At 58.1% G+C, this 69,461-nt stretch overlaps 1 protein-coding gene across 1 annotated transcript; it reads left to right on the forward strand.

The window, feature by feature from the left end:
• Positions 1-13,378: 13,378 nt before the first annotated feature.
• On the forward strand, positions 13,379-31,285 carry Mgat5b (alpha-1,6-mannosylglycoprotein 6-beta-N-acetylglucosaminyltransferase B). The gene is made up of 10 exons (XM_058572778.1): positions 13,379-13,394; positions 13,806-14,187; positions 15,579-15,712; positions 19,746-19,876; positions 23,765-23,920; positions 24,576-24,722; positions 24,805-24,921; positions 28,731-28,805; positions 29,120-29,376; positions 29,726-31,285. Exons 1-10 carry the CDS (start codon positions 13,379-13,381, stop codon positions 29,922-29,924), a joined length of 1,614 nt encoding a protein of 537 aa, XP_058428761.1. The 3' UTR covers positions 29,925-31,285.
• The last annotated feature ends 38,176 nt before the right edge of the window (positions 31,286-69,461 follow it).

Raw genomic sequence — 69,461 nt, forward strand, 5'->3', positions numbered from 1 at the left:
GATCTCTAGTTTTGCCCCAGGGCCTAAGGAAGGCAGGCCCCGGTGTCCTTTGAGTGTGAATCCAGTTTTCTCTGTGAACCCATTAACTTATTCTCAGGTGGTTTCCTAGCAGGAATGAGATTCCTCTCCGAGCCTGCCTTCCATCTTGGTGATGTGTGTTTCTAGATGTCACTTTCTTCTGAAAAGTCTCTAGTGCTAATGCTCCGTGGCACAGAGGAGACTTTGAATGGGGACAAAGCCATCAGCGATCTCAGGTCACTAGGGCCCTGGGAGCTCCTGTTGGGGGCAGCTGTTCAGCCTCGGCAGTTCGTACCCACCCTGGGCTCTGCCAGGAACCCAGGTGGACTTCCCATGGAGCAGTCGCGTTGAATTCGGAGAGGAGGCTGGGTCCGGGTGTGTTTTGAGGAGGCCACTCAATGAACTAGTGGTTGGGAGGTTCTTATCCCTGAGGCCTGAGGCGACACGCCAGAGTTATTTTTAGGTTATATGCTTGTCTCCAAGAGGCTCAGGAGAGAGGAACAAGTGAGTGGGGGTGGGGCAGGCCCGCGGGAATCACAGCGGGCCGCAGGCTGTGGAGGAGGAGGCGCCCACTGCAGCCTCTGCTGCTGAAGGCCACCAAGCCCCTAGGCAAGGAGCCAGCTGGGGAGCTGTCCCCGAGTGCTGGTGCTGAAACAGGCAAGCTTCTGCTCTGGGCAAGGTGAACAGCGCGCCCCTCACTGGGGTCTCGCCCCGGTGGCATCTTATTGATGGGTCCTGCGGTTCATGTGGCACAGGCCACTTCAGAGCAGAGGTGTGCCTGACTGCCTCCCGTCAGCGCCCACTGTCACAGGCGGCGCTCTGCCCACCCCTGCTCCCTCCAGGCAGAGAGCTCAGGGGGTGCACAGGCTGTCCGTGGAGCAGAGGCCGCCAAGGTCGTCCACGTTTCTCCCCAGCCTGGAGGCTCCTGCAGAAAGTCAGAGGGTGGGGAGGAGGAGGGAGAGGAAAGGGGCCCGGTCAGGGAGCCGTGGCCTTGGCTAAGGGAGCCAGACCTGCCTCAGGCAGAGCAGTGGGCAAAGCTCTCACGGGTCCTCAGAGACCCTGAGACGCAGCGGGACTCCCGAGGGCGTCTGGAGCGCCTTGTCCCAGGCTCAGCCACACCAAAGCCCTGGTGAGTGGGGAGCATCGGTCTGTCAGGCCCCCGCCCCGCGCTGTCCGCAGCTTGGAGGAAGTGCTGCCCAGCAAAGTCTGACTGGGCAGGGCCTGGGCCAGAGGCTGGAGTGTGCTTTGGTTACTGAGCCCTGGAGGACACGGGGAGCTTCTCCTGCCTGCTCCTGGCAGCCCGCACAACGTCCAGGGGACCGTCGTCCTCAGGAGTCCGCGAGGGCAGACGCTTACCCCAGTGGTTCCTCGCAGCCCGCGGGGGCTTCTCCCTCAACCTCCACCCCAAGCCCTCACCTGCCCAGAGCTCTGCCAGCCCTCTGGCTGCTCCCTGGGGCCTGGAGTGGCCACATTGCCCATCCCAGTGCCTGAGCAGTGACCATGGGGTGGCTTCACTTGGAGGCCCTGGTGAATAGGCCAGGATTGGGAGATGCCCCCTGCTGCCATCCCTGTCACGACTCATGTTGCACATGCGTGTACACATGTATGCACACACACACGCCCACGCACACGTCCCTCCACACAGGGCACATGCTCAGGCCGCCTCGGCAGCACACACACGTGCATGCCTGTGCAAATGCCTGCTCTTCATATGCACACAGTGGGCCTCTCCACACCCCCTGCACACACATGCACACACATGCACACGCATGCACATGCTCCCCCTTCCCCGCAGCCCACAGAGAGCCGGATCCTTTCTCTAAGCCTTCACTTCTTGACAGGCTCCTGCTGACCTCAAGTCCCAGAGGCAGGCTCTCCAGGGAGCGGGCCCCTCTCTGACTCACCCAAGGCTGTGCGATGCCCTGACCTGAGGTCCTCCGCGGGTGGGAGGGAGCATCTTGCTCAGACAGGACCGAGTGGTGTAAACGGCTCAGCCCCCACGGGGGATATCCTTAGGAAGGTGCTTCCTGAATCTATTACCAGATGCGGTTGACAAACAAACAAAAGCTGTTAAAAATAAAAACAAATCCGCCTTCCCCAGGAGAATTCCCCAGGTAGGTCTAGGAGATCATCAGATGGGCTCTGAGCCTGGCTGCAGCAGGATGCCCGAGAGCCTCGGGCACAGCCAGGTCGGGCCCCTCCAGTAAGAGATTTGGATGGGGGGTCAGTTTCTTAATGCCCCCCAGGGGATTACAGTGAGCACCAAGAGTTGGGGAGGGCCAAAGCTCAGTGGTCTCCCCCAGTACACCACCTGGTGGCTGTGGGCTTGGCACCTTGTGGAATACCAATGGGTCTGCACTGACTGGCGCAAAAGGACTGTCCTGAGTGTCCCTGGTGTGGGGCCTGCGGGGTGGCACTAGAGCCCGGGTGGGGCTCAGGTCTAGAAGATTTGGAGGGTATGAGGATTCCTCATTCAGCCTCTGCACCCCTGAGGCTCCCAGGACACCCTTGGTGGCAGGAGCCGGGAGCACTAGGGTGAGGTGAGTGCAGGGGGTGGGCCAGGGAGGCCCCTTGGAGGTGGCCAGATAGGTGGGGCCTCTTGTGACCTTCCTGGGGGTGGGGAGGGAACCTGGTGGCCTGCAGTGTGCTTGGTGCCACGCCCTCTTGAATGTAGGGTGCTCTTCTCCCTTCTTTATTTGTAAAGGGGGGCGTATTGGACCCTGCAGTTCAGGGAGGGAGGCAGAGGTGAGGCCAGCGTAGAGGCTAAGCTGTGAAGGCCTCAGTTCTCTGCCAGGGCCAGCCTGACCTCCCTGATGTGGGCCCCTCCTGGAATGGGAGATGTGAATTCAGCAGGAGCGGTGTGGACCTCCTGGGGCTGCTGTAACGAAGACAGCAAAGTGGGGGGTCCTCTCACCCTCTGGAGGCCAGGAGTGTGAGGTCCAGGGGTCTGCAGGGCTGCCTCCCTCTGAGGCTCTGGGGGAGGGTGTGCACCAGGCTCTCTCCTGGCTCCTGGTGGTCACCTGGCATTCTCTGCTGTGCCTTGCCCCACCCAGACCTCTGTCCTCATCTCTGCCAGGCCTCCCTGTGTGCAGGCCGGTATCCAGACTTCCCCTGCTGGGCAGACACTGGCCCCAGGCTCTGATTTCAGCAGGAATGGGGCTGTGAAGACTGACCCCCAAAGAGGGCCGCACTCGGAACTAGGGTGGGGACTTCAGCTGTGCCTGGGAGGCGGGATCCCCCGACAAGCTGGTAACACTGAGCCTGGACGCTTTCACCCCTGGGGCCTGCAGGGAGGGGGAGCAGGGCCGGCTCGCAGCCTGGGAGCGTCTGGAGCGACGCAGGCTGCTTGATAGTAGGTCAGCGGAGGCAAAGGTCCTCTGAGTTCCCCATCTCAGCCTCTGTGACCGCGGCGTCGCCCTTGGCTGGCCATGACCCGTGTGGGAGGGCGGCCGGACAAAGACCGGCTTGTACCCTTGTCGTAGTTTCACAGACGCACACGCCAGGCACACGCCAGATGTCGCGGCCACTGACTCAGCACCAAGGCTGGACCGGGGCGGTCCTCTGTCGCCGTGTCCTGGTGTTTTAATTAAGCGGCTCACTGCAGTGAGTCCGTGGCTTCGCTGTGGGGGGCCGCGGGGGACCCGGTGGCTTGCAGGCAGATGCCCTCTGCGGGGACAGGGACGCCAGACACGCACCCGAGGGAGGTGCCGGCCAGGGCCCAGCCCACCCGCTGCCTGCCCGTGGTGGTGGCGAATGTCCCCGTCCCTGGGCAGCCTTCCCTTCCCGCTGGCAGAGAATCAGCTGTGCTCATCAATTTTATCTGCATAATTTCAAGCGTCATTAATCGTACATGGCACGAGGAAAAACGACGGCTCTTCCTCCATCCATGAGTGAAATTGGGTTTAGTGGAAAATTAGTTGGCTAAACTGGCCCATGATGGGAGCCTGAGAGGAGAATGTTGAAACACAGAGGACCAGGAGGGGACCCTGGCCTGCCAAGTGTGGGGCCCGGCTGGGAGCAGGTCCCCAGCCAGGGATGTTTGTTCAAGGGAAGTACCCGGCAGGGTCCCCAGGGATGACCGCAGTGGGGACCACATCTTGTTCCCCTGGGCAGTACAGCTGGACTAGCCGGAGGCAGCAGCCTTGGGGTTTGCACCTGGTCAGACCTGGCTGTGACCGACTCCAGCCCGTCCGAGCCCTCCGAGCTGGGGCAGAGCGGCCCAGCTGGACCTGAGCAGGACCAGACTCAAGTGGGCAGCTCCAGCCAGCCGCGGGGGAGGAGCCTGTCTCTGGGGTGCTGTGGTGTCCAGGTGTCCCTGGACCTCATGTGCTGGGGACCTGGTCTCCAGAGTTCTGTGCTGACGGCGTTTGGAGCTGGACCTCTGGGCAGTGTCTTGGTGGGCTCTCGTCTCCGTGGCCAGATAACCGACGTGAACTCCTGGAAGGAGCAGAGGTTTACTCTGGCTCCTGGTTTCACCATGGCTAGCCGGTGCCATCACTCTGCGCCTGAGGCGAGGTGGGACCTCAAACTGGAAGGGCGTGGTGGAGGGGAGTGTCCCCGAAAGAGGGTCAGGGCGGGGAAGGGACCTGGACTGTCCCCAGTGCCGGCTTCCTCCAGCGAGGTCCCACCTCCCAGCACTGCACTCAGCTGTCAGTGGGGTGATCCACCACACCGAGGACTCCGCGTGGAGGTCAGGGCTCCTGTCGAATGGTGGCATCAGAGCCCCGCCTCCCGCCTCTGGACTTGCTGCTCTGGGAGCCTTGCCTTAGACACGGGAGCTTTTCAGGGACATTCCAGATAGGAACTGTAACAGGAAGTGACTAGGAGAGGTGAGAACCTGAGGGTAGGGCCCGGGGGGATGGTGTATCCGAGGAAGAGAGGCCCATTAGCACATTTGCCTTCTCCTGTCACATGAAGCCCTCCTCTGTGATGTCAGGCCCCTGATGGGTGCCAAGGAGATGCCATCCGCACGCTCTTAAACTTCCAGTTTCCAGAACTGTGAGCTAGATAAACCTCTCTTCTTTCTATGATCATCCAGTCTGTGGTATTTAGTTATAGCAGCAGAAAATGGACCAACAGGGATGGGGGCGGAAGAGAAGCACTGAGTTTGGGGGCCCGTAGGAAAGACCTTGAGTAGCTTCAGGCATACGATTGGCAGCGCCTGTGGCAGCAGCTGGGAGGTGTGGAGTGCAGAGGGAACCTTGGAAGCTGAACCCAAGTGTGGATGCACGGCCGAGTGGCAGGGAGGCTGGAGAGCAGAGACTGGAGAACCCCGCACTCCCAGGCCGAGAGGCAGAGGCCAAGGGGCAAAGCAGAGGGGTGGGACACCGCGGCCAGAGAGGGTGCTTCAGAAAGGGCAGGGTGGCCAGAGATGCCCCACACTCCTTCAAAGTCAAGCCAGGGCCTGGGGCTGGGGCCCAGTGATACAGCACTTGCCTGGCATGGGCTCGATTCGCAGCACTATGTATGAATAAATAAATTAAGTAAAGGGTCATCGACAACTAAATATATTAAAAAAATAAAGTCCAGCAAGGTGCTGGGCACAGTGGCCACACCTGTAATCCAGTGGCTTGGGAGGCTGAAGCAGGAAGATCTTGGGTTCAAGGCCAGCCTCAGCAAGTTAGTGAAGTACTGAGCAACTCAGTGAGACCCTGTCTCTAGAAAACATAGGTTTTAGAAGGGGCTGGGGATGTGGCTCAGTGGGTAGGTGAGCACCCCTGGGTTAAACCTCTGGTACCAAATAAAAAATAAAGTCAAGCAAGGAGACAGAAGTGTCCAAGAAATCTGGCCACAAGGAAATCATTGTGGACCCTAGAAAGAGCCATTGATTGAGTCGTGGGGGCAAAGGTCACAGACTCAGCGACTGTGGAGGGCCTGCTGGGAAACAGCTACTGAGAGCAGGTGCTTCCTGGGGTGGGGGGGAGTCCCAGGAGGGGCAAGAGTCTCCCCCGGGCTGTGGCTCACAGTGCCCCAGGTGGGGGCTTAAACTGCAGAAGCCGACCAGCTCACAGCTCTGGAGGCCAGAGTGCGAGTCCAGGCGTGGGCAGGCTGGGCTCCTGCTGAGGCTGGGAGGCAGAGTCCCCTGCAGGCCCCACTCTCCGTCTGTGGCCCTCTCAGGCTTGGAGATGGCCGTCTTTCTGCGTCTCCACTTCTCTTGCCCCTGCGCGTCCTGGGTCCGAGTTTCCTCTTTGTATGTCACACTAGATGAGGGGTCCCCGGGTGACCTCACCTGGACCTCACCTGTTACTGTGTGAGGCCAGGTTCGTGGGTACTGGGATAGGGCGTGTCAGCAGCGTTAGGGAGACACGTGGGCGTCACCGAGGCTGGCCTATTTTTCAAGGTGGGAGGGTTGTCAGCAGGTTTAAATGAGGGCGTGAAGGAGACAGAAGTGGGGAGAAGTTGGGTGCTGAGGAGGCAGCCTCCTCCCGGGGTGGCCAGGAGAGAGGGAGGAGACCAGGGGTGTGGGTGCTGGTGGGCACAGAGTGGGGGGCTGGCGACAGGGCGCTCCCTCTGATGGTTTCCATTTTATTTTGATGGGGAGGGGAGCATTTTCTGGAAATGGGGGGACGAGGAGGGGAGGAGACATGCCACACCCGCCTGCGCCCGGCTTGTCCTGGGTCACGCTAAAACAACAAAACAAACAACACGATCCAACCAAGTGGGATGGGATGCCAAGCGGGCGGGCGGAGGCTGGGGAGTGTGGTGCTTCAGCTCCTTATAGACTTTGTTTTATCTTCTGGATGCTTGGAATATTTTCGGATGTTTAAGTCCATGCGATAGGAAAAGGGAGAGAAGCGCCGGCTCCTTCCTGGGCCGAGCACCTGTGACTAGCGTCTCCATGGGAGGAGCCGGGCAGGCAGGGGAGCGACTGATTGACAGGGAATCTCTCCACTTTTGTCCTGCTGTGTGTGGGGGGAGGTGGGCATTTGGCCTGGTCCACTGTTTGGAGGCACCTGGGGCCAGGGAGCTTGGGCACTTGACGGCTCCCTGCCTGGGCACCTGGCGCAGGAAGGGGTGTTTGCCAGGGGCTGGATGACTTCAGTGTTTCCCAAGGAATCTGGGGTGGGGCTGCCCTGGTCCCAGCCCCTCATTCTCCCTTGGGGTCCAGGAGGGACACAGGATCCCCGGCCTCCCTGCCCTGCTGCCCTGGAGAGGGTCGGTTGTGTGTACGTCAGGACGCTGGAGAAGCCGCACCATCTGCCCTCAAACCTGTGTCCTGAGGCGGCCTCACCTCCCTCCCCAGCCCTGCTCTGGTCCCCTCAGTGAGCAGGTGGCTGCAAAGGAAAACACAGTTAATGAAACCCCGGCTGTGGGCAGGGTCTGCGCACTCAGGCGGGTGGGGTGGCCTGGGGGCCAGATGGGGTGCCATGGGGCATTGCTTCCAAGAGGCTGAGGTTGGGGTTCTTCCCTGGAGCAGGCTTCGGGGTTCTGAGGCAGGAGAACCCTGTGCACCTGGAGAGGGTCTTGTCAAATGGGGACAGAGGAGGCTGGTGAGGGGGACGCTGGGCAGAGTGGGCCTGGAGGGCCCCACCCTTCTGCTTGGGCCTCAGAACTGACCCTCAAACCACAAAGGGGCTTTGATAAAAGGGAGGCAGCCTCCTGGAGGCCAGACTGCTCTCTGCTGTGCTCGGCCTTTTTGGGAAGGACTCAGAGCCCTCGCCGTCCCCTCAGGGACACGAGGCTTCGCATCTCTCCTTTCAGCCCACATTTCATGCGAGGTTTGTTTCGCTGGGCCTGGGAGTGGAGTCCTGCCCGTCCTCTGCCCTCCAGGGCCTCTGCACAGAGGTGTGTGGGACTAGATGGACGCATCAGAGCCCCAGGAAATGAGCTCCACCAGGATCTGAAGGAAACTTGATATCAGGCCCCCCCTGGGAGCACGGAGATGGCCTGGGGCCAGCCTGGCACCAGGAGCTGTCCAGCCTTGGGTGACTGGGCTAGCCGCTGGGCTGTGGTGCGTGGCAGGCCTGGTGTGGACTGGGAGCCTGGCCCGTGCTGAGCCTCCACAGGCGTTCGTTATATAAACCGGCCAGTCTGCAAGACGTGCGGAAACAGCGGGGGCCACGCTCTCCCCCCCACCCCACCCCCCGCAGCAGCAGCAGCTCCCGGAGTCCAGGCATGAGTCTGCGGATTCGCTGGCTCTCCTGGGAGCTGGGCCTATTCTTAGCCCTGAGCTCGCTCACTAGGAGAAAACACCGGGGAGAACTCGCTGGCCTTGGGCAAGGTCCCCGTCGTGGCGCGGGGGTGGGGAGACACCTGCCCTGGTTGCCCCCTCTGTCCTGTGGTCACTGTGGCCAAGGGGTGGTTGGATGTGCTCCCATCTGCTCTGAGCCCCTTGCTCCAGGGGTCTGGCGGCTCTCCTTGGCAGGACCCTCTGAGGCACTGGGGCTTGTGGGGGTGTCCAAGGACACTGCCTTTGCAGGAGCAGAGGGAGCCAAGGGTGGGCCCATCTTGATGGCAGCAGGAATCTCCTGTCGGGCAGGGGAGGGTCAGCCCTTCCTGAGCAGGAGAAGAAAACCCGTGGGAGAATGTCATTCCTTCCTCATTAGCGGTCCTAACCTCTACGTCCCGAGGCAGCTCATTAGGTGCCCAGTTAAATCTCTGGCTCCTTCTGCCCCTGGTGCTCGCGGGGAGGGGAGTGGGGCCACGCGAGGGAGGCAGTGCCCACGATGCTCAGGAGGGAGGTGGGCACTGGATGGGCTCAGAGGGCCAGCAGGTGCCTGGGGAGACAGAAACGTCCCGGGCCGTCCCTGCCGTGCCTTCCCAGAAAGCAGATGCGTCCAGAGAAGCTGAGGATCCCTGTGTGCGCTTTAGCACTGGCACCAAAGATCTCGGAGCGCTTTGTAGGAATTCGTTTTAATTAGGTCCTTCCCACACAGAGAGAGGAAGAGAGAGAGAGAGAGGGAGAGAGAGAGAGAGGGAATGTTTTGTTCCCGACTTTGAGCGCTACCTGGAGAGATTATTTCTACCCTAGACCAAAGGCACAGAGAGAGAGAAAGCCAGAGAATTTTTAGCTTAGAAGAGACCGGGGAGGTTTGTCTGAGCAACATGTCATAGAAGTGGAGGCGGACACCCGAGGACTCGTGTCCAGGCAAGGCCACCAGCAGGTCCACGGGGGAGCTCCAGGGGGGCCCTTCCCGCTGCATCAGAACTCAGCCTGTGGATTCCTGGCCCCGCCCCCCCCCAGGCTCTCTGTTCCCCCCTCCTCCCATTTCCAACCAACTGTTTGATCCTTTAGCAGAAAGCTCCTGAGTCAATCCTGCTCTGGGTATTTGCTGAAGCCCTGTGTCATGCCTGGCCAGCTGGGCACCCCGGGCAGGTGGGGGGACCTCAGTACCTCTGGACATGGAGTGCTGGGCACAGGAGCCAGGGACGTGGGCGGGGCAGCCTTTCTCTCTTCATTATAGTGAAGCACTCGTCCTGTAAAATCCACCATCTTAGCCATTTTTGGTGCATGGCTCAGTGGCTATAAGCACATTCAGTGTCCTGTGGCCATCACGCCATCCAGATCTCTCCTGGCAAGACGAGACTCGGTACGCATTAAATGTCATGGCCCTGTCCCCCACCAAGACCCTGGGCTTTTGTAGGTAGGCTAGTCTGGGTTGGGCACAGGGGCCAGACAAGAGCCAGGTGGCTGTAAAAGTCTCCATTTCCTGGGGCTGCCCCTCCCCCAGTCCCCAGGACGTAGAGAGACGCCTTGTGCTGACCCCTGTACCCCACCCCCTCGCCCCTGTTGGCCCCTGTGAATGCGCCTCCTGGTGGCAGTGGGTGTGTTAAAGCCTCTTCCTAGGGATACCCTGCCCTGCTCCGCTGCCCAGGCGCTTGGGGGCTCAGAGGCCCTCCCCTGGACATGGCCCTGGAAGTGCAGAGGCGCCCGACAGGGTCCTGCAGGCAGCACTGGCCGGCTGGGCCTCCCCAGGCCCCGGGCTGGAGGTTGTCGGGGACGGTGCTTTTCAATTCCTGCTGTTGCTCCAGCCAAGCACTTAGTGTAAAATTGCCATAAAAGTGAGCGTGAATTACAGCGATAAGCCCACAGCCTGCTCTGACCCTCTCGGCTCTCCATGGGCGAAGCGCAGATTCCTTGTGACAAGAGCAATGAGGTTCTGCAGGCACTTCTTCAGCGAAGTCACCTTAGATTGAAAGCCCTCGTCCTCCAGGGCCAGGAGACCCGGGCTTCCATGGACACCTGGGAAGGGGACTCTGTTGTCTCTTCTTCCTGCTGCCACGGGCTCTGGGGTCACGGAGGCCCCAAGTCCAGTGTGGAGCATGCAGAGTGACAGGACGCCCGGGTCACGCCGGGTCACACCCAGGTCGACAGCCTCACCTGGGCTCCTCCCCCGGCCTCTGGGACAGTTCCTTCCCCGTGAACACAGAAGGTATTTACTGGGCCAGATCCCGTCCCCAGCCCTGGATTTGAGGATGACCTGGTCCTGCCCTCAGCAGGAAGGCGGCGGCTCAGGACAATCCCCGGGGGGTGACCAGGCCTAGGGTGCAGAAGTGGGGTGCCTATGGCTCAGGAAGGCTTCCTGGAAGAGGAGGCCATGTGTGAGTCAGGAACGGGAGAGAGAAGAAGCTTCTAGGCTGAGGGAAGTCTCTGTCAGGGAGGCGCTGGCCCACGGGAACTGCAGGAGCAGAGGGCCGCGGGGTGACAGTGACCGAGGTCCTGCTGCGCCTGTCTCCTGCGCGACAGGAGCAGGAAGTGAGAGCTCCCTGAGGGTGTCTTGCCCGGCGTCTCTCCCTGTCCCTGGCTTTGTCAGGACCCTCTCCACGCTGGGCAGCGGCACCCGGGAGGCCCTGGGCTCTGGCTCCAGTGCCCCTTGGGGCGGGGCCTCGCTGCTCCAGCGCCCTGCAGAGGAGGGCTCCCTGCCCACCCCACTGCACCCACAGGGCGTCCTGTGCCGCCAGCAGAGGCCACCACAGCCCCTGGGGACAGGGCTGGAGCTCTGGCAGGGTGGGGAGAAAGCTGGGGTGTGGCCCAGGGGCAGTGGGAGCCCGGGAAGGCCAGAGCCCTGGGGAGACGTGCCGGTTCCCACTGCAGAGAGCTCTAGAAAGGCCGCGATGGACGGGGACAGGCAGGGGACACCGTCACAGGTGCCTGGGGAGAGAGGGCCAGGCCTGAATGAGGCGTGGGGGCTGCTCTCAGAGAAGACTCACGGGACTCGGTGTTCTCGAAGGAGATGTCGCCTCCAAGTGCTCTCGGCGGCGGAGCTGTCACTCACTGTCTCACGACCCAGGGGCCCATCTCGGCTCATTTTGTCGGTCTTTTGCCAGTGAGAAAATGAGGCTCCTCGAGGCCTGTGACTCACCCAGGGCAGCAGCAAAACTGGGACTGGAGCCTCGTCTCTGCTGGTGGCCCAGGACTCCCTGGGGTCCGCTGATCCTCCATTGTGCAGTCTGCCATCTAGGGGCCTGGGGTTGGCGGAGCTCAGCGGGTGGCAGTGTGGACCCTGGAATCTGACTGCCTGGCTCCCACCCCCCCTCCACTCCTTCCAGCCTGTGCAATCTGGGGAAATTGCTAAACCTCTCTGTTTCCTGCTCTGCAAAGGGGAATAGAACGTGGAAGGGTCTGATCTCTAGGGTAGCTGCTGAGATGAAATGAGTCGACGGATGGCATTGAAAGCATGGGGAATGCAGCCAGGAAGGTGACAGGGACGACGGCAGGAGGCGTAGACAGCAGCACAGAGTCTCCCGGGGATTTGCTCCCACCTTTGTGGCCTTTCTCCCTGGACTCAGGTCCCGAGGCTCAGGAGCAGCGGTGCCCTTCCTCCCTTCTGTAAGGGACGGCGGGGAATCACCGTGGCCCTTCCTCCGCGGCTCTCAGTTGGGTGGGGGAGTGAGGAAGAAGGGACAGGGACACACCGGTGACCAGCTGGAGTTTGGGGGGACTTTTGGCGTAAGGAGCCAGAGCCCCGCTGGGGGAGAACTGAAGGGCCACCAGACATCTCACGAGGTCTCTGGGTGGCCTCTGGGTGGTGGGAGCCCCTTCCCGGGTGTTTGGGGCCTGGAAGCCCTGGCCAGGCTCCTGGTGGGTTAGAGAGGGCCCCGGGGGAGGGGGGAGGAGGGACCAGGCCTTTGAGGTTCACAGATAGGGACGGGGAGAGGCTGGAGGATGTCTCTGTCCTCTGTCCACGTTAGCAGCAAAGCTTCTGTCCGGGTGGGGGTGCCTCGGCCAGGTGGGGTGCTCTGGCTGGTGGGGGCACAGGGGGGCCTCCCACTGTCTTGCCCCGACCCCGTCTCTGCAGGGCGCAGGCCCCTATGCCTGGATCTCCATGGTGGCCAGCTCCCCCAGGTCTTTCTGTCACGGCCTCGTCGAGAGGTGACCATAACATCATCAAAATGGCACCACTTTGGACGGTGTGCTCAGGGGACCTGCCCGCCAGCCCCCGCCCCACCCAGCCTTTACCCTCCATGTGCTGAGCGCCTGCGGACAGCGCAGAGCCTTCTAGGCGGGGACTTTCCCACTGGCCAGTGTCGGGGAGCCAGAGATGTAGCCCCTGGACCTGATCCATGGTGCCCTGTCCAGGCGCGTCTCCTCCCTGGCCTGAGGTCACTGCAGGGTGGACCCCTGAAGCAGGGCCTCCAGGACCTCTCCCAGCAGCAGCGTCTGAACCAGATCCGAGGGAGGTGGGCAGCCCTGGGAGGCACAGTGGCCTGGTCAGAGGCAGAGGCTGGGCACGTCCAGCCCTAGGAGGCCTCTCTGCCCTCCGGGAGCTGCTGGGAGGAAGAGGAGGCTCTACCCGCAGTTCTCTCAGGGAGGCCCTTCCTCATTTCCCTGCCCTTCCCTGAGCGTCCAGCACCTGGCTGGCTGGCTCCTGCCCGCGCCAGGCCACACAGCCCAGGCCACACAGCCCAGGCCACACCCACAGGTCACACCCCAGGCCATACCCCAGGCCACACCCCATACCACACCCCAGGCCACACCCCCAGGCCACACCCCCAGGCCACACCCCTCCTGTGGCTCTGTGCTCCAGGACTTGTGCTGTGCGTCTCCGTGGGGCGCAGGGCCCGGCAGCCACATGCATTCAGGAAATGTTTGCTCAATGTGATGGACGGGAGGACCACAGGGAGGGACATCTCGGGAGCTGGCCCTGGTTCCAAGGCCCTGGGCTGCCTCCTCTGGCCTGGTGGTAGGAGAAGGTGGAGGGGCCCTGCAGCAGGTGACCTGCTCCCTGGCTCAGGGGCCAGTACACACCCACGGAATGTGTGTCGCAGACAGTGACCTCATGCCCGCAGGGGAGAGACAGGGAGGAGTCGGCTTGGGGCTCCCGAGGGAGGGCAGAGGGGCTTACGTGGGCTTGGTGCCCTGCTGCTGTGAGGTGGCTGAGAAGACAGTGACTCTAGAGGAAGCCACAGGGCTACAGCCATGTCCTCCAGGCCGGGTGAGATGGGGTGACCCCAAGGCTCTAGCAGAGGGACCCCCCCCCAGTCTGGCCAAGCGGCAGCTGCTCAGCCACCAGAGGCAGCGCTGTCCCAGATGAAGACTGCGTCTGAGTGGCCTGGTAGGCCACAGGCAGCTCCCAGCCTCAGAGGACTCTGGGCCCGTGGGCAGCAGGTCCCTAGAGGCCAGGAGAGCCAGGAACTGCCCTGGAGAGCCAGCAGCCCGGTCAGCAGAGCAGGACTGTACTGAAGCAGGAGGTCTGGGACCCTTGGCTCCAAACACACACTACAAACATGCGAGGGACCGTAGCCAGTGCTTCTGGCACTATGTGAATTAGTGTCCCTCTCTGGGCAGTCACAGCCCTGCAGGAGGAGCAGGTAGCCCTGGCCAGGTATATAGTTTGGCAAGGTAGCCTGGGCTAGATCTCAATGCCCCTTGCCCCTGGCTGGACTCCCTTGTGCAGTGATATACCTGCACAACTGTTCACAGTCATCCATCAATTCCTGTCCAAGAGTCTGCACTAACCTCACTGCCTTTTTACACCTCTCTCCTTTTTCACCCTGGGCTCTAGGAACTGGGTGGGCTGGAGGCCCCTCCAGGCACAGATCTGATAGAAAAGGTGAGTTTCTTGAAGCTCAGACTCTCAAGGGCTCTTCTCTCAGTAACTTAGGGGTACCGCCAGGCCGGGGGAACTGCCCGCTCACCATGCCCCTGCCTTTCGACCTCATCTACACCGACTACCACGGCCTTCAGCAGATGAAGCAGCACATGGGACTCTCCTTCAGGAAGTACCGGTAAGAGGGCCTGGTGATGGCGGTGGGGACGCCGGTGTCTGTAGACAAAGGAGAAAGCTGCTCCCCACACCCTGCCGGACAGCCAGCTGCCCAGGCACTGTTCTCCCAGCCTCTGCCCTTCCCATTCCTGCTGCTCCCATCTCACAGGAGCTCTGCCCCTTGAGGAGGAGGATGACCAAACCAAGGACAGTGGAGAGTCCTCCGTGGTCCCTGGGCTGCATGTGGCTGGGGTCTCCTGGATAGAGGGGGCAGGGAGTGGTGGAAAGGAACTGGATGCCCCAGTGGAGGCGTGGCCTCTGCTGTGCAGGACTGGAGGCGTGGCCTCTGCTGTGCAGGATGGGGGCGTGGCCTCTGCTGTGCAGGACTGGGGGCGTGGCCCCTGCTGTGGAGGACTGGGGGCGTGGCTTCTGCTGTGCAGGACTGGGGGAGTGGCCTCTGCTGTGCAGGGGGTTGGGGCGTGGCCTCTGTTGTGCCCCAGGTGGGCCACGTTCCCGCACTACTCTCCTCTCTCTGCACCCCCTGGGTCGGGAGCAAGGCCCGTGCCATCGCTCCCTGTCTTCCAGCAGCCAGCGGGATGCGGGTTTCATTTAGCACAGAGAGCCCTGCTATTTATTACGTTTGCTCCAGTCCCACTGCCTATCCCACATGATTTTATTAAGGAAAAAAAATGACAGGCAGTGTTATTGCTTTTATTATTAATGCGCGTTCTCTAGGCACGCAGCGCCCCCCTCCCGCCCTCCTCCGCCCCTGATCTGCCAGCCTCAGCACTGGGCGCCTGACTCCGGGTTACTGGAAGGTCGCTGGGGCGGGGCAGCGTCCTGGGAGGCGGAGGCCCTGCCTTACCTCAGGGCCCACTTGCAGGCGGGGGGCAGGGATGTTCTGCGGCCTCAGAGCCCGGGGCTGGCTGATCCCACAGAGGCAAAGCCCCCTGGGCTCGGAGCCTTCCCCCCAAGGGCAGCAAGGGAGGAGGGCAGGCAGTCCTACCACCCAGCCCCTGCCCAGGTAGTCAGGCTCTGGGGCACTGACCCCCAACACGGTCCCCACAGGACCCCCAGCCAGAAAAGTGCAAATGTTATAGGTGGGCCCCTGGGGAGAGCAGGGAGGGACCCCCCCTCTAAGTAGCTGCTCCTGGGCAGCAGTCGTAACAGTTTCTGGACACTAACTAGGGACCAGGGGGCCAGGACGATTGGGCTGTTGTGATCCCACTTGACTGGAAGGTGACACGGAGAGGTTAAGGCACTTGCTGTGGTCACACAGGGAGGCCAAGCTCTCCCACTCCTGGCACTTCCCTGACCCAGCCACTGGCCAGTTACAGGGCTCGTGGCTGGGGCAGCCCCAGCCCAGGGACACACAGAGAAGCATGACCCTTGTTCCTGATCCCTGGGGGCCAGGTGCCGAATCCGGGTCATCGACACCTTTGGAACAGAGCCCGCGTACAACCACGAGGAGTACGCCACGCTGCACGGCTACCGCACCAACTGGGGCTACTGGAACCTCAACCCCAAGCAGTTCATGACCATGTTCCGTGAGTGCCGGGGGCGGGGCCGGGGGCGGGGCGGAGCTCGAGGTGGGGGGGGCGCGGAGGAGGCAGGCTCTCTTTAGTCCTGGCGCAGGCACAGGCGCAGGGATGGGGTGACACGTGCTCCCAGCTCCCGGTGGTCAGTGTGTGAGGCAGAGGAGCCTCCCTGGGGGCAGGGATCAGGGAGGGAGCAGCCTGCGGGTGACCCACCCAAGGCCAGGAGGGCACTGCGCACACAGTGCAGGGCCAGGGGTTTGGTGGCCTTCCAGGGACACTTGGAGAGTGGACTGGACAATGATGATGGGTGGCGAGGGAGCAGGCCAGCTTTCCCAAGCACAGGGCCATACCCGAGTCCTGGGCCAAGTTAACCAAGACTCTGGGGTCCCAGCCAAGCCCCAAAGGTCCTGTTGCAAAGCAGGAGGAGCTTTAACCAGGGTGGCCGTACTGGGCGGGCAGCCTAGGCCCCACATCTCAGCCCTGTCTTGGGGACAAGGGCTCTGGGTTTCAGTGGAGGCAGGGAGGGGGCAGTCTTGGTTCCCCTGTGGCCTTGTTGATCTCTTTGCGGTCCTTCGAGGTGGCTCTGGAGGGTCCTCCGTGCTCCAGGGGGCAGCTGCATTATGGGTGATCTGCTGCAAGTCCCCACTCGCTGTTCCTGAGAGGTGCAGGGCAGTGGCTGGGGACTGCAGCAGCTGGCAGGCAGGGTCCCTGCAAATCTCAACAGCACCTTAGCTTCTCTTACCCAGGTGGGGCGGTCCTGAGAGGGGACGAGATGGGTGAGGCAGATCCCCTAGAGCTAGCTGTTAGAGGGGTCGCCTGCAGAGCCGGCCAGGCGAGGGGCAGGCGGGGGCTGAGCACCCTGTGTTTTTAATGAGACTCTGGAATACACACACCCACTGCCCTGTTGGATGCTACACCCTGAAACTGAACCTTTCCTCGGCAACTCGGGTGGGTTCTGTCCCCTGGTGCGCGGCCTGCCCTTGGGGGACGCCGAGGTGTGTGGAGCCCCTGGTTGAGGGTCTGTCTACTGTCACCGTTAACTGTGACTGTCCTCGGTCTGTCCTCCAGCAGCATCTTGCACGTCTAATTTGTGGCTCTTTGAAAGCTCTGGGCCAGAAAGCCAGATAAGCACCCTGTGAGGACTGAGCCTAGATTAACGGCAGAGTCCCGGGGGCTTGCTGGGAGTGAAGTGTACGGTCTCTCTTTAGCGGTCAAGTTCCTGGTGTCTCCTTGGTGCTTGGAAGCTTTTCTGCCATTTTCTAGGCCGGATCCCAGAAGATGTGACTTCTGAATAAACAAGGAATGGCTTGCCTGGTTCCCAGGAGGGGGGAGGGTGGGAAGTGCCTGAAACCCGTTGAGTCCCCCGTGAGGGAACTGAGGCCCAGAGAGGTCGAACGGCCTGCATGAGGTCACACAGCTCTCGGGGAGCCAGACTCCCTCCTCCCTGCCAGTATCCCTCCTCCCTGCCAGTCTCCGGGTTGCAGGAGGCTTCTCGCTGTGATTTATGTAGGATGGGTCCCAGGGAACAGACTTCTGGAAGGAGGGAGAATGTGGGGGAGGGAAGGGGTGACCCAGGCTGGGGATGTCGAGGAGCTACAGAGTCAGAGCCCACATGGAAGGAAGAAGCAGATAGGAGGCTGGAGAGATGACCCGGGGGATCAGGGAACAGAGGAGCAGTTTCTTTTAGCGAAAGGCCTTCAGCTTGCACTTGGGAACCACCCTAGGCTCCTGAGCTAGAGCCATGTCAGGGGAAAAGATTTTATATAAGCATGTTATCCTGGCATTTGGCCAAAGGGGCGATGGGAGAGGATGGGGAAGCAGAAGAGTTAAGAGTCCCCTGCGGTGACTTACCCTGAGAAACTAAGACTTGTCCCAGGTAGATCCTGCAGGGTGTGCGTTTCAGACCTGACAAACTCCTACTCATCTTGCAAAACCCCAAGTCCCAGTCTCTTCTCCAGACCGCCACCCTCCCTATGCCCTGCTCTCCTGTTCCAGGCAGAAAGCGCTGCCTCTCCCTCTTCACTGTGGGCGAGTCTGTGTGGAGCGCCTCAGTGAGGTGGTGGGCACTGATTTCCCCGTAGGTCAGGAACCACTGAACAAGGGCCACTACCTGATTTATGTTCATCTCTGGAGCCCACGCAGGTCCTCGGAGAATGTTAGCTGATTAAATTGAAGAAAGAAGGGGCAGGAAAAGGAGAGAAGCTTGCCAGTTAGGATTCACAAGGCAGGAAGCACACCTTGTGGGAGGGGGCTGCCTCCCCCCACCCCCCCTGCCCCGCTCCTTTGGCTAATTGCGTTTGGAACCTGTCCCTTCTGGTGGAGTTGGTGGAAGGGAGGGCTACGGGTTTTTCAGACATGGAGAACAGGGGAAACTGCAGAGGGAGAGTGGCCTGGGGGCAGCCCCAGCTGGAGGCTGCGGGGAAGGCTGCCTGCCCCCTGGGGCCCTTCCCTGGGTTGGGCAGCAGAGCTGTCCTTGCCCTGGCCACTCACAGGGAGAACTCCAGGCCCTGGGGCCTGAGCTGTGCTCCTGCAGGTCTGGACGAGAGATGGGCTGGGAGGCCCACCCGTATAGTGTGGGGTTTGCAGGACTCTGGGGGCTTTGGGAGCACCTCCACAGGAGACCATCGTCTCTCCCTGGGACGCACAGTTATTGATCACGGCTTTTTGTGGCCTCGAGGGGGCAGATGGAAATGCCACACTCAGCCTACACGTTTGATCAGCACTGACGTCCCAATTTGAGAACTGCTCAAATGTGGAAAATGTGCATCTTAAATGGAGAAATAGGGTGTTTGGGATCCAGGCCATTCTGGGAGATGGAGGATATGCAGTTGCCCCTGACCTCCCTTGCCAGAGCAGCCTCCACCTGAGAGGACAGAGTGCACTTAATTGGATTCAGCAGGCATTCATTCAAGGCCTTGTGCCTTGCAGGTGTGTGACCCTCATCCTCCTGGACAGACAGAGCTGATGGCATGGCACTCAAGGTGTGGCTGTGGAAGGGGAGCAAATGGCTCTCCTGACCCTGGGACGTGGGGTCCTGGGACTGACGAGGAAGTCCCAGTGTAGACTGTGCCTTAACAGAGACCCAGCCACATAGGGCCCATGGGTGGGCCCTATGGGAGGGCTGTGGACCCCAAAGGGGCTTCTGGGAGGAGGTAACAGGTGAATGGGGTCCTGATGCAGGATAGGATTTTATTTCTCAAGAAATGAGAGACGGGCAGTCCAGGCAGAGGGCACAGCAGAGGAGATGCTGGGGGTGTGAATGTGCAGATGTGTCCTCCACTCTGTCCTTCACCCAGCCGGGCCCTGTGCCAGGTGCTAGGGACACAGAGGTGAGGGAATAGCTGCAGCCCTCATGGGGCTTATATTCCGACAGTAATCAAGATGCAATACTTTGGTGGAGGAGTGTTGTGACAGGGCATAAAGCCATGGGGGATGGGCTGCGAGGCCACTGGAGAACCCACTGTCTGGAGAGGGAGTGCCCCAGGTGTGGGGGCAGGGACCAAGAGGTGTCCCCAGCCTGGAGATTGCTGGGAGGACTTTGGCCTGTGGGTCTTATGCAGAGGAGGACCCTGATAGAAGCTAACTAGAACCCCTGGAGGAAAGTCCATGCTAAGAGAGCCGCAGACCCCGCAGGAGGCTGTCAGTTCCAGGCAAGAGACAAGGGTGGCCTGGACCAGGTGGCAGGGATGGGGGAGATGGAGACAATCCTAACTGGGATGATGCAGGCGGTATCACACACGAGGTGTGCAAAGAGAGATGGACCCTTAGCTCTGGGCCGAGGGGCTGAGAGGACAGCAGACAGTCTGGGCACGTGGGCCCTGCGCCTCAGTTTCCTCACTTGAAAACAGTGCAGGGCTGGACGACCCTTTGGATTTCCTGCTCTGAGCTGTGACAGGCGGGAACACTGCGGGACACTCTTCCCACCTGACCCTCACCTCCCACACCGTCCCCACCCTGCCAAACGGGGACCTGCGGGACAGGGAGACAGGGTGCGCCCTCGGCTGTTTGGTAACCCCTTCCCTTCCGCGTGGTCGGGCTGCAGCTCACACCCCGGACAACTCTTTCATGGGCTTCGTGTCCGAGGAACTCAACGAGACGGAGAAGCAGCTCATCAAAGGCAGCAAGGCCAACAACATGGCCGTGGTATACGGCAAGGAGGCGAGTATCTGGAAGGTGAGCGCAGTACCGGCCACGCCCCCACGGACGGGCCACGCCCCCAGCAGTGCCGGCCAATCTGTTACTCAGGCCCCGCCCGCTGCGGTGCCAATCACGCTCACCCGGGCACAGCCACGCCCCCAACATTGCTGGCCACGCCCACGCAGACGGGCCACATCCTGCCGACTCAGGCCCCGCCCTCTGCGGTGCCAATCACGCTCACCCGGGCACCAGCCACGCCCCCAGCAGTGCCGGCCACGCCCTGCCGACTCAGGCCGGGTCCCTCCGGTGCAGGCCGTACCTGACCAGTTCCCTCCTTCCCGGCTGCCGGCTCCTGCATACCGCCGGCGCGGGTTGGTGGAAAATGTCTCCCAGTAATGGTTCCGGAATAAAAGTCCCTGACACTTAAAGATGCCCGAGGCTGACGACGACTGTCTGCCCCCGCCTTGATCGTTTGCAGTAACTCAGAGGAGGACTGCATAGAGGACTGCCACCAAATCCTCCGCCCCCTCCTCCGAAGGCCGTGGACAGTGTGTGCCCCGAGGGGGCTTGAGGCTGGGACTCTGTGGGATGAGCCGCAGCAGGAGGGCTTGAACTTTAGAGCCACCTCTTCAGGACTGGGGTGGGGAGAAGAGCTGTGGCCTGGGGTGACACTGCTGGTGGGTCGCTAACTGCTCTCTCTCTGTTCCCTGTGCTTCCCTTGGCGACGAGGCAGCTCCAGGTATGGAACCTCTGCAGCATGCCCTTGGCTCCCAGCAGGCTCGGTGGGCTCCCCCGGGGATGTCCCCTGACTCAGCACTCAGGGTCTGTGGCTCCTGTAGGGAGGACGGTGATGGGGACAGCAGGTCCCTACTGGTCAGAGTCCGGCTTGGCATGGCCACAGGACGGTCGCTAGGGTTGGGAGGGACAGGGTGGTTGGGATAAACCTGAGGTCTGGGTTCATAGTAAACTTGCCGACGGTGGAGACACGGATCGCAGCTGCACCATCTTTCTTAGTGATTCCCACGGTTGCACTCGTGAGGGTAGGTCCCACTGTCACAGGAAAACCTCAACCACAGTGATTCAGACAAGTCTGAAATCTGGCTTTCCTTCCTGGTCACAAAATCAGGAGGTAGTCACGCTGGGCTGGCGGGAGTCCTGGGCCCCCCTTCCTGTGTGGGCCCCCAGGTTTCATCTTCACCCCATTCTTCCACGTGGGTCCACACGGCTGCACACACTCCAGCCACGACAGCTGTGTTCCAGCCAGCGAGAAGGAGCAAGGAGAGGGTGCAACATTCGGGGTCATCTTCTTCCCACCTGTCTGACATTAGATCCCTGTCCCACGGCCATGCCTGGGCGGGACACTGAGAAGTGGCTTTTCCCCAGCAGCCCCATCCCACCTCATTCTGGGCTCTGACTGAGGACTGGGGCACTGTGCAGGGTGTGCGGCAACAAGGTGACAGGCCTTGGACCCCTGGGTGCTCCCTGGGTGCCAGCTCTTGGGTCCTCTCATTTGTCTCCGTTCTGCGTGATAGGGACGATTCTTACCAGTGCCATCCGGGGACTCCAGACCTAGATTGCCCAGTGGCCCTTGGTCTGTAGCCACAGTCTGGTCCCTTCATGTGCTTTATTCCCTGGGCGCTGCTGGGGCTTAACCTAGGGCTCTGGCACACAAGGTGGGTGTCGTGCCCCTGAGCTGGACACCAGCCCTGGATGGCGTTTTTAAATCACGGTATTGAATTTTTTTAGTTAAAAATATTTTTAGCCATCTTCTTGCAGGATAATCAACATACAGTAAACTAAATATGTTTAAGGTTCACGATTTTATGAGTTTGAACATAGACATTTACCTGTGAAACCACCACTGCAGTCAGCATAGGGACTCTCTCCAAAGTCTCCTTCCTCCCATCTGTCCTCCCCCATCTTCAGGCAACCAGGGGCTTTCTTTTTGTCACCATGGGTTAGTTTGCATGTTCTAAAGTTTTATGTAAGTGGAATAATGCAGTGTGTACTCAGGTTTGTGTGGACCTTCTCAGTAGTGATCTCTCGATTCATCCATGTTTTGGTGTGAACCAACCGTTCATCCTTTTTACTGCCCAGTAGTATTCCATTGTATGGATATACCACAGTCTGTCTGTTCCTTCAGTTGTTAATGGACATTCGGGTCATTTCTGATATGTGGTATTATAAAGAAAGCTGCTATGAACGTTCATTTAAAAATTTTTGTACAAATACATACTTTCATTTCTTTTGGGTAAATACGTAGGATCAGAACGATTGGGCCATATTGTAGAAATCTGTTAAACTTCTAAAGAAAAGGAATCATACCATGTCACAGTCTTCCCGACAATGTGTGAGCATTCAGTTCCCTTTACAAATTTATGTTAGCCATCTGCCCTTCTAACAGGTGTGGAATGGCACTTTTTTTTTTAATTTTAATTTGCGTTTCCCTAATGACTGGTGGTGTTGAAGATATTGTGTATTTATCTTCCTTGTATCTTTTATAGTCATGCATCTTTAAAATTTTTGCTTGGGCATGCTGTAATACCAGGAGGCTGAGGCCGGAGGATCATAGGTTCAAAACCAGCCTCAGCAACTTGGTGAGATCATGCCTCAAAATAAAAAATAAAAAGGGCTGGAGACGTGGCTCAGGGGTTAAGTGCCCCTGGGTTTAATCCCTGATGCAAAAACAATTGCGTATTTTAAATTTTATTTAGAGACAGGGTCTCACGGAGTCGTTTAGCGCGTTGTTTTTGCTGAGGCTGGCTTTGAACTCGCGATCCTCCTGCCTCAGCCTCCCAAGTCGCGAGGTGGCGCACGTCTGGCTTATTTTCTTGCTGCTGAGCTGTTGTGGTTCTTCACGTCTCTGGATCCAAGGTCTCTGTCAAGCTCATGCTTTGCAAATGTTCTCTCCTGGTCTGTGCGTGTTTCTCTCAACAGCATCCTTCAAGGAGCGAGGGTTCTTAACATACTGAGGCCGAGGTGTGGCCTGTGGGTTGGGCCTTTGTACTGTGGCCAGGAATCTTCCCCTGCCCCCACAGCCCCAGGGTTTCCTCCCGCCTTCTCTTCCCTCCTCCGAGTGCCCTGGTTCAGGTCCCCAGGGGCAGTCCCTTGTGTGAGAGCAGAGGCCATTGCTTTCTCTCCGGCCTTTCCTTCCTGCGAGGCCCCTCGGTGGCTCTCAGGCTCCCCCTCCCTCCGGGCTTCCATCACCCCCTGCTCCTCAGTGGGTGTCTGCTGCTGTGGGGACGGACGTGGGCGAGAAGCCCCAGAGCCGTGGTTCTGGGTTCAGGTGACAGGGCTGCTCACCTTGGTCCGCGAGGTCCTTGGCGTCTCCGACGAGTTTTGGAGTCGGCCTTGTTCCTTCCCTCTCGGGTTCTGAAGGGGACATGACTTGAGGTCACGGGTGACGCTGTTTCCTCCCAGAGGGGCTTTGCTTTACTCTTGGTTGGTGGCCAGTGGCCCTAAAGTCCCAGATCACCTCAGTCGATGACAGTGACGGCAGCGACTAGAACAGGGTGGCCTGCAGGGGCGACTCCAGCTCTGGTCCACCTTTCCTTCCAGATCATTCCTGAGGAGAGGAGGGTGGATGGATGGGCAGACGGACAGACGGGTGGTGGGTGGAGGGATGAGGGGTGGGTGTGGGGGGTGACCTGAGCTCCTGAGAGCACCCAGTTCCTCCCAGGCACTCGGGGTCCTCTGAGGTACCGAGGAGGCCAAGGGACCCACCTGGATCCCTCTCAGTGGGTCCCCGTCGGCCTCCTTTGGAAGAAACACTCCGTGGCTAAAAATAACCCGGAACCCTCTGGCCTGGTCCAAGCTGCCGAGTCACTGATGAAAACCAAGGACCAGAGAGGAGCGGGGCCTGGCCCAGGGCTGCACAGCTGCTTTGGAGCCCGGGGTGAGGCCGCCTCGCCTCCTCTTCCTCAGGGGAAGGAGAAGTTCCTAGGCATCCTGCACAAGTACATGGAGGTCCACGGCACCGTGTACTACGAGAGCCAGCGGCCCCCCGAGGTCCCCGCCTTCGTGAAGAACCACGGCCTCCTGCCGCAGCCTGAGTTCCAGCAGCTGCTGCGCAAGGCCAAAGTGAGTCCCCCGCACGCACGTCCTCGCCCAGCCCGCCACAGAGCCGCGGTCACCTCCGCCACACCTGCCAGGGCTCTGCTGCCCTGAGCCCTGCGTCCAGTCCTCGGGGGGAGCGGCCAGAGCCCGGGGCACACATGGGTGCCCAGCAGGCAGGGCCAGAAAGGGGCCTGGGCAGGGCCACAGCCTGGCTGTGGGTGACAGGAGCCAGGCAGGTGTTTTGGAGCCTCCGAGTGGGTGGGGGGCAGGCTGGGAGAGGCCCTGGCTGCAGTTCCTTGGGGTCGTTCATGCTGGAGGGCTGCTTCTGCGGGTCCACAGGGAAGGATCTCTCTGTGCAGTGAACGACCTGAACCACCTCACACAGCAGCCCCGATCCAGTACCACTGATCAAGCCCCTTCTGGGAGCCAGCCCTGTGCATGTTGGGTGCAGGATCAGGGTTTAGGAGGAGTGAGGGGTGGGGGGGTCCTTGGAAGTCAGCTGCAGCCTCTTGGGCTGGGGATCCTTGCTGTCCTTCCCCTCCGGGGTCACAGACCACAGCACCCCCCAGCCTCACCCTGGGGAGAGCAGGCCTGCCCAGAGGGAGGGTGCCTGCTGCCCGGCCCCCACCCTGCCTGGCTCCGGGCTCCCGCCCTCCCTGACCTGTGCCGGGCCGCTCAGCTCTTCATAGGCTTCGGCTTCCCCTACGAGGGCCCGGCCCCGCTGGAGGCCATCGCCAACGGCTGCGTCTTCCTGCAGTCCCGCTTCCGTCCGCCCCACAGCTCCCTCAACCACGAGTTCTTCCGCGGCAAGCCCACCTCCAGGGAGGTGAGTGGGCGCGGGGGCTCCCGGGAGGGGGGGCGACGGGGCAAAGGGGCGGGACGCAGAGGGCCGCCTGTCTGCCGGCCAGGTGTTCTCCCAGCACCCCTACGCAGAGAACTTCATCGGCAAGCCCTACGTGTGGACCGTGGACTACAACAACTCCGAGGAGTTCGAAGCAGCCATCCAGGCCATCATGAAAACCCAGGTGAGCCTCGCACCCAGCCGGACTGCCGCTGCTCACACTGTGGGCCCTCATTATGTAACCAGAGAGACGTGCCCCTCTGGCTAAGCTCAGACTCGGCCAAGGAGTCCACCTCCCTCCCAAACCTACCTCTGAGTCCAGCCACATGGACCGGAGAGTGAGCAGAGGCCCTCACTCACCAACCCAGTGCGTGGGTTTTAGAGAGCATACCTTTGTGCAGTGAACGACCTGCACAACCTTACAGGGTAGCCACTGTTTCAGAGTCACTTATTGAGCACAATGAAGGGCCAGGCCCTGTGAGCACTCCTAACACAAATTGGGTGCTAAGTAAATTCTTCAGGATGAAAGCGTGGAGCTCCTTCAAACCCTGCTTTAGGTGTGGGTCTGTATCCTTTAAGCAGCCCATCTCGAGTGACAATGTGCACATAGCTCTTCTGGGGACCTGGTGGACAAGATCAGTTTTCACTCCTGATGGGAGCACTCAGGTCCGTCCGTCCTTGTCTGGAGATGAGTGTTTCTAGAGTGAGTGCCGAGCAGGGCTTGCCAGGTCCTGGCGCACACGTCTTTAGCTGAAACAGACGAGGCCAGGGTCCCGCCAAGGAGCTCACTCTGACCCTCGGTCGCAGCCGGCGAGACTGTCTCCCCTCCTGGGAATCAGCTTAGACCGCCTCCCTCTCCCCTGGAAGTCCCTCAAGTCACAGACTGAGCTTTGGCTCCTCTGGGGTGCCCTGAGGCAGGGGTCCACAGGGGGACTCTCTGGGAGGGGTCAGGAGGGAGGGGTCCCAGGAAGGAGGGGGGGTCCTGAGCAGGGTGCCTGGAGCTCCTCACCCTGGGGCCCCTGGGCAGGGGGTTCAGTCACATCCCAGAGGAGCAGGAAGTGGACGGTCCTCCTCCGGCTCCCTGGAGCCAGCCCTGGGGTGGACCGTCTAGGACAGAGGGGCTGTGGGGAGCCGCCATCCGGCCGTGTGACACTGGGCCTAGGGGTGGAGACAGGGTGAGCCCAGGGTCACCCCGGAGTCCTGGCCAGGCCTTGCAGAGCTTAAGGTGAGCAGGAGCCCGGCTGCTGGCCAGGCCCCAGTCAAGGCTGGACGGCGGATTATTACAGGTTCATGGGTTTGAGTGGGGCCCGGAGCGCCAGAGCCCGGGCAGCAGCCTCTGGCAGGGGCCTCGGGGCTGAGGGGGTCACTCCGATCCACTCGCAGCCCACGCCCCCGTCGCTCCTTCTCCCCAGTCCTCAGCCCACCTCCCTGGGCCCTGCTGGCCTCCTCTTGCAGAGGGGCAGGGGCAGGGTGGGGAGGGCCACCAGCCAGACTCTTCCCCAGCCCCGTGAGCACTGGCCTGACCTCCAGGGACCACCAAGCAGAAGGAGCCTGTGGGGGGTGTCCCCTCCCCAGACCTGAAGGCTGGCGCAGGGGAGGGGGCTGTGCATGGGAACCAATGAGCCCTGGAGTCCCAGGCCACTGCTGCTGGGACTCGGGGACTGGGACTGAGGAAGGAGGCTGCCCGGGGGGAGGGGCTGGGGGCTTCCTTTTCATTCTTTTATGTGTTTACATGAACATCTGTTTAATTTTGTTATTCAGTTAATTTAAAAATAACCCCCGGCCCCGGGGAGGGAGGGGAGCCATGACCAGGGACCCAGGAGCCAAGGTGTTGACATCTGGCCAGCCCAAGCCTCACGGGGACCCCAGGCCTCCCCGGGACCCCAGGCCAGGCCCACCTGCCCGAAGCCTCCTCCCGAGCCCCCCCTCTTCCTGGCAGTTCACCCCTGGGGCCTCCAACACTCCCAAGAATCACCTGGGGAGGGAGGGCTTCCTGCAGTCCCGGCCCACCCAGCCCCTGACTCCACCTGGGGGTGCCAAATCTGCTTCAGGAAGTCCACTGAGGAACAGCTGGTGGGGGGCGAAGGGCCACCTCAGGGGGCCAGCTGCTCCTCCTGCAGACACCAGGCCCCCAGTCCCCCCACCCCGCGTGGCCAGGGCAGGTCGGCTGCCCTTCCCTGCCCTGGGCGGTGGCAGCTGCATCTCCATCCAGAGCCCAGATGAGGCCATCGCCCGCCCCGGCCTCTCCCAGCACCTGTCACCCTGGGGAGACTGATGCCCTGCCCGCCTGTCACTAGACCTAACGGGGGTGATTTGGAGGCAGGCTGCTGCCCGACGGGGGATTCGTGGCAGGCAGGACGGGAGCGCGCCCTGCGTGCAGGGCCTTTGAATCACCTCGTGACAAGTGCCTCAAACACGGGGGATAACTCGGGGATCTGCTGTCACCCTAGAGCTGGAGCGACGCCGGGAGAGGAAAATCCCTTCCATGGGCCTTTTCTTTACATCCTGGGTTTGAGGACTTGGCCCGGGAGCCTGCAGGGGCAGCGTGTCAGAGGCTGGACTCTGCCCTGGGCGTCAGGTCCTCGTGGCCACTTGTGGGGGGTGGGGAGGAGAGCAGGGTGGGACAGGCCCGCACAGCACCTGGGACAGAGGTGGTGGCTGGGATGTGCAGGGTGGCTGGAGGGGGACATTGGGGTTCTCTGGGACTCCGAGCAGCCCTGGGGTTGAGAACAGATACAGTGCCTGGTAAGCCAGACCTGGGACAGGGTCAGGCTGGTGACCTCTTGTCCCTAGAGTCAGAAGGTGGCCGGGACCAGCTTCAAGGGGAGCAGTGGGGTCTATTTCCCTGGGGCCCTGAGTGTTGGGAATGTCCCTTTGGTCAGAGGGTCCAGGATGGGCCTGCAGCCCTAAGAGGTGGGCTCTGCAGGAAGCAGGGCCCCACGTAGCTCTGCTGGACATCCTGCTGTCCCCTGGTGAGGAGGGAGGGGCACCCCCGGGGCCAAGGGTCTCATCCCTGGAGTGGCAGCAGGGAGACCGCGTCACTGGGGACTGGGCGGGGCGGGGCCAGGCCAGGTACCATCGTGCGGGGCTTGGGGAGGCCAAAGGCAGCAGCCACCTCCTCTTGGGTCAGGCTGGTCAGCGCCACGTCCTGCCGCCCCTGCCCTCTCCACCCGCGGGCCCTCCCAGGCGGCTCTCTGCTGGGCCTGCGGTGAAGCACAGGAGGGGGTTGGGGAGGTGCCCCCTGCCTCTCGGTTTCCTTCGCCTCCTGTGCTCCAGCCACTCTGCCCGCGAGCCCCCGCGCAGGCTACCCTGGACCCTGAGACCATTAGGTAGCACACGGCCTCTTGTGTAGCGCCTCCTTCGCAGCCACATGTGGCCTGGGCAGGGCGGTTTACAGATGTCACCTGTTCCCTCCCACTGGGAGTGCCCTGTGTCCCTGTATGTGAAGGTCCCGCATCTGAGGTGGGGATCAGGTGGAGCTTTTTGAGCCCACAACCTGAGGGCCCACTGTGTGCCAGGCGTGGTACCAGGCACCAGGGACTCTGGGGAACAAGCCTAGTCCCCGCCCTCGAGGGGCCGTGGGCTCCTGAGAGAGACGGGGGGCGTGGGCAGGACGCAGGGACACAGGGGCTCAGGTGCTGGTCTTGGCGGGGGGAGGAGTCTGGGGTGCTGAGAACCTCCGGGAACGCGGCCCTGTACCAGGAGGACATGGGCTCAGGGTGCTCTGACGGGGTGACATCTAAGAGGGGCCAGGCTGGGGAGGGGGCACAGAGCCCAGGAGGGGTGGAGGGCAGGGCTGTGGGCAGGTGGGGGAAGGGGCGGGGACAGGAAGGGTCCAGGGCTGAGCCTGAGTCCCCAGGGTCCCCTGGAGGGTGTAGGGAGCAGGGACGGCAGCGGAGGGGCCCAGGTGGACGGGGTGGTTGCTCCCTGGGCCTGGGAGCAGAGCAGATCCCCCAGTGCCAGCCCCGGGCCCAGCCACAGGCCTCTCCACAGGTGGAGCCCTACCTGCCCTACGAGTACACCTGCGAGGGCATGCTGGAGCGGATCCAGGCCTACATCCAGCACCAGGTAGGTGGCCCTCCACTCCCTGCCCGTCCCAAGGCCATCAGGGCGGGGCAGGGGGCTCTGTGGGACACACGGACACTGCAGGTAGGAGCTGCGCAGGTCCCTGACCTCGGCCTCCTTGCCTTCCTGCAAAGTCCCTGGGGGCGCCTGGGTGTCGGGTGGGGCTACTGGAGGAGCAGGTGACCTGGGCGTGTGCGGGCGGGCGGGGCCCCCAGGGAGTGCCCAGCGTGGCTCCTGCTGAAGCTGCAGGCTGGGTCCTGGGTGGCCAGGCCATCTGCGGCCCACTCCGCCTCCCTGACGCGGCTCTCCTCCTGCAGGACTTCTGTGCAGCGCCCAGCCCTGCCCCGCCGGGGACCCGCACCTCGCACAGCCCCTTTGTCCTGGCCCCCAACGCCACCCACCTGGAGTGGGCCCGGAACGCCAGCGAGGTCCCCGGGGCCTGGCCCCCGCCCCACTCGCTGCGGGCCTGGCTGGCCGCCCCCGGGAGGGCCTGCACGGACGCCTGCCTGGACCACGGGCTGGTCTGCGAGCCGTCCTTCTTCCCCTTCCTCAACAGCCAGGAGGCCTTCCTCCAGTGAGTGCCCGCCCGCCGCCCGCCCGGGGGGCCTGCCCTCCGGTCCGTCAGGGGCCTGCCGGTGGGGGGGGGGCATCCGCGTCTGTGGCTGTGCTCTTGGTGGACCCAGCCGCCACCAGGACGCTCCCTCCCAGGCCCCCCTGTGTCCCAGCCCCTGGGGCCCGTCCCAGCTGGGTGGGCACCTTCTCCACAGGCGGCCATGGCGTCCCTCCAGCTGGGACCCCGGCCCCTGTCCCCCAGGCTCCCAGAGGCCGTTAAGGAGCTGAACCTGCCTGTTCCCGAGTCTGGGGCAGGGGTGTGGAGAGGTGGGCAGTGCCCCCGTGGTGACCGTGCTGTGGCGCCCGCGCAGGCTGCAGGTGCCCTGTGACAGCACGGAGTGGGAGATGCACCACCTGTACCCCGCCCTCGCGCAGCCCGGCCAGGAGTGCTACCTGCAGAAGGAGCCGCTGCTCTTCAGCTGCGCCGGCTCCAGCACCAAGTACCAGCGGCTCTGCCCCTGCCGCGACTTCCGCAAGGGCCAGGTGGCCCTGTGCCGGGGCTGCCTGTGAGGTGGCCGAGGCCCTGCCCTGCGCCTCCCGACAGAGAAAGCACCAGCAGACCCCAGCTCCAGCCACTCGCCTGCCTGTGGCTCCCCGGCTGGGGCTTCCCTCCCAGCCTGGAAGTGGCCCGGGGAGAGCCAAGCACAGTCCAGGGGAGGACAGGCCCCGGGCACTCACCTGGGGGTCCTCGCTCTCACCCGGGACTCACGGCCAAGTAGATATCGGGCTGGTCGGAGGGTCCCAGAGGCCCCGGAGCAGGTGGTCTGAGGCCCCTTGCTTTGTGCAAGGTAAGGTCTGGACCAGGGGAAGAGCCTGGCCATTCCTGGGCCCTGGGTGGGGCCTCCTGATTTATGACATGGGCAGCAGGGTCCACTGGGGGAGCCCAGGAGTGGACAGCAGCCTGGCCCAGGCCTGGGCTGGGAGAGACCTGCGGGGTGTACCCTCTTCCTGTGAGGGCCGCCGAGCACGCAGGGCCAGCCGGGTCCCTCTGGGGTTGTTTGGGGGTGGACAGAGGGGAGGGTTGTGGGAGGTAGGCTGGGGGGCCCTCCTCGGCTCGGCCCCGCCCCGCCCTGTTCCTTCTCCATTTCCTGAGCCCCCTCCCTCTCCACTTGGGTGCGGGACCACCTAGACCCTGGCCGGCTTGTCCCCGTCCTGCTTGTCCCAGATCTCCTCCCCGCGGCCTGAATCCAGTGGCATGACCTGCAGCCCCAGATGGGCGGATCTGCCCCACAGCCTCCGTCCAGCCCGGCCAGGGGCAGGCTTCCACTCGGCCTGCAGGGGCCCCTCCGGGTGTCCCGGGAGTGTCCTCCAGGTCCCCAGACGCTGGCTCCCACACCCTCAGCATCTTTTGCAGGCAGGGCTTGGGGTGGGCTGCCCACCACCCCGGGCACCCCCAGCCCGTCCCCGCTGCCCGGGCCCCCAGCTCCCGGCGGCCCCCACCCGTCCGTGCTGCATCCGTGTCCCCCTTCAGCTTCGTCCAGCCTCAGACCAAGATGGAGCCACGTGCCCATCGGTGTGGCATGCCTGCCCGCCCCAGGGTGCCCGTCCCCCGTCTGATTCCACATTCAGGCTTTCAGAATCACTGCCACCCCCTTGCCCGGGAGAGGTCTTGTCCACCCGGCCGCCCGCCCAGGGAGGCAGCCCCGGGGCCTGAGAGTTGGAGGAGGGCTGGAGGTGACCGGTCCTGGGAGCCCCTCCTGGCCAGGCTGGCCCCGGGGCCGCAGAAACGACGGCGGGAAGAACTCGATGTCCCCAGGACCTGACCCGTGGGGGGAAAGCAATAGAGACACTCTTTTCTCTCTCTCTCTCTTTTTTTAAAGATTTATTTCTTGAAATAATAAATATTTTATTGGGATGTGAGATGCAAAAGAGGAATTGTGCCACTCCTCGTCCTTTACGGGGACCTCCACGGCTTGCTCATCGGGAGGTGGGGCTCGGGGCCCGGGGCTCTGCCTTATGTCCCTTGGAGCACACGGGACCCTGGGTTACAAAGCTGGCACCGGGGACCGGTGTACCCCTCCCCGCGGTGACCACAGGGACCCTCCTCGTCACTGCACCTGCTTGACAGGCAGAGTAGTGCCCTGTCATGCCCACCTTGAGCTGGCCTCGCGGGCTCCAGCAGGCCGGGCACTGATAAAGGCCAGGCGATCCCAGAGGACTATGGTTTATGGAGGCTGACGTCACTCATGGCACCGGACTGGGAGTTTGATGTAGGAGTGGTCACTTTTGTGCTTGACTGTCCTGTGGGGTCATTTCTCCATTTTACCGTCGAGAAAACAGAGGCACAGAGAGTTTAAGTACCTTGCCCAAGGCCACACAGCTTGTAAGAAGGGAGGAAATGGGGACCATTTCACAGTCGCTATGAGCAGAACGTGAGTCATAGGAGCGGTGCCACACGGCACCCAGGGCGCAGCCCGGCTCGAGGCTTCATGAGGTCCTCTGTTGAGACCCCCATGTCGGGGCCTCTTTCCTGCCAGGGAGTCTCAATGGGGGTCCGCTTTGTGCCCTGGAGGGCAGTACTGCCCAGAGACACTTCTGATTGTCATGACTTGGGGCTGGTATGCTACTGGCAGATAATAGGTAGCGTCCAGGACGCTGGTCAGCAGCCTACAGTGCCCAGGATGGCCAGCCGCAAAGGCTGACCCAGCTCACAGTGTCAACAGCACCGAGCTTAACAGAGCGGCTCTAGGCCTGCTGGGCCGCCTGGCTTTGGGCTTAGAACCCTGTTGTGGGCCTCCCGCTCCGGTTCAGCAGGTCTGGGGGCCGGGGAGGGGGCTTGAATCTTTGACAGACTCCTAGGTCTGCTGCTGCTGCTGCTGTTGGGCCAGGGGTGGCACTTGGGAACACTGTCCGCCCAGTGGGTGCCGGGAGCTGTTTTCCAACAGGAGCGTGTGGGTCACTAGTCATTGCCTATTTTAATTGAGTTCCCAGGCCACAGTGACTGTGGCCATTCTTTTCTATTTAGGATGTGATGCAGGTGGAGATCTGACACGGCCAGGTCTGCCCACAGAGATCAAAGCCAGCTGCCCGGGGCTCCGAAATCCTCCTGTCCCCTCGTTGTGCAGATGGAGGCCTGAGGGGCGGGGGCCTCACCTGGAGCACACAGGCAGAGGACAGCTGGCCTCCGTCCCCCTCTGTCTCTCACTGCTGTGCTCTGCCCAGTGGAGCCTGTGGACAGGAGAGCCGAACCAACCACTGGCCAGGGTCCTGTCCAGCAGGAGTGGGGTGGAGCTCTGAAATCTGGCCCAGGTCTCTTGGGAGCCCAGCCTGGTTTTAAAATGGACTTTGGCAGGGCGCGGTGGTGCATGCCTGTAATCCCAGCAGCTCAGGAGGCTGAGGCAGGAGGATGGTGAGTTCCAAGCCAGCCTCAGCAACATAGTGAGGCGCTAAGCAACTCAGTGAGAACTTGTCTCTAATAAAATACAAAATAGGGGTGGGGATGGGGCTCAGGGGTCGAGTGCCCCTGAGTTCAATCCCTGGTCCCCCCACCCCAAACAAATGGGCTTTGTTCTTTGGAGCAATGTGAAGTTCACAGCAGAAGTGGGTGGATGGGATCGAATTCCCACACACCCTTCCCCACACGTCACAGCCTCCCCTCCGTCAACGTCACCAGAGTGGCACACTCATCACAGTCCAGGAACCTCCACGGCCACCTCATGACACCCAGAAGCCCGCGGTTTCCATCAGGGTCACTCTGGTGTGGCGCATCCCAGGGGTGTGGACGAGAGTTTAATGACATGTGGCCACCATTAGAGCACCATAGAGCAGCTTCCCTGCCCCAAGACCCTGAGCCCTGCCCATCCACCCCCGCCTCCCCTCCAGGTCTGCCTTTTCCAGAATGTCACAAAGCTGGAGCCACACACAGGCGGCCTCTTCAGTCTGGCGACTTTGCATTTGAAGATCCTCTGTGTCTTTTCATGTTTGATAGCTTAGTTCTTTTTAGTGGTGAGTAATATTCCACCATCTGTATGGGCCACAGTTTGTTCATCCATCCACCTACCGAGGGGCACCTGGGTTGCCTCCAATCTTTGGCAGAGGCAGTGAATAAAGCTGCTATAAACAGCCTGTGCAGATTTCCCTGTGGACAGAAATTTGGATAAATATGAAGGAGCAGGATTTCTGGATCACACAGTTAATGTGGGTTTAGTTTTGCAAGAAACCTCCGGTGCCAAGCTGTCTTCTGGAGCGGCTGCCTCGTGTGCGACTTCACCAGCCTGGAGGAGAGTCCCTGCCGCTCCACACTTGTCACATGTGGTGATCTGGGCCACTCTGGTGGCTGTGAGGTGGCGTCTCCTCGTGGTTTGTGTTTCCCTGGTAGTGGGGTGAGCAGCGTGGGTTCCTGTCTGTGTATCTCCTTCTATGGGGTGTCCAGGTGCTTGACCTGCTCTTAGTAAAAGGCAAAATAATCACACAACCTCGGGAGAAACCAGAGTATCGCCCACTTTTTGGGGGGGAGCCCAGGGCCTCACACATGCTGGGCTCTGTCACCGAGCTACAGCCCCAGCCTTTTCTTAAAGACAGGTTGTCACCCAGGGGCTCAGGCTGGCCTCAGGTTCCTAGGTAACGGGGACCAGGGTGTGTGCCGCCGCCCCTGGTAGCAGGCTCCTTTCGTCGTCTTAAGCTGTGACGGGGTGAGGCGGGGTGGTGGAGCCGCAGGGACGGACAGTAGTGGGAGAACAAGAACTTGGACACCAGAAGGACTCGAGCCCAGAGGAAGGACCAGCTGCCCCTGAAGAGGAGGAGGACCTCAGGCTGGCGCTGGCCTGGCACCTGCCTGCGCTGTCCCCTCCCCCGTCCAGTGAGGCGGCAGGCCCTGCGCGTGGGATGGTGTCCCCCAATGTGCAGGGAGGCCCTGGCGCCTGTGCCTGCGAGGGCCACCGGATCTGCAGCAGGGTGTTTGCAGGTGTCACCAGTTTCACTGAAGCCGTACTGGCGTGGAAGATGGGCCTCAACCCAACGACCGGGTCCTAAGAAGGACAGAGACACAGAGACAGGCGGGAAGAGCTCGTGTGACACCGAGGCACAGGTGGGCGGGATCCAGCAGCAAACCAGGACACCAAGGACCCACCGCGGCCGGGGGGGCAGGGGGAGCTCTCTGGAGCCATCCGGGGGACGTGGCCCACGGGCCCTGGCCGCTGGCTTCTGGCCTCCGTGACTATGAGAGTCCTCTCTGGTCGGAAGCCAGGGCCTGAGGTCATCTGTTGCCACAGCCACGGGCAGCGGATCAGAGGGTCCGGCTTCCCCTGCACTTGAAGCCATCACAGGAGGGAGGAACGGCCAGCCCCGAGGCCAGGCTGGGGCCGAGCATCCTGGACAGGAGTCCAGCGGCCTCCGGCCTGGACGTTGGCCCCAGTGAGCAGCCCGGTTTATCTTTCCTCAAAGAAGCCAATAAAAGCCGCGGGGGGAAAAGAGAGCTGGCCCTGAGACGCGGCTGCCTGTGACCCCCGTCCCCACGCCAGATAAAGCCCGCCCCTCCCAGGCAGCCTCAGCTGGCTTCCTCCGCGACGGCTAAAAATAGTCCAGGCCCGGCTTCTGCGTGGATTTGAATACTGGGCCCAGGGGACCTGCGGCCCCGGGGACAGTGTGGCTGGCCGCCCCGACATCGGGTGTGGAGCACGCACTCTTCTCCCGCTTGGCCGTCAGCGGCAGGGGCCCCTTCCTCCGAGGCCCTTGTGGGGGGCAGGTGGGGCGGGGTGGGATGTGGCTCTGCTGTGCCCGGAGAGGTTCAGGTTGGGGTCCAGGCCGTAGGAGGCTCCTGGGACCACACGGATGCCCTGGGTGCTGACCCCTCTGCCCTGGACCCCTCGCTCCCTCAGAACCCCTCCCTGTCCCCGGCCCAGCCCTGGGGTCCTAGAAGGTAGGTGGAGGGAGGCTGGAGGCTGTGGACGCCCCAGCTGCTCAGGTGCCCTCCCCTTCCCATCTGTCCCCTCGACCCTCATCATTCCTTCAGCAAACCTGCCCCCGCAGTGGGGGCCAGGCGTGGGCCTGGGGGCCTCTGGTGACTGTCCTGGGGCCAGAGTCCAGGCCTGAGACCCACGGCCCTCTGACTCAGGACGCTCGGCTCTCCGGTCCTGGGAGGCTCTGGCGATGGCTGTTGCAGGACCTGCTTGGCCGGGTGACGGGTGGCCAGGCAGCAGCCGGAGCCTTTCCCTGGGTTTGCCTGGGACCGTGGCGTTTGCGGAGGAGACAGGGCGTGGGTCAGTGGGCAGCGTGGGTCTGTAGGCTGCATGCAGAAGGTCCACCTCGGTGTGGGCGCCACCCAATCTGCAGGGTGGCCTGGTGGCCGGGACGGCTCCTCCGCTCCTGCCCTTGGACCTCAGAACCCCGGGCTCTCGGCTCCGGACTCCAGGCCCCCAGCGGCCCCCAGGTCCTCAGGCCCAGGACCTGGACAGAGTCCCGCCGTGGGCTCGCCTGGTTCCGAGGCCTTCAGCATGGATTGAGCCTCGCGGCCGGCAGCCCAGGGTCTCCAGCCTGCAGACGTCCCGTGGGACTTGTGAGCCCGTGATGGCAGGAGCAGGTCCCCTAACAACCGCCTCTGGTCTACTGTCCAGCCGCGCTCTCTGTCCCCCCAATGGCTCTGTCTCTGGAAGCCCTGACCACCACACTGCCTGACCAGTGGCGGCCAGTGTCCAGCCTCTGCCTCCGAGGCAGCCCCCACCCCCCGTCTGTGCTGGGCACTGGGTGTCCTGTTCTGTCCTTCCACGGAGGCCACGTCCCGCAGGGGCCTGGCTTCAGGCCGGGGTCTCCCTCTGCAGCTCCCCCCGCCCACAGGCTTCCTGTCTCCCTGGAGGGGTCAGAGTCTGAGCCCTGGAGCCCAGGTCTGGCATGGCCCTGTCCCCTCCCGGGTCACTGTCAGCTGCCCATCCCCAGGCTCCCTCTTCTTGGGGACCCGGGCCTCCCCGTCCCTCCTGCCAGCTTGGCTCTGCGGGAGCTGGGGCTGTCGTTGGCCGAGGCTCGTCTTATTTTCGGGAGTTTCGTAGGCGCAGGTTTCCACTCGCCTGGCCTGGAATAGCCGCGTCGTTGGCCTCCCAGGGACGCTGACACCAGAGAGTGGCTTCTCTCCAGGGACACAGCAAAGACCCCAGGCTGGGGAGTGGGACAGTCCGGGGGTCCCCGTGTCTGACTCTCTTCGCCAGCCGCGACCCTGCACAGTGGGCTCTTCTGAGACCCTGTTTTGACGTCTAGTGTAATGAGGACGACGCACCAGGGTCCCATCAACGCTGGCAGGAGCCACCACAGCTGAGCCGCTTAAACTGCACGACTTTATTGTCTTCCAGCTCTGGGGGCCAGGAGTCCCACCTGGGTCTCACGGGGACAGCAGCATGGCGGTGTCCTTTCAGGAGAAGCCAGGACACCATGCGCCTCCCGGCCCTCCCGCCTTCTAGAGGCCAGCGTGCTCCTTGGCCCTCTGTCACAGCCGGCTGGTTGGGGCCTCCCTGTGCTCAGCCACTGCTGTCTCCCTCTTTCTCCTTCAAGGACCCTGTGGTCACCCTGGGCCACGTGGATCATCCAGGATAAGCTCACTATTTTAGGATCAGCTGATTAGTAGACGCAGTTCTCCCTGCAACCTTGACACCCCCCCCCCCCGCCGCCATGTGCCTTAATCAGGGTCCCCGGAGTGAGGCCTGCATAGGTATTGATGTAAGTACGTGTGGGTCTGTGTGACACCTAGGTGCAGCACCGCTGTTTATACAGAGAGAGCTCGCTTGTGTGGCTCTGGAGACAGCAAATCCGACTCCACAGAGTGGCCAGTCAGTCTGAGGGCCATCTGCTGGCAGAATTTCTCTTGCTCAGAAGAGACGGTCCTTTGCGTCTTTGGGCCTGGTTAGAGGAGGCTCCGCATCCTGCAGGGCAATCTGCTTGGCTCAGCCTGCTGGGGTGCTCGTCAATCCCCAGCACACACACAGCACAGCCGTCACGCCAGTGACCCACACATGCACAGATCTGGGGAATTCGGACATGGATGTCTTTGGTGGGGGGAACAGCTCTGTGCTAGTCGGGGCTCCCCAGGGCAACAACCAACAGGATGGACACATGAACGCGGAGAGACTCCTCTCTAGGCTATAGTCCCACCATCTGCAGGGGAGGGCCTGGGGTCCAGGAGGGCCCCTGAGGCAGCCTCAGTCTAACTCCGAAGACCAGGAGAACCAATAGCAAAGTTGCAGCCAAACCAGCGGCTTCCAGACCCAAGAAGAGCCCGTGTTTCAGTTCTAGTCTGCAGGGGGGTAAAGACCCCATGTCCCAGCCCCAGGTGGTCAGGCAGGAGGGCTCCCCTGGACTCACAGGGAAGGTGACCTCTCTGTGCTCGTCAGGCGTTGACTGATTAGGTCAGGCTCACCCACAGGGAAGGCCGTCTGCTTTACTCAATCTGCGGATTCAAATGTTGATTTGAGCCAGAAACACCCAGGATAATGTTTGGCCAAATAGCCACACACCCCATGGTCCAGTGAAACTGACATAAAATGACTCATTGAGTCTCCTTTTAGGGACATATTAAACCCCATCCCACATACTGGGGTGCTGGGGCTGGTTCCCGGGGACTTACAGAGACAGTTGGTAGGTGTTTAGGAATCTCATAACCCAGTGTCTGCAGACGGGTCAGTGGGCAAAGGGACACCTGGGAATCGGCAGGTCTTCTTAGTCCTTGTTCACATTCTGCTCTCTTCAGATGCTGTGAGTAAAGACCCGCACGGTCCCTTCCACAGCCATCCAGGGGCACAATGCGCCTGTCAGTCCTTGTCCGGAGGGTAGTTAACCAATGTGAGACAGGCAGGTGAGTTCACCTTTGGAAATGCAGCCTGGGTAAGCAGGGATGTGGGGAGGGGCAACGGGCTGGTCATCACAGTCGACTGAGGGTGTTGGGAATGGTCCAAAGGCACAGAAGTCAGGGATGGAGAAATGGAGGCCCCCGGAGCCCAGTCAATGGAGTATTATAGAAACGTCAAAAATGAAATGGTGGCTGGGCGTAGCTCAGTGGTTGATTCCAGCACAGTCAAATAAAAAAGAAGAAAAGGAAAACACAAAATCAAACAAAAAGGACGATTATTGGTTTCCAGGAAGCAGGTCTGGCAGTATACCCCTGCAAAGTCTCCGCCGGTGCTCAGTGACTCTCTCCTCTCCCCGCCTTTGCTTGAAGACAAAGTCTCCACCACCAAGTGAAGGGGACTCCCCAGGGGGTGTGCCCTGGGGAGGGGGCTCCACCGAGCACAATGCTGGCCCCCTGCACCGTGGGCAGCCAGGCCAGGCGGGCGTGATGGAAGCCCACTGCACAGCATCTCGGGATCCATGTCCCCAAGGGCTCGGCGGAGGTGTGAGAGCTGCTGGCTGGGGGGCCTGCCTCCCCCCACTGCTCAGGAAAATTAATGATAATTAATGAGTAAACCGTGTTTGTTGAGAGCCATTTACTACAGCAGGCCTCAGGGCACAGTGCGCGACAGGATTGGACGTGGCGACAGGATTGGACGTGGTGACAGGATTGGACGTGGCATCTTTGAACTTGGATCTGGGATGGGGAGCCGGCTCTGCTGTCCAGGTGGGCTCCGGGCCTCACTGAGCCCCGCTGGCTGGGGCGTTGGGGGCGGCAGGAGGGGGCCTGTCCAGCCAGAAATCATGGGAAGGAGCCGGCAGAGTGGGTTGAGAGTCGAGTCTGAGAGCTGGCACAGCTTCGGCCCCCAGCTGGGAGGGACCCGATGGCCTAGAGGCCGTGACCACTGTGTGCACAGGGCAGGGGATGCCCTGGCACGGACAGGCTGGTGCCTTCCCTCCCCCATGAAGTGCTTCCCTTGGAGGAAAGAGAGCGAGGGAGCCCTTGGGCCACCCTCCTGGCTCCTTGGTGGCTGCAGCTCCTGTTGGATTCACATAAAAGGAGAGTCGGCTCCGGCCCAGAAAGGGGCCGGGTCAACCACGCAGCAATCCTGGCCATTTCCCGAGCCAGCGCTGGGCGGCCCCGGGCCCTGGTCCTCCGCCTCCCGCCCCAGAGAGGAGTTTGTCCCCAGTTAATTCCCAGGGGACCACAGCTAGGAGAAAGCTGCTCTGCAGTTCAGGTTCAGGATGAAAGTATTAATTTCCTGGCTTTAATTATTCAATAGAAATTAATGAGAAGGCGAGAGGCATCTCCCCGGAGCCCCTCTAACCAGCGGGGGTGGCGGAGGCGGAGGAGGAGGCAGAAGGTGAGGCCAGAGAGGGAGCGAGGCCCAGAGCCCAGCCCTGGTCCAGGAGATTTCTGGGGACAGAGCCTCCTCGGAGCCCAGGACCTGGGTTGGCTTGTGGGTTTGGAGGGGAGGGGGTGAGTTCCATCTGTGCCCAGCTGGATGCTGGGGAGGGGAGAAGGCCCAGCCCCGCTCTCAGGGAGCTTGTGGCCCTAGGTGGGCACCGGCCCCTGCAGGACCAGAGCTGGCCAGTGGTGTGGCAGTCAGGGGAGGCTGGGAGAGGGGGAGGCAGCGCGGGCAGACTCCTTCTCCCCCCCCTTCTTCACGAGGGAGGGGGCTCGCTCTGTCGCCCAGGTACACAGGTGGGAGGGGGCTCGTCCAGGCTGGTCTTGGACTCCTGAGCTCAGGTCGTCCTCCCGTCCCAGCCCTGGCGGGTTCCGAGGGTCTCATCCCCCCGGCTGGATTCAGAAACCCCTCTTTGAACAGAGGCAACGTCCTTAGGTCCTGGTCGCCATTCGGGGCAGGATAGCTCACCAGTGTGGCAGCGTGCGAGTGTCCTCTCTGTAGAAAGGTCCTTTTGTCTGTCCTCCCTAAAGGGCTAAGGGGATGTTGGGTTCAGAAGATGGACTGGTGGGGGGCAGCTCGGGGACTTGGAGAACTGTCACTTCCCCAGAAGGAAGAGGGGCAGAGTCTCAGGGTGGCGAGACCTGTGTCCCCACCCTGTGAAGCGCCCTACAAGGTGACAGGCCTTCAGAAGGATTGGCGCAGGGACGCACAGTGATCCAGGAACGCTGGCCGGGAGCCCTGGCCCGGAGTCTCACACACGCTTGGCACCAGGGAAAGGGCTTTGGGTGGATCCAGGATCTTGGATCCCCATCAAGGGATCCTGCGGGGGTGAAGAGGAGGGGGCGGACATTGTTCTGGACTGACCCCTGTACTGCACCCCACCAGGCCAGATCAAACCAGAATGGGGTCCCTTGTGCCACGGGGCACAGAATCAAACTGAGCTTTGAAAGGGGCAAGGGTTTCACAGCAGCCATCCAGAGGGGCCTGGTTAGCCAGGCCAGTGGGTAGGGACGTCCCCTGGGTTCTAACCCTGTAAGGGAAGTGACTGAAGTCACCAGCGTGACCAGCAGTGGCCTGGCCTCTGCTCTCCAGCCTCTGTCTCCTGAGCAGCCCCTCCTCTGCCCAGCTCAGTGGAGCGTCCTGCTAAAGCCACAGACAGGCTGCTGCCCGGCTCATGAACTGCGGCTGAAACCAACCAGCCTTTGAGCTAAGTTTGTTGAGATGTCGTTTTTGACAGAGCGCCGCAAAGACACGGCCATCTGCTAGCCGGCAAGTGGGCCTCACCTGACCCAACCACGGTGCTCCTCCCCTCGGACTCCAGCCTCCAGGATTGCGATGGAGACATTCCTATGGCTTCTGCCGCTCAGCCTCTGGGTTTTGTATGGGAGCCCAGACTGACCAACCTCCATTCTGTTACCGTTGGGGTGTCCAGCTGGGGTCCAGGTCCTTGGCGTCCTGAACAAAGACACACAGAAGTTGCGGGCATAGTACGGACTTACTGAAGGTGAAGGGGAAAGGGAGGCTGAGGCAGGAGGATCGCAAGTTCAAGGCCGTCTGGGCAACTTAGCAAGACCCTGTCTCTCAAAATAAAAAATAAAAAAGGGCTGGGGATGAGGCTCCAAGGCTCAATACCTGGTACGGGGGGGGGGGGGGCGGGAAGAAGAGAGCAGGCTTCCACAGGGGGCGTGCAGTGCACCGAGCAGGGGGGCTCCGGCCCTGTCCCTGTGCGGGTGGACTGGAGAGCTCGGCCGCTAGCTCCCAGTGGGTACTTCTGAACACGGAGCTTGTGGCGGGAGTTGTCGTGGGTGACAGGTCTCAGTGGCAGGAACCGTCACGCTGATGGGACATGGTGAACAGGGACATGGTGACCCATTTCCTGTCTCCTCTGTCCTCCGGTGGCATGTTTCTTGTCCCCTGCTCTGCCACCTCTGCGTCCCTGAACTCCTACCCAAAGTTTCCCCGTTAGTCTTCACAAAAGTGTCCGCGTCTGTCCGCACTGACCAGGACCTGAGTGTAGATGCACTTACTTGTGCGGAGGAAGACGTTCACGGAGATCTTCCCGGTCCCCTCCGACACGCCTTGGGGTCCTCTCTGCACCCGGTCCTCTGTGAGCTGTCTCAACGCTGTCAGTTGTAGAAACTGACAATAGCACGCATGATTCTGCTCCACGGGAGGCATCTGCTCTGGTCCTGGGGCCAGTTTTGCCTCTGTTGGGCCTTCCTGACCCCCCACCTACTTACGCTCTCCCAATACACCTTGCTGGTCCCCTCCAGAGTGGAGGGGCTAAACGCACCTTGACACATGCTCCTTAGACATTTCGCTGAGCCAGGATTTGACCTTTATAAAAGTTACCCTTAGGCAACATCTCAATCCTTGTGATGGGAAGGGAGCGTTCCTCACTCTTCAGAGGAACCACGGGAAGCACAGAGAGGTTAAGCAGCTTTCCCAGAGCCACCCAGCTAGGTGGGTGGCAGGCAGGGTTTGGGTGCAGGAATCTGCCCCTAAGAGGACAGAGTGCTATTTTGTCAGTCAGCCCCTACGCTGACCTCAGAGAAAAGGTCCATTACTGACGGCTGGGAAAGCCCAGAGAGAACTGTCCAAGCTCCTGCTGCTGATGTCACTCCTGGGGAGACACTGACAGGATATTAATGAACATGGAGGTGAACTTTGATCAAGCAGTTTTAAGTGCCAGGCACCGTGGTGAGTTCATACCCGGATCACCCCCTTCCCTCCTTCCCACAGCCCCTCGAGGTAGATACCATTATCTGTAAGACCCTCGGCATCCAGAGCGGAAGGTGAGTTTTTCCTCATTTCCTGGCTCATTGGGGGCTGACCTCTGCAGGCCAAGGAGCCCCCACCCACTGGTCTTCCTTAAGACCAGCTGTGTGTTTACCTGGACTCCCCAGGCGCCGGCCTCCCTAAGTCCCTGACTTCTGAGAGGCTGGAGGCAGGTCACCGCCCACCTGCAGGGCTGACCTCTCCCTCTGGGCCTGGAGGATCTACTAATCACCACGGGGCCGGGCCGGGAGCCTCACCCCTGGGCCTGGGAGGGCCGGGGAATCAGGGATCAGAGGTGCCCCGCGGCGGATCTCCTGTTTCCCAGACACCCGTCAGGCTAATTGAAATGTGCCAAATCGCGGCCCTGGCCTGGGCGAGCCCACAGCCGCTCGCCCCCTGCCGTGTTGACGAGGCCTTAAGAGAGCGAGCTTGGCTGCAGCCTCATTTGCAAGGGAAATGATTTGACTCAGGCCCTCATTTGCAATCTTTCAGCCCAGGAGGCTTTGATTAGCTGCAGAGCCAAGGTCCCATGTTTTATGCATGAGGAACAGTGCCTGCGCCCTCAGCGCTGCAGCCCCCAGCCCTCCTCCTCCTGGGTGGGTAGGCGGAGAGGGGTCCTAGCCACAGAGGTCCTGAGGGTAGGATTTATCTTCAAAGCCCAAGGACACCCCTTGGTGGTGAGAATGGGGATTTGTTTTTTTATTTTGGGGGGCACTGCTGCCTCAGGCCGGCAAGGAAAGTGCTCTATCACCAAGCTACACTCCAGGCCTCCAGAGGAGGAACTTTCTGGAAGCAAGACGCCCCTCTTCAGCCACAGAGTGGAGCCCACGAGCCCTCGTGTGCTGGCGTCTGGTCTGCGACAGGGTCCCTCTCTGGTTCAGGGCCTCTGTGTCCTCTTTCTGGCCAGGAAACCCACTGTTCCCTGCGGCCCCTCCTCGGGCCTCTGGCACAAACTTCCTCTGGGAAGGGGAGGGAGACGTGGAGCTAGATGCTTTTGCAAAAGTTTTCTCTCCGACCTTCATCTGGGTGACGACTCCCCGTCTGATCCTCTCCTGTCCTTCCCACCCGCCTGTCCCCTTCCTTGGGCTCCGGCTCCTCCCGTCTTCCCTCGGCTGCACAGGTGCGGGGCCTGCTCTGCAGTCAGCTGAGGATGTGGGTAGAGGCTGAATCAAGCCCTGCCTGCCACCGGGAGCCACCTGAGAGGCTGGGGACCACAGCCGGGGTCAGGCAGTGCATTGGGGCCAGGCAGGCGAGGGAAATGAATCCAGAATCCTGGCTGCTATGGTTTGTGCCCTTAAGGTCCCTGGGAAATCTCCTGTTTTGAAAGCCTGGTCCCCAGACAGCAAGGCTCAGAGGCGGGGCATGGTTAGGTGGCGGGGGCTGCGGGCACCAGTGGATTAATCCACTTGATGGGTGGTTAATTTGAGTGGACAGACGGGGTGGTAGCTGGGGGCAGGTGGGGTGGTGAGGCTGGAGGAAGCGGATCTCTGGGGCTGTGCCCTTGGACTATATTTGATGCCTGGCTCCGCTCACTCTCTGCCTCCTGGCTGCCTTGAGCTGGGCAGGGTCCTCCACCACACCCTCCCGCCATCATGTTCCCCGTCCTCTCGGGCCCAGAGCAGTGGAGTTGGCTGACCATGGACTGAACTCTGAAACGGTGGCCCATATAAACTGTCCCTGTCTAAGCTGTTCTTCTGGGGCGCTTTGGTCACAGGGACGAAAAGCTGATGAACACTCTGACAACTGCGGCTGCTTTCCTAGGGGAGGCGGCGGGCCTTGCGCCCGAGCTCAGCTTTGGCGCCAGGCTGTGCTGGAGGTGGGAGTCTGTCGCTGTGTGCAGGGCGCGGGTCGTGAGCAGCTGTGTGCTCCGAACAGGTTCCTTAACTTCTGAGCCTCAGTTTTTTTGGTGATCATAATTTGGGGATGATAATTCCCACTAGAAGGAACTTTTGGAAAATGAGGGATCTTGTCAGTGGAGCTACCTGCCGCCCAGGTGAGGGAACAGGAGCAGCTCTGTCTCAGGCCCAGGTGCCCAGACTCAGCTTCTTCCTCCCACAGTGGTCAGAGCAGGAGGAGGCCCCAGGGAAGGCCCTAATTTAGGTCCATTAACAATATGGAGGAGAGAAAAGAGCAGGTCACAGCCCTGCAGTGGCCCCAGGCTGATCAGATGGCCCTGGTCAGCCCCCTGGGGCAGCAGGGTCCTAGAGGATGCCTGGGGTTTGCAATTTTCAGGATCCAGGGAGTCAGGCCGGGGCCTGAGGGAACCGCTCCCGGCTGCTTGTGTGGACCTTGCTGATTTTGAAGGCTGGGCTACAGCACTGGGCAGAGGGCAGTTCTGCAGGGCCTCTGGGAGGTCGCAGGGTCGTGCATGGGCCTCCACAGTTCCTTTTCGCTAGCTCTGTGATTTGGAGCGAGTTCCTGAATGTTGGGACACGTCTGAATTTTAAAGTGGGGGTAAATCACACCAAGAAACAAATGCAGTGAAGCTGTGAGTCTCAGAGGCTGGCCTGTTGCCAGGGCCATGGACGTCCCTTTGATTTGTGTTAGGGGAGTTCCTAGTTCCTGCCACGCCTCCCTTCCCTCTTGGTGCAGTTTCCATGCTCAGCGATGTGCCCCAGAGTGGGCTACGCTCTGAACGTCCCCCAAGACTCACCCTGGAGTCGAGTGGTCATCCTAACAGTGTTGAGAAGTGGGACCTGTAGGCGGTGATGGGATTATCGCCGTTGTCACAAGAGAAGGTTGACTATCATGGGAGTGGGCTCCTGATTCAAGGATAAACTCGGCTCCCACCCTCCCCTCATCGGGATGGGATGCCTTCCGCCATGTTGTGACGCAGCAAGGGCCCTAACTGGAAGCAGCCCCTCTCCCTTGGGCTTTTCAGCCTCCAGAACCACGAGCTAAATAAACTTCTCTAGTTCATAATCCACCCGGTATGTGGTGTTTTGTTACAGAGGCAGAAAGCAGACCAAGTGTCTTCCAAGTTCCCACCACAACCCAAATGGTCAAGCATAAAAGGAACACGCAACACAAAAATGGGGCTAGGGAGGTGAGGCTTCACCCATGCTGGAAGGGAGGCCGTGGGTGGGGGTGTGCTGGGTTATGAAGGTGGAGAACCCTGCGGCCAGGGAGAGGCTGTGATGGGACTGACACCAGCCAGCCAGAAGCCCCAGAGCCTCTGGGCATAGGGACAGCAGACACTGCAGAGCCCAGTTGCCCAGGGCCGGGAGTTGTGCAAGGTCTGCTCACCTAACAACTGCATCCGCAGCAGCTCCCCTTCCCACCACGGCCACCCCATTGACGACTCCTTGCTGAGGAACAACAGTCAGGAGGCCCAGCCAGCACCTGGGAAGATGGCGATGCCCCAGAGCGAAGCCCTGCCCAGCGTCAAGGGGTGGGCGGGGCCCTGGGAGCTCTCTCTGCCATGAAGCCTGCCCACCCCCACTGACACAGGAGCAGACTGGGAGGCGGTTTACACAAGGGCAGAGGAAGCACCACCCGTCACCAGCCCTTCACTCCTGCACATGAATGAGTCTCAAAGGATCCCAGGTTGGGGGTGGGATCATCAGCAATAAGAGTAAGCATCTGGAAGACACAAGATGCCGGCCCAGAGGAAGCAGGAGTGGTTCATGGGGCGAAGGTGACGTCACGTCTGAGTGCTTTGTATACTTAGAGAGATGGGACAAGATATTCCAGCAAAATACAACAACTCAGTTTTACTAGGAAAACAAATCCAAGAGCAACCAGGGAGCACTTGAGATTAACAGAGAGGCTTTATAAAGTTAAAAGTTCCGGAAAAGGGCTGGAAAATGAACGATCTCAAAATGAAGAGTCAAAGGAACAGATGAGGAAGATGGGAGAAAAGAGAAGCAGGTCTGAGCAGAGGAGCAGCCTACCCCACTGGGCGCCAGGGGAGAGTGCAGCGGCCTGGGTGTTGTCAGGAAGAGTCCTGCTGCGCCTTGAATTCTATAGCCAGCTAGACCATGCATCAGGACGTCCGAGGGCAGAGCCAGGGTGTTTCAAACGCGTGAGGACAAAGGCTGTCTTCAACACACCACGCAGATTTCCCCCCTAGCTTTATTGACAAAAGTTTTATGCAACGGGATGATTTGACGTGTGTATACAAACTCAGTTTTTCTTTTAAAGTCGCTAGACGACGTTCTCAAGGAAATCAGGGAACACGTGGGAGAGAAGGATCCAGGAAACTGAACCCAACCTAGAGGAGGATCAAGAGAAGCTCGCGTAGCCCAGGTGATCTCAGGCCGGGGACAGCTGGACCGACTCCTCCAGCTGACCTGGGACTGTCATTTTTAGGACTGAAAGTCTTGTTTCTTGTTTCCTGGGATACCCTTTGGTCCTGGGAAAACCAGGATGGTTGGCCATCCTGAGCTTAGAGACTGACCGGTGTGAGGGAGGATTCCTGGGGGAACAGGTATCCTTTAGAATTTATAATATGATGGAGATACAGTTTAAGGACATGATTAAAAAAAAAAAAAAGACAATCCAGGGGGCTGGGGTGTGGCTCAGTGGTAGAGCACTCGTCTAGCATTCACGAGGCACTGGGTTCAATCCCCAGCACCACATAAAGTAGAATAAAGATGTTTTTATAAACTAAAAAATAGATATTTTTTTAAAAAGACAATCCAGGAAAAACAAGCAATTACATAAGAAAATTATCACCCAAACTCCAAAGAGATCACACGTGGCATGATTTGAAGCTATTGGTTCCGAGTAAGGAAAGAGAATGTGTTTGCCCTTGATGTTATAAATAGTCACCCATGATTGATCCCTGGTTGTTGGACGTTGAACCCAAAGTGTATATTCTGAGCACATTACTTGGCCCTATGGAAAAAAATATTCGCAAGGGCATAAAAATATAAATGTCACTTATTGTTTTTAACTTTTAGAATCAAGCTGTGGATAAAGCAGAGGATGGGTTGAAGTTCAGGAGCAGATTATAAATGTGAGGAATTCTGACAGTGTCCGATAGAGTGGAAAAAAAAGGGGTGAGTGGGCACATAGCCTCGTCACAAAGAGACACTGTCAGAATTCGCATGCAACATGAAATAAAGGTTCTCATACCTCAGAGTTAAAAGGAACCCAGCAGAACCAAAATAACAACAAACATGGGGGGGGGGGGGCAGGTGGAGAGCAGGAACCAGCTTCCAAGCCGATGGCTTTGGGCTAATATTGAGAAATCCAGAACTAGCAATGTAGGCCATGATCCAGAGTTTCCAAGGTAACTACGAGAAAGTAAAAAAATCAGAAGTTGTAAAATGGGACACCTCCCGGGGTGGGGGTTAAGACGGGGAGGAAGGAAGGAGGAGCCGGGAGATGGTGGCTGTCATTACAGCTGTCTTCCTTTTGGTTTTTATCACGGGTGTGTGTTATCTTTGGAATAGAAACCAAACCAAACAAAAGCATAGGTCTTGGGTCTTACCGCCCTCTGGCTGGCTCCTGGTGGGGAAACCTGCAGTGACAGTGTCTCACCTTGGCATGGTTTTATGGAAGGGAGGAGCAAGACGGATGCCCCGCGAGGCCTGGGTTCAGCTGACCCGTCTTATAGCACGGAGGTCCAGGGGGAGGAACAGAGGGCCTTGTGGAGAGTGTGGTCTTCGTCCAGTCTCTGCCAGCAAGTGGGGTCCATCAACGTCCTCCTGTCAGTCTCGAGGGGCTGCAGTAAGGTACCGTATAGACCTGGTGGGACGTCTGTCTGCTCACAGTGCTGGAGGCTGGGGCGGGGTGCGGCTCAGTTGGCAGGCGCTTGCCTGGTGAGCACAAGACCCCGAGTTCGATCCTTAGCACCCCCAAAACAGCACGGAAAACAACAGCAACAAACAATTAGTAGAGACGGCAATTCTGGAGACGGTGTCCAAGATCAGGGAGTGGGCATGGTGGAGTTCATGGTGAGGGACCTCACGTGGCAGGGAGAGGGGGGAGGGAGAGAGGGAGAATTACCTTCCCCTTCTCTTAGAGGCTCAGTGATATTGGATCTGGGTCCCATCCTTCTGTGCTCCTTTATCCTTAACCACGTCCCCCAGACCCAGTCTCCAGACACAGCCACTGGTGGGAGCATTGGGGTTTCAAGGTAAGAGTGTGGTTGAAACACAATTCTGTCCACAGCAGCCCTGGACACCGACCAAGAGGCCAAAGGCAGGGGATGGAAATTTCCTCTCCCCATTACGTATGCTCTGTTCTTATTCCACTGGGCTTAAGAGCCAAGCCTAGGATTGCCCCAAATATGTGGCCTTTTCCTCCAAGGAGGAGAAGAGTCAGATATCAGAAAGGTCACTCCTGTGCTCCTGCCATTGCTGCTTCCTAAATGGCACCTGTATGTCTTGTTAGGACAGAAGCTCCTGCAATCCAGGAACAGGACGGAAGTTACTGGAAGTGACTTCCAGATCACATCCTGTGCCGCCCTCACAGAACCACAACGGGCTCCGTGAAAACCCGTTTCTCCAGGATCTGCAGCGTCAATAGGGGGCCCCACTGTAGGACTCACACTGTTCAATATCACTCTCTCTCTCTCTCTTTTTTTTTTTTTTAAATCCCACCAAATAGACAGCGTGTTAGTGAACTGTTGCTTCTCTGGCTCCCCCTGTCTGCCAACTCTAAGCTCAGATCCTCTCTCTTCTTCCTGAAGAACCACCTTTAGAGCACGAGGGAGGATCTCTTAGTCTTTGAAACATAGTTTTACTTCTCCCTTACTTTTAATAGTCTTTCTGGGTGTACAATCGTACTTATATTCTCTTGGCACTTCAGAAAGACCATTCCACGGTCTGGCTTCTGGGGATGCCCTTCAGGAGACGGCTGCCATCCAGAGTCCTTTCTCTTGACTCCCTCTAAGAACTTCCTTTGTCTTTTGTGTTCTGTCCTCCGTCACAGTGTTTCTAGGCGCTGATTTCTTCTTCTTTATCCATTTTGGAATTTATGATTCTGTAACTACCCGATTCATGGTTTTCAATAATTCTGGAAAATCGTCTGCGGTTATCTCTTCAAATATTTCCTCTCTCCTTTGTCTACTGAATCTGCTTCCTCGTTTTGGAATGCCAGTAGTTAGAGGTCTGCCTTTTATTTTACCCTCAATGTCTCTATGTCTTTCTCTCATCTTTCATCTCTTTGACCTTCTGTGCTATACTACAGATAATTTCCTAGAATCTATTTTCCAGTTCACTAATTCTCTCTTCAACTTATTTAATCTTCTATCTAAGCCATTCAGTGGGTTTTTTTTAAATTCCTCCCAATTATTATTTTTCAATGTTTGTATTTCCTTTGGGATATCTGATAATTCCAACATCTAAAGTCTTTTGGGACCTAATCCTCCAGTTTGTTTTTTTCTTTTGACACTTTTTATGGTACCTTTCCCTGTGTGTTTTGTGGATTTCAACATACTGTTTGCTTTTTCCCGGAACCTGTGGATGTCACCAACCAGAATCACCATTTAAATATTTTCATTTTATCAATAGATATTTTAGTATGTGTTACTAAAAGAGAAAGACTCTTTTATACACAATATCATGATCACAACTAGAATGTTAATAATTGTTACAATGATATTTTGGGTCCTCTTGAAGCAGACAAAGATGGCTTTGGGAAAAGGTGGTTCTGGTCTCTAGGACTTGCCTTAAAAAATGAGAGGTGCAGAAAAGGTGGGCAGGGAAAGATCAGAGAGAAACTTTGCTTCTGAGGTCTTCTCTTTGGGGTAACGTTTTCTAAGCCCTCAAAATACAGTATTTTTAAAATCAGGAACCTAATTTGTAAGGTCCACACCCGATGGCTGGCTGATCTGTGCCCTTCGATCTCCTTTCATCTTCACCCCCTGCTCATCTCCCTTTTACCTTGGCATCGGTATGACTTGTTGAAGAAGCAGCTTGGGTTTGGGGGGGGGTCATTTTATTCACCTGCGGATTTCCCCACAGTGGGTTTCCCCCATTGCATCCCTGCGTGTAACTTAACCCGGGATCTTATTAAACACGTTTGTCAGCGAAGGATTCCTTGGACCGTGCAGTGAGTGTGAGTTTAGGTTCCACACATGTGGCAGGAGCTGCCTGGGCAGGGAAAAGGAACTTTACAGACTCCGTCCACATGTGGGTCTTGTCACACGAAGACCTGGTGGCATGAAATCAGAGGACGTGGGTAGCGCTTTCCAAGCTCACAAACTTCTTCTTTCACTCTGCTTTCTATCACCTTGGAGGCATCGGCATGAACTTCCACTTGAACATCTGGTCAACCCATTTATGCCAGCATCTCTGCCCCTTGAGAAGTCTGTCTCCATTCCAGGGGACACTAAAACAGAGGGGGACAGCCACCTGCAGGGAGGCAAAGGCCAATCCCGGGCAGGTTCTGCCAACGACTGCTGTGAGACCTTGAACTTGAAGTTTCTCCATAGGCCCCCATGAATAGAGAGTGGGTGCTGCTCCAAGTTCAAGTTCATGTCCAGTTTCTCTAAATATTCTAACTGTACATCCAGGGGCCAGGAAAATAAGTATCTGCCCCCATGGGCCCCATCTGTTAGGTAGGGAACAGGGCAGGGGAAAGACGGGATGGACGCCGTGCACACCTGCTGTGGAGACCAGCTCCTCGGGCAGCAGGTCTTGGGTGTGGAACGGCTCGAGTCGAGAAGCTGAGCAAAGGACCACGACGTTCCTGGGCCTCCTACTCGTCCAGCCTCGATGTGGTCGTCCAGGCTGAGTGGCCTGTTATCTGTCCTTCTGCTCTGCCCCAGGAGCCGCTTTGTCTACCTGCCATCTCAGGACCTGTTCTCCTGAGGTCCTACCACGGGGTTAACTCTCTGTCCAAGAGGAGAGCGTCCAGGCTGGGGCTGGGGCTCAGGGTAGAGTGTTTGCCCACCATGTACGAGGCCCTGGGTTCAGTCCCCGGCACCACAGAAAAATCATTAAATAGTTAATGATCAAAGAGGAGAGCTCCCTGACCCAGCTTTATGCTCCTCCCCGCGTGACCAGGACCCTGCTGGACAGGCTGGCTGGGTCTCACACGGCAGCCAGGAGGGGCTACAGGCAGTTTCCGAGAAGGCAGATCTTGGGTGTTGATCTGCTGGACGAGTGCTCTCCGTTTAAGAGAAGGGGCTAAGGGGCTAGGTAGTGGTTCTGGGGACTAAACCCAGGGGGTTCTACCACTGAGTTTTTATCTTTTATGTTGAGACAGGGTCTCACTAAGTTGCCGAGGCTGGCTTTGAACTTGCAATCCTCCTGCCTCAGCCTCCCAAGTCACTGGGAGTAGAGGTTTGAGCCACTGTGCCCGGTTTGCTAGCCCTTAATAGTGAGCCATCAGTTTCTTTCTTTTTAAAAAAAAATATTTTTATTAGTTGTTGATGAATTTTTTTATTTATTTGTATGTGGCGCTGAGAATCTCTGCATCTCTGGGGGAGGTGTCACCTGCCCCCTCCCCCATGAGTCCTTCACTGCCCCTCTGGCTGGGGGGCAGACCTGTCCCTGCTGCTACACAGGGGGCAGAGCCTCGAGGCCAGGCCCAACCCTGCCCAGGAACCAGGACTTCAGGCCCCTGCCACCTACCCCACCCCCTGGGGCCTGCAGGAGGAACAGGTGGGTGCAGGCCGCTCTGCGATGTGGGCGTAGGCTGTGGCACACACAGGGACTGCCCGAGAGCGCACAGCGGGTGGGTGCCACCGTCACCTCAGAACACTGTGTGTGCATGCTCCACACGCCCCCGTGGGCAGGGAAGCCAGTGTGTCTGCGTGGAGTTGAGGCACAGCAGGGTGGGCGCATGGGCACACACACCCTGGGCACCCCAGCCTCAGGTGCCGTCTGGAGTGCCCACAGCCCCTATTGTCCACCCCACGTCATGTCCATGCTTATACCTAGCCCTGCAGGGCCAAGTCTTTAAAGGCTGAGACGGATTCCCACCCACATCTGCCAGGAGACTAGAGCAAGCCAGGAGGGACCTCGCTGCACTCGGGCACGTCTGTCCATCATACCCATAGTGGCCGGGGCCCTGGCCTCCTTGGACAGTGACTGTCCACCTGTGCCTGTGCATCAGGGATTCCTGTTAAAGCAGCGCTGCAGGCATTCGCAGGAGCCAGGGAGAAAGGCCAGCCGCTGCCTGCTGCGTGGAAGGGAGGTGGCTGCAGTGACCAGCAGCTGAGGGCTGTGTTCCAGCCCTCAGGGGTGTTTGGGGGAGGCGGTGGCACTTGTATCCCCAGTTTTAGAGTGACCATTTGATTCCTGCTACAGCAGCGGTAAAGCCAAGCCCATCTTGGGAAAAGCAGGGGACAAAACTCATAACTGCACAAAAAAATCGTTATATTTCCTGAACCCCAAATACAGACACAAACTCTATCAACCCAAGCGGGAATTTAGGTAAAAAAGGTGACAAGAGCCAGACCTGCCCAGGGTGGCCGCCGCATCCCAGGTCCACCCACCTGGGCTCAGCATCCCGGCTCCTCCCAGTGGCTCCTCCCAGCGGCTCCTCCCATGGTCACAATAGCCACCGCCATCTCGGTGCCTCGCCTAAGGAGCCACAAACATCGAGTCCAATTCTGTTTCACATTGAACAACTCTGCTTTATGGAAAAGAGTAAAATCTCATATATCTCCACTAATATGCCAGCTTACCAGCTGAAAGTTCAGGGTTTTAGAAAACCCAGGAAGAGCCGCGTCTGCTGTCCAGGGTGCTGGCCTCAGGATGGCTGTGGATGGGCAGGTGAAACACCTCCCACCTCTACCCCCTAAAATATTGTCTTGGAAGTCAGCACCCAGTGCAGCTGAGGCCCATCAAAACCTGAGATACGTCATGATTTCCTAAGCTGAATTCTATTTCCAATGCCCCCGGGGCGCTTGCTATTTAAAAAGGAGACTTTAGGTGTGGCACCAAAAAAACTCCTTATAATGCAAATCAGCCCTTTGCCTTCTCTCCTTTTTTGGTAAATCCAATTTTCACTTTTCTCTGTGCTGGGAAGCCTGTGCTGTCTGTCTGTAATCCAGGCAGAAGGGCAGTCAGGGACTCTGACTGACCAGGGGAAAGCTGTTAGGGCTTGGAGCCCCCTGAGCCCTCAGGTCCAGGGCAAAAACAGGCTCCTTGATGGAAGGGACCGGTGTCCAGGGGCCCCAGCTCACCCTGGGCTGGCAGACCCTTGGGGTGCTCTTTCTCAGCCTCAGTTCTCCTGTCCAGCCCAATCTCTGCCCCCTGCACCATCTTGCTCCTACCAGCTCTTCCCCTGTACTGACCCAGACAGAGGGACACTGTCCCTGGACCCCACAGACAGAGGACACAGGACTGCTCTCCTTAAGACACCAGCACAAGGTGGGGGGTCGCTGGACCTCCTTTCCTTCTGATCCGCTAGCTACCAATTCGGAGCTACCCACTAAGTTTCCGTCACTCACCAGAAGGGCTCACGAGGTCAGGAAAGTGCTAGGGTTAAAACTGCGGTTTAATATGGCAAAGGACGTGGATGAGAACCAGCTGTTGGGGGAACCCAGATTCAAAGCTGCCTCCCCGTCAGGGTCAGTCACCCCCAGCACAGGGCTGTGGACCTCCCTCCCGCTGTCTAGGAGCCCGGGGGTTAGATTTGGACACCTGAATAATGCCAGGCAGGCCTGGAGGACATGCCCTCCGCCCAGTCCTCTTGCCACGGAAGGCAACATTGTCACGGGTCCTAGGCGCCTTTTATTCCCCCAGCCTCACCCTGTGACCGGCGTCCAGGACGTTCCTGCTCTGAGGACGGGATGGCCCGTGTCCAGGTCATGCTGGACGACTGAGCCCAGGCCTGGGACCTGGCACAGGGTGGGAGAGATACCATGAAGCAGGAAGCCGAGGGCTTGCCAGTCTGCGGCCACCCTGCTGCCCGGGGACCAGCAGAGGTGGGTGGACTGGCCATGAATGGCGGGTCAGGGCGGCGCTGAGGCTGGGAAGGGAACCTGTCCGGCGGAGCTCCGCACCTTCCCCAGGTCTCCTCTGGCCGCTCTCCACCTGCCCGGACACGGGCTCTACATAGACAGGACCATTTCCTGGGTGCCCCTTAAGCACAGGCGTTTGGTACATATGACCAAGCCAGGATCCAGACCCTTCACAGTTACACGTGCAGTAGAATGAATTCTGAGATATCCTGCGTACGTGGAGTAGAACTTCCCACTCTGTGGTTGAACATGACGTGGAGTTTCACTGGTCGTGTTCATACTGAATACGGGAAAATGATGTCCCATTCATTCTATACCCATCCCCCCTCCCTTCCCTTCATTCCCTTTTGTTTAATCCAATGAACTTCTATGCTGAACCCTCGCCACACACATTGTGCGTTAGCATCCACATATCAGAGAGAATATTCAGCCTTTGGTTTTTTGGGATCGCCTTATTTCACTTAGCATGATAGTCTCCAGTTCTATCTATTTATAAGCAAATAACATAATTTCATTCTTTATGGCTGAGTGATATTCCACTGTGTATATGTACCACATGTTCCTTATCCATTCATTCGTTGGTTCCACAGCTAGGTTGGTTCCACAGCTTAGCCACTGTGAATTGAGTTGCCATAAACATTGATGTGGCTGTGTCCCTATAGTATGTTGATTTTAAGTCTTTGGGTATATGCCAAGGAGTGGGCCTTGTCTTGATTTTAAAGTTGATGCTTTCAGTGGCATCCAAGACCACGGTCCACTCCTAAGGCTACCAAGTGCCGTTGTGCAGGTTTTTGCTGAACAAGAGCCAAGCCAACGTGGTGAGTGGTATAATGTTCAGCCTGGGCTCTCTTTACCCGGATGGGAGCCCACGCACATGCTGCAACTGCTGCCCATAGAGGGCACCTCCTTCAAATCTGCCCACAGGTACCATATGAGCTAAAGCCCACCCTGACCTCTATTTCAGAAACCGAGGACACTCAGAACAGTGAAGTAATAGGTTCAAGATCACACAGTCAGTGATAACTGGGATTCTAATAGTCTTTCCATTCTGTGGCATCACCTAAAGCAAAGTCCAACAGACATCCGTGTTTAAGGGGGGACTTCCAGACCCGAGGGACCCAGCAAGGGGGAATCAGGCAGGTTAACACAGTGGGGAACACAGGGGTCTGAGTCCTTGCTCTGCCACTTCTTGGCTGCGTCACTGGGCAGCTAATTCCCCTCCGAGCCTTAGCCCCTGCACCTGGGAGCGAGCACACGGTACTCAGCCCACAGGCTGCTGTGAAAATGGAGCCCGGCCGGCGGCTGGCTGTATTTTTGTTTTTCTAGCTGAAGATCAACTTCTCCACATGAGAATGGATTGAATGCACGGCTCCGGCTCCGGTCGGCCTGGGAAAGAGCCAAAAAAGACAGACAACCAGCCAGAACCCCGCTGCCTGCCGCCTCCTCCGCCCCCCCTCACCCAGCCACGTGGTACCCCTTCCCCTTGGGTGGTCTCCTGGGCTTGGCTTTGCAGGGGGACAGCTGTGGAGTCTGATGGAACCCAGGACGGCCCCGTGCAGGTCTGCAGGAGGCTCTGCTTCAGCAGCTGGGGGTGGGGCGGGGTGGGGTGGAGGGGGGCGGGGGGTCTCCCAGGCTCCCCTTGGCTCTCGCAGCAACCCCAGGGGAGGCTCTTCCTGGGCTCTGCCCCACCTCCTTCCTGCCTCGTCCTGGGAAGGCAGGAGCTGGGTGCCTGGGCCCCTGGCGCCCCTCCCGGCCCGTGCCGCTCCTGGGAGTCAGGGGGGTGTGTAAATGTGCGGCCCCCGCCTGTGCGTCCCCCAGGAGAGCTGGGGAGGGGTGCATCCTGGAAATGCATTTGGAAAGAAACCGGAGCAGGGAGCACGGCCAAGACCCCCGCCGGCTCGGCAGCCTTCCTGTTCCGTGCCCACACTGGCCGCACGGGTCCTCTGTCCTCCACTCGGAGATGACCACAGGGAGGAGAGTGGGAGAGACCATGGTCATTCCAACCTCAGGCTTCCTGCGGAGGGTCACGACATCCCTCATTGTTCCAGTACCAATTAATAGTGTGACCCACCCCTGGTCGCCATGGCAACCGCCCCCAGCGCTTCTGCCATCAGGAAATGGAATTCAGTGGACGCACCTCCCAGTGAACTCCTCTCCAGACGAGCAGAGCCAGGAAGGAAATTGCCGGAAGCCCCAGCACCTCTGAACAGGCCCCAGGAGAGACCCCAAGACACTGCGGAAGAGGGCGGCTGTTAACTAAGGAGTGTTCCAGAGGCAACCCGTCCATCCCCCACACAGCTCCGGACACTGCAGTTAACCCAGAGCTTCTAGAAATCCCGGCGACAATGAGGTTCATCTTTCTCCTGTTCTCCCACCGTCTCAGACTTCCCACCTCAAATGGCCCTTCCTCGACCCCCATCTCTGGGAGGAATTCAGGGGGACAAGATCAGCTCAAAAGCAGAAAACCGAGGAGCCCCCAAACTGGAGGCTGCCCTGAGGGGCTCATGGAGAGGCTTTCCCCAAGCAGGAGGATGGCAGACCAGCTCTGCCCGACCTAAAACAAGACTCCAGAACCGGGGTGCAGAGGAAAGCTCCTTATTCTACATGCATCCCTTTTTATGCCAAAAAAAGAAAAGCACTTTTCCCAATTATGTAAGTAACTTAAATCTACAGTAGAAAAAAGAATCAGAAAACAAAGAAAAATAAAAGGAACCAGGCAAAGCCCATCATAATCCCATCCTCGCCTCAAAGAGCCATCAGCACTTGGGTGCTGCATTGGTCAGTTTTGTGTTACTGCAATGGAACACCTGAGGCAGGCTAACCTGACAGAGAAAGGAGGTTTACTTAGCTCGTGGTTTTGGAGGCTGAAGGTCCAGACAGCACGGTGCCAGCTTTGGTGGGGACGCCGTGGCAGGTACAATGGCAGGTGCACATGGGGAGAAAGGATCGCATCTCCTGACTGCAAGCCGGAGGCTGGGTGTGTCTGGACTCAGGTGTCATGACAGCCCTTTCAGGAGAATGCCCTGCACCCTTCCAGGTGGCACCCTCGATGACCTGAGGACCTCCATTTAGGCCCCACCTCTCAAAGGCTCCACATTCCCTCCCAACACCGCCACCCTGGGACAAAGCGTTGGATGCACGAAGCTCTTGGGGACACACTGAAAGCACCCAGGAGGTGCCCCTCCCCAGCCCTGGGCCAGGCCTTCGCACACTGGGCCCCCCAGCCCCCCTTCCCTTCACTCTGTGGAGGGAGGAGGTCCATCTTCCCTGAGCCCTGGGTGAGGACACTGGCAAGTGCCTTGGCTTCTGGCTCCTCCTGGGTAAGAGCACGGAGCCTGTTCTAGGTCACAAACAGTCAGTCTGTGGGAGGCCAGAAGGTGCCACCCTGAAATAGGCATCTGTCGACATAAGGTTTGCTGAGCCGAAGGCAGTTCCTCCGCCCCCTTCTGTTGGCCTGAAGGCAGGACACAAATCTGCAAAGATAGAAGATGCCCTGCCCTCCACCAGGGAGCCCAAGGCTGGCCACCAAGATGCTCCGACCCTCGAGCTGCACCAGGGGAAGGCTCGGCCGACTGCACTCAAGCCAAGCTCACCAGCCCCTGTCCACAAGGAATCTGCCTTCCCCAAGTCGTCCCTGGGGGACTCAAAGTCCTTGTCCTCTGTCCAACTCTGAAAACCCAGCGCTCTTTGTGGAAGATGCTGCAGAAGCCGGAATCCAAAGCCACCTCTGGACGGTGATTCCTGGCGTCTCCACGTTCACAGGAAACATACAGGTTGATGAACTTCTGTTTCCTTGGTTACTCTGTCCCTAGCCACAGGGGCTGTCCCCACTGAGAATGTATGAGGGTTGAGGAGAGAAGGGATATGATGTTCCTACCCATAACTCACAATATTCAATCTCATCCTCCAAGTGCCCCTGGGGGTTCCTCTCCCTCCCCAGATCAGCTGCTGCAGTCCAGGGGGAGTGGGTGGGTGACCTGCTCCAATCACGGCAGAACGGGGGGCGGGGGGGCTTGGAGGGACGGTTCTCGTCTGTCTGGGTGGCTTCCTTTCCCAGCTTCCGTGGGCTCCTCCAAGGTCAGTCCCCAGGGACGCTCCTCAGACCTCAGTGATCTGTGCCTGGCTGGACATCAGCAGGAGCCCTCCAGCATCCTCCTGGGCATGGCTCTCCCTCCTGGCCCCTTGGATAGATTCCCAGGTGGCCCCTTGTGGGTTCTCTCTGGTCCCCGAGGAACCCTCCACCTCTGCACACTGACAGATAAGCCTGAGCCTGCAGACTGTCCGCCACGTCCTTGCCTGACCTACCACCCAAACAGCCACAACCCATTCCCCCCGGGAGACATCTCTGGGGGAGGCAGACCCCACCTACATTTGCTGAGGCTCTTCCAGGCTGGACCAGGAGTCCATTCTTTGCAGGGTTCTCTTAGGGTCGCGAGAATTCTTGGCGATGCTTGGGGGTTGGAAAGATCCAGGCCCCCTTCCACCCTCAGGCCCTGGGGCTCCCAGCAGGATGACGGTGTGCTCTGTCATCGTTGGCCCTTCCCTTGCCTTGTGCCCCTGCCCACCTCCATTCTAACATTTTGGGGTGGGGGTAGTGGGGAAGCCAGGTCCGGCCCTCCTTCCTCCCAGGGAGTGCTGGGTGGGGGGCGTGCATGATGCCCCTGGCCTGCGCCAGCCCGAGGCAGGAAGGGCCCTGTTCCAAGAGCCTCTCTGCACCCTCTCCAAACATGAAGGCGGGGTGTAAAGGCAGCCTGCATTTATTAGTGCTCCCCGTGGGGCACTGTGACCAACGCCTCACGGGGACAGCTCCGGGAACCTCACAGTCCTGGGAATCAGGTGCCGCACAGATGGTTCTCAGTGGAAGACACTTCAAGTATAATTCTTCGACTTTACAATGATAGGAAAGACAGAAGTGTTCCGTAGAAACCCTCCTTCAGAATTTGAATGTTGCTCTTTTCTGGAGCTAACAATCTCCATTTGACACTCTCATGAGGCTGTGCAGTGACAGTGACCCCGACCCTGACTCAGCCATGTGATCAGGTGGCCAGTACCCCAGGGTGCTGTGCTGCAGAGCTGGGGTGCTCGGTAGGTCGGGTGGACTAAATGCACTCTGACTCCTGATCTCTTCACTTTACGGTGGGGTCACTGGGTCGGAACTGCATTGTGAGCCAATCTGTATAGAGAATTCACCTGAGCCAAGAGGAGTTGGCCTCTGCCCTTGCCACTGGGACATGGTCCCCTGGTCTTTGCAATGTCCTGCTTTGTGTAGGAGGTTTGTCCCTGGACAGCCCAATGGTGTGATTTACGATGGGGCTGTGGTACACACCACGTCAGTTCTGATGGATAGAGGACCTGGACACTCAAGGTCAGATGCCCTGCAGCCTGTGGTGGAGACCAGCAGAAACTCTGGACAGAGGCCTGGGCAGCCTTCCCTGGATGGCAGTGGTCTGGGTGTTGTCACACATCATGGCCAGGAGGAAGCAATGGCACGGGGCCAGGATGACCAGAAGTCCCCTGTTTGGGTCCCCCCAGAACTCACCCTGTGGCTAGCTGTGACATGCGTCCTTCCACTATGATAAAACTGACTGAAGCACAGCCTTTGGAGTCCTGTGAGTTATTCGGGAGGATTATCAAATGTGAGTGTGGTTCAAATGTAAGGACCCCAAGTTCAAAGCCAGCTGAGGTCACTACAGGGCTGGATCCTCAACTTGTGGGGGCGTCTAAAGCAGGGGTGGTCCGGCAGCAACTGTGCCCTCCGACTGTGCAGCGCCGGGAACTCACAGCAGAGGCCGCGGTGCCCTGCGCTTTACCGACAGGGAAGTGGGGGTGGCTGCCCACCCAGGCCAGGTGGCAATTTTGCACCAACTTGTTAGGGTCTGTAAACAAGTCAAAATGGCGCCTGGCATTTTGCCAGAGGGAGTGGTTTGTGAAGTAATGCCAGCGAGACATTAAGTGTGGAGATTCCTTATTGGTTGACTGCTGTATCTAGTTTGTGTTAATTAAGATAAGCTGTGTGGGATGTATATATACCCCTCCTGTCCTACAATAAACGGCTCCCACTCCTGCTGTATCAATGTACACAAGTTGCTCATCACCCCCCGGTTATTTTGCTGCAGCCGGACTGCGGGCACCAACTCTTACATAATGTGTAGTTTTAAACGCAGAGCTGGGCTGAGGGAGCAGCTCCGAGGTGGAGCGCTGGCCTGGCGAGCGCAAGACCTGGGTTCCATTCCTAACAGTGCAAAAAACTAAGCCTATCTCTCTGGACCAGTGATCCCGCACGTCCACAGCCCAGTGGTGCCAGGGTACTGGGGCGGGTCGCCGAAAGGCCGGAAAAAGTGCCTACAGACGGCCGCACTGTTGGTCCAGTGGTGGCCGCTGGATGAGTGACACATCTGCTTCCCCTGTGCCGCAGTCCCCCACCACCCCCGCAGGGTTTTTATGTCAGGCTGCAGAAGCAATGACGTCATCAGCATCAGCTTGCACAGTCCGCTTGTCTGACCCGGGTCCCAAGGAGCCTGGCAAGACAGTAGCTTCCTGCAGATGCCCGACTCGCCGGGTTCCTGTGCACAAGAGAAAGCCAGGCCCTTCAGGATGTAGGTCTCTGGACTTTCCCAGGCCTGCCCTCAGGGTTCCCTTAACCTAGCTAGAAAGGGGGCATTCAGAGACATGGAGTTATACTGCCCCCCACTTTAAGGACAATACAGATCCCAGCAGCACTTCCTCTAAGTCCAGACCTAACCATGGGAGAATAGGTCAAGAGCAGGGCTCTGGAGGGGGGCAGCCTCCCCGCCGTACCTCCTCGCCCAGGGCAGAGGAAAAGGAGGGTCATTCTGGGTCTTCCTGGGGTGACCACTGGTCCACACACCACATCCACCAAAGATCAGCATCGGTTCTCAGAGGTGGGGTGGGTCCATACAGAAGGGTATACAGTGGTGCTCAGATAGGCCCTGCTCTGCAAGGTGGCATGGGTGGGTGGAGGGGTGCTTCTCCACTCCCATGAGGCACCCCAGGTTCACCCTCCGGCCTTCATGCTGTCCTCTGTGGCACAGACCCACACAGCCCAGCCCACGTGAGGACCAACCCACGTGACCCGGAGGGGGGTCCCACCCTGCCTTCCCTTCCTCCCAGAGGTCCGTTCGGGCCACTTGCTCCCTGCACCAGCATCCTCTCCCTGTGTCTGTGCTTTAGTCCTCAAGGCACTTAAGACGTAGCCCTCTCCTGAACTGTGCCCCAGCTTGGCTGGGTCTGAGGGCAGTGGGAACCCAGGGACTCACCGCATGGTGACGGCACTGAAGTGTTCCCTGGGCGACAGGCACCCTGTGCAGGTCCGTCCACTCGTTCGACAAACGTGGACCAAATGCCTCAGATGTGCTGACCCTATTCTTGGCCCAGAGCAGTGACCCAAAGAGATTTTTAAAAAGTCACTGCCCCTGGGGAGCTGATATTCAGAGACAATAAGTACAATGAGTAAGTCATAATATTCAAAAAGGTGGCATGAGGGTTGGGAATAAAAATTAAGCCAGAGGGGGCACTGGAGTGCTGGGGGAGGGCTCTGTTGTGACCAGGGTAAACAGGGTGGACATCCGAGCCACAATTTGAAGTCGGTGAGGGTGTGCCTGCACTGTTTTGGGAAGAGGCGCCAGGCGGGAGGACAGAGGTGCAGAGGTCTAGAGGAGGGTTTCCCTTGTCTTAGGACCCAGCAGAGCCCAGAGTGGCTGGAGCCAAGGAGGCTGGGAGAGCGTTGGGGGTGAGGCCAGGCAGGTGCAGGGCAGGATATAAGCAGGTCTTGCCAGTTTCAAAAGCCCCGAGGGACCTTGGTTCTTCCTCAAGTGAAGAAGAATCCCCTGGAGGGCTTGACCTGGCCCAGGGTTAGGAGGAGCCCCTGGCTGCCCATGAGGGTGGATCTGGCTGAAGCAGGGCGATCAGTCCCCATGTTCATGACCTTGTGTGACCTTCCTAACACTGTGTGGTGGGTTCTGCTGCTTCACTTACAGGTAAGGAAACTGAGGTTTCTGGAGAGGCAAGAACCAGGAGTTGGCCCAGAGCCTCCTGTCGCTGCTGTGACGCCCAGGGCCTGGAGGGACCGGGAACAGGCTGGATTCCAATGTCTTGGCAGCAGGAGCCAAAGCTGAGCAGTCAGCTGAGCCAGCAGGGCTCTGCATTGGTACGTGCAGCCTGACGACCCCACAGTCCCGCACAGACAGGCTGGGCACTTGGGACAGTGCCTGGGCTTGTGTGCTGGGAGGCAGAGGCAGGAGGGCTTCCATGATCAGAGCCCTGAGGATAGGGCTTTACAGGAGGATGGGGACAGCAGACTGGCCCTCACCGTGCCAGCCACACCTGCGGCACCTGCCTAGGGGAAGGAGACTTCAAGGAATCAGAACAAAACTGGGCCTGAGCCCCAGGTCCAGCACCGGGGCCCTGGCTACGGGGACATTTTCCAGCCGAGGATCCGTTCCAGGGGGAGAAGTGTGGGAATGAGGGTGTAGGGATGTGGCACAGGGCCAGGAGATGAGAGGAGGGGCGGCCTTTTATGGCCAGTTTCCAACAGTGGCCACAGTAACATTTCTGGTTCCACATTCCCATCCAGAATCTTGCCCTCCCATTAGGGTGCCTTCTGTCCCCCCCCCCAACCTGAATGGGTCGTGACTGTCGACCAACAGAAATGACCACATGTGACTTCCAGGCTTCCATTGGGGCTCTCCCTCTCTCTCTCTCTCTCTCTCTCCCCCCTTCCTCCCACTCTCCCTCTTGTTCTCCTCTTTCTCTCTCCAAGATGGTAGCCATATGCCAAATGTGACCACTGAGCACTCAAAGTATGGCTCAAGAAACTAAGCAACTGGATTTTAAATTCTATTTAATTTTAATTACTTTTCACAGAACTGAAATGCAGTAGTCCCCCCCTTCTCTGTGGGTTCTCTTTCCACGGTTTCAGTCATCTGTGGTCAAGGGTGCTTCCAAATTGTTAAATGGAAAATTCCAGAAGTGTGAAATTCATGAGTTTTAAATAATTTATGTCGTAGTTATGATCATTCTATATTTACTATTGCTAGTTTTGCTGTGACTCTCTTACTGTGACTAATTAATAATTGAACTTTGTTATGGGTATGGACTCTAGGAAAAAACAGCGTATCTCAGGTTGCGTTAGTCAGCTCTTCATCGCTGTGACCAAAACACCTGACAAAAACAACTTAGAGGAGGAAAAGTTCATTTGGGGCTCACATTTCAGAGATTCAGTCCGTGGTTAGCCAGCCTCAGATGGGGCAGAACATCGTGGCAGAAGGGTACAATGGAGAAAAGCTGCCCAACCCAGGGCACCCAGGGAGGAGAGAGAGAGAGTCAGAGCCCACGGGTGCTCCCGCGAGACCTACTTCCTCCAGCCGTGTCCCCCCTGCTGCAGTTCACATTATTAATCTATCGGATGGATCAATCCCCGGAGGGAGTTGGCACCCTCATGGGCTGGTCATCTCCTCTGAACATCCCTGCATCGCCTGGTCCATGAGCTTTTGGGGGGATATTAAAGATCCAAACCATGACAGAGCAGTACTCTCTCTCGAGTTTTAGGCATCTGCAGGATGTGTGGGAACCTGTCCCCGGTTAAGGAGGGACTACTGTGGTCACATAAGGCTCCCGTTCACTCTCTCTCCATTCATTTCTCTTTTCATTCACCTGCGGAGCCTCGAGCCAACAAATAAGCAGTTCTGTGAGGTTCTGCGCAGCGGACACTGCGTGGACAGGCTGCACCAGGATGGGGAACCGCGGAGCCCCAGCCCCACTCCCTGTGTGCATGTGTGACCTCAGCATAAGCCAGTGTGCAGCAGGCTTGAGGTGACTTCAGGTGCCTCCAGCCCCAGCCACGTCCCACAGCAGCCTCCTGGCTGAGCAGAGTGGGCCCAGGGCTGTCAGAGGCAATGCTGAGTACGGCCATTGTCTTAACCACTAAGCTCTGGTGTGATCTGCTGGGAGCCACAGGTAACTAGGAGAGGAGGTAAGAAGCAGAGCCCACCACACCTGTCAGCAGCACAGGGGGCTGCAGAGTGTGTCTGCTGAATGGCTTTGTAAATAAAGTTTTATTAGAACACATGCCATTTACATATTAGCTATGACTTTTTTCTCATTAAAATGGGAGAGTTGAGCAGCTACGACAGAACAGGCAGCCCACAAAATCTGAAATATTTGCCATCTAGCCTTTTCTAGAAATCCGCCGTCCTCCGTGATAGAGGATGGGATCTCCCTGATATTTGAGCTCAGGGGTGCTCAGCGAAAGGCGAGTGGCGTGGTGTGGGCCACCTCCTTGGGGAAGCTCTCAAAGCCAACTCATACTGTGTCTTCCCCGCCAGGAAGAGCCCTGCAGGTCTAGGGAGAGGCTGCCCCGTCAGTTGGGGTCCCGGAGGGAAGGAGAATCTATATCAGTTTCCTAGGACTGACTGCTGTGACAGAGTACCACACTCGGGTGGCTGAAGACAAGGGACATGCATGCTCTGCGGTTCTGCAGCAGCGGGAAGCAAGGGGTCATCAGGCCACACTTTCTCTGAAGACTTCGGGGAGAATCTCTGCTTGCTCCTCAGGCACCTGGTGATTGCACTCCTGTCTGCCTCCATTGTCACATGGCTGGGCCGTGGCTGACCACAATGGCCATTCAGCATGAACTAAAAGTAAGCCTTGTTCACAGAGAGCCGCAGGGACTTGGGGGTCACCTGCACATGCAGCCTGCGCTGTGTGGTGCTGAATGTGAAGCCACACCACGAGGGGCTGGCTGCGCACCTCGCAGTGTGCAAGGCAGGTAGGGACAGTGACCAGGTCAATTTAGTGACAGGAGGCTGAGGCGCAGAGCTGAGCAGTGTCAAGGCTGTAGAGACCTCTTTCTAATATTCTTGAATGGTTTGGCTCTCCACCAGCGTACTCTCTAATTTTTTTCCAAGTAATTTTTTTCCAAGTACGCCATCAGTAACAATTTTAAGAAGCTATAACAATTGGGTGCTATAGGTTGGTGCTCTTCAGTTCAAAGCAAAGACCATTCGACTTTATGACTTGGGAAGCAGCCATGACCCCTGCCCCTGCCCCTCTGCCCGACCCAAGCATGAACGACCCATCCTTGCGTCTCCAGCTCTGGTCTGCAGTCGCTGCCAGCCCTGTGTTGGCTTGGGACTGGCTGGAGACCAACAAGGAGGCACCAGGGGACTGCAGGTCTGCCTGCGTTACATGTCGATTTCCCAGGACGGGGGCTCCCCATTTTTCCCTGCTGAGGTAAGACTCTTCTCAAGTTTCTGGTCACCAGAGGTTGGCTCCATTAGGCGGGTGCTGCAGAGTAGCTTTCTGAGTTTTGGGGGCAGCATAGGGTGGGAATGGAGCAACAGGAGTTGCTTATCTCGGGGTGCTGCTCAGATGCACACTTGGGGGATCCCTTGCAGAAGCGCGTGCTGTGGCGTCCACGTGTTCCTTGGGGGTGCTTTTGGGGAGACCTCCTAGTTCCCTCCCTTCGATGTTTCAGAACCTCTGATTTGTCAGCTCCCTTACCCCACCTTGGTCTCATTTCCTTCTTTCCTCTCCCCCCTGTGGCTAATTTTGCATTTCTCTTCAGGGGGCTGCCTGCGCTGGTCAGCTTAATGAGCCTCCCTGATTTGCCATCAGATAAATGGCGGGCCATTAGCCGCCTCTTTAAGAACCATATTTCTTCCTCGGGATGAGGACTGCACATCTCTCACATGAAATATGGTGGGAACAGCCCCCAGTCTCTGAGTTGAAGTCCTGAGCCATTACTCAGCAGAGATTCTGGAGCCGTGACAGCTGACTCTTGGGTCTCCTCTGGTTGGCTGGAGCTGGGAAGTGGGCAGGCTTCATCTGACTAGAGATGGATGCCTTCTGTGAAGCTCCTCCCCTCTGAGCGTCCTCCTCATCCTGACCTACAGTGCTGTGGGTGCTCTCTCCTGGGGCCCAGACGGTCTGCAGGCTGGACCCTGCTGGAGGCAGGTCTCTGGCCTACAGCAACCACAGTTTGTATTCCCAGGAAATCATGCTGGAGAAAGAGAAATTAGTTGGCCACGGGGTGACGGCTCTTTGGAGGTGCCTCTTAAATCACTCACTAGCTGCCAATTTAAGTAGGTTTTCTGTGACCCCAGACCAGATCCCCCCAGGCCCATCCTGTAGAGACGGTCCCTAATGCCAGCCAACCACGTTTCCCTCCCTCACTATTCAGCCTGCCTCTCCCCTGCCCTTGCCCTTCCCTGGCCTCTCTCCACAAGGGCCCTTTGTGTTAAACAGGGAAGCCCAGGTGGATGGAAGGGGAAGAGGGTCCCAGTAGGGTGGCAGACAAAGGGACCTGGGATCTCCTCTCTTCAAGAACAAAGAGGCCATCACCACCAAACAGCTTCTAGAATAAATATTCACACTAGAAAGAAAGAAAGTGGGCAGGGTCCTCAGGATGGGAAACAGGGTCAAGGGTCCCGGGGGGGAGGGCAGAGGTAGGTATCTGACTGATACCTGATGACCTCAGCTTTCAAGGTGGGGGCTGAGACTCTAAAGGGGGCAGATGGGGACATCCGGGGCTCATTCAAGGTGAGTGACCAGAAGAGTCCCAGCTTAACCCGGAACTGTGAAGGGCTACCCTGAAGGTGGAACAAAGGGGACTAGAAAGGGACTTGGAAAGAAAGAGAGAGAGAGAGGAGAAGGGAGGGAGGGAGGAGGGAGGGAGGGGTAAGGAAGTACATTTCAGAAGTTAAAACCCCAGGAATAGGTAAAAAGTAGAGGCAGAGTGTGACTTCCCACTGCTTGAGAGGCTGAGAAGCCCAAGTCATGAAGGACCCTAAGGACTGATCCAGACCATGTATACACCTGAGTGTTGACAGAAACAAATATGAAACCTGACTACAGGAAAAAGAGCACGCCGGACCCGCCCAGGACCTGGGGCAAACACTGAGTATAGGCTCCCAAACAAAAATGTTACAGAACATCTACATAAACAAACCACCACGAGAGACACTAGACGTCACCAAAGAAGCCAGCTCCCTAAAACCGAAATTAATAAAACATCTTTACTTACTTTAAAGGGTACATAAAATCATGTGGAAGTTAAAGAAGGAATTGGAACCACGAAGTAAGAAGAGGATATTTTGAAACAAGGGAAAGCAGACCTGAAAAGCTATCAACGAGATTTAGAAGTGAAAAACCCTCTATTGGAATTGTAGATTAACTTTGAGATAAAGAGCAGAAACCCAAACACCAAAGAATTAGAGAAATGGCAGGAATCATCCAAAATGCAGCACAGAGATACAAAGAAGTAAAAAACATGAAAATATAAATGTATAGCAAAGAAATCTGGAAGATAGGATGAGTAGGCTGAGCACACATTTTACAATTTAGAACAGAATAAAGACAACAAGGGAGAAGAAATTCAACATGTTTTAACAAGGGTTTTCCATAAGTGAAGAAATGAGTCATCAGAATGAAAACAGGATGATTAAAAAATAAATACACATCTGACATACTGTGGAGAAACAAGAGAACATCAAAGACACAGATCTTAAAAACAACCAAAGAAATGAGACTAACCACCTGAAAAGAAATGACAGTCTGATTGACAGAATTCTCAGCATCACCAGTGGATGCCAGAAGACAATGCTATATATCCTGAAAGTACTGAGGGTTTCCATACCTAGCTAAACTATCACCCGGAAGTGAGGGTTTAATAGAGACATTTTCAGAGACAGAGTTTGCTATCATTCATGGATCCTCACTAAGAAAACTATTTAGAGGTTTCCTTCAGTGGAGTAGAAATTACTTCTGAAGAGATTTTAATGTCAAACTACTTAGCAGTGTATAAATAATATTAATATTAATACTGATAATGATGATGAATCAGGAAGATTAAAAATAAAATACTAACCAGCAATAACATGAACGATGGGAGGAAGAAATTAAAGTCTCAGCAGTAAAACAGGTAGAAGTCCAACTACAACTGTTAGATTCAAGTGTATCAGTAATTACAATAATAGTAAATGTGTTAAACTTGCCTGTCAGTTGACAGAGACTAACTGGATGAAAAAGTCCATCTATTCAAAAATGTTAAGATACAGTTAAATCCAACAACACAGAAACCTTGAAAATAAGGGTTGGGAAAATATGTATACCAAAAAAGCTGGTATAGAAATGTTAATACTAGACAAAGGAGTCACTGGGACAAAAACAAGCCTTTATGAAAGAATTCTTCTAGAAAATACGCTAGTCTTGAGCCTCTGTGCATCTATTTGTTCTTGCCTGCAGAAAAGAAAACCAATGGAGAAAGTAAGTCCCACTATCATGGTGAAAGTTTTAACACATCTCTGAGAAAGCCATAGCTTAAATTAGTAAGAACACAGAGGATTTGATCCACACAATGAACAAATTTGATCTAAACATACCCTGGAGCTAAGTACTATTTTCAAACAGACATCAGACACTTAAAACTTAATCAGGTTTTAGGTTACAAAGGAAGTTTCAGTGACTATCAGAGAACTGGTATCATACAGACCACTTCCTCTCTGACACTAAATAATAAAATATAAAATCCAAATTTTTGGAGGTTCAAAACATACTTCTAAGTAATTCAAAAGATGAATCATAAAAGAAATATCAAATATTTAGAACTGAAAGGCAGCAAAAATATATATCCCAACATGGGATGTATCTAATGCAGTAACAGAATGATTTAAAACACTTGTTAGTTAGCAAGCAACCATGGACATTAATAAAGTGAGCATTCAATATAAGAAATGAGAGAATAATCCCAGAGAAATGGAAGGAAAGAAATGATAAAGACAAGGACAGAAATTCAAGGTCAGAAAATACACAAAGGAAAGAGCCAACAAATGTGAAGACAAATAAGAAGGCAAAGTTGATAGACTCTTGGAAATAAAGATCATGAAGAAGGTAAAAACACATGAATGTTCTCAGGAAGGCACAAATTCACAGCAGGATCCCTGAGAAAAATGTAAAGATCCCATGAGCAATTTGATGTAAAAAATAGGTCATGGCAGATGAAATAGAAAAATGCGTAAAAATACACACTATCCAACTTTCAAGAAATAATAGAAAACCTATCAACTTTAAGAACATTAAATCAGTAGTCACAAATCTACTTGCAAAAAAAAAAAAAGAGAGAGAGAGAAAAGAAAGGGAGAAAAAAATCCCCAAGGCAGACAGTATTGA

This window comes from Marmota monax, unplaced genomic scaffold, assembly GCF_021218885.2.
Source record: "Marmota monax isolate L192 unplaced genomic scaffold, Marmota_monax_Labrador192_F-V1.1 WCK01_AAM20220418_F8-fsc00362, whole genome shotgun sequence".
NCBI lineage: Eukaryota > Metazoa > Chordata > Mammalia > Rodentia > Sciuridae > Marmota > Marmota monax.

What these genes read in the sequence shown, in the direction of transcription:
- Mgat5b (XM_058572778.1), top strand. An exon ending in GCAAGCCCACCTCCAGGGAG is followed by an intron (nt 24,723 to 24,804) that starts GTGAGTGGGCGC and finishes TCTGCCGGCCAG; the next exon opens with GTGTTCTCCCAGCACCCCTA. An exon ending in AGGCCTACATCCAGCACCAG is followed by an intron (nt 28,806 to 29,119) that starts GTAGGTGGCCCT and finishes CTCCTCCTGCAG; the next exon opens with GACTTCTGTGCAGCGCCCAG.